This window comes from Peromyscus californicus, unplaced genomic scaffold, assembly GCF_007827085.1.
Source record: "Peromyscus californicus insignis strain IS unplaced genomic scaffold, ASM782708v3 Scaffold_11__1_contigs__length_118956290, whole genome shotgun sequence".
Lineage (NCBI taxonomy): Eukaryota > Metazoa > Chordata > Mammalia > Rodentia > Cricetidae > Peromyscus > Peromyscus californicus.
Window position 1 is genome coordinate 61,811,431 of NW_026294402.1, and position 68,706 is coordinate 61,880,136.

The 68,706-nt window shown below is 44.3% G+C and overlaps 1 protein-coding gene and 1 non-coding gene across 5 annotated transcripts; both read right to left on the reverse strand.

The window, feature by feature from the left end:
- Positions 1-2,258: 2,258 nt before the first annotated feature.
- On the reverse strand, positions 2,259-22,815 carry Lactb (lactamase beta). 4 transcript variants are annotated; one of them, XM_052712938.1, is made up of 6 exons: positions 22,395-22,813; positions 21,996-22,062; positions 18,334-18,524; positions 17,645-17,865; positions 15,012-15,173; positions 2,259-3,039 (listed from the first exon to the last, which is right to left on the reverse strand). In XM_052712938.1, exons 1-6 carry the CDS (start codon positions 22,740-22,742, stop codon positions 2,514-2,516), a joined length of 1,515 nt encoding a protein of 504 aa, XP_052568898.1. In that variant the 5' UTR covers positions 22,743-22,813; the 3' UTR covers positions 2,259-2,513. The 4 variants fall into 4 exon arrangements, with proteins under 4 accessions (XP_052568898.1, XP_052568896.1, XP_052568903.1 ...); XM_052712936.1 differs by having other exon boundaries at positions 15,012-15,177; positions 17,514-17,865; positions 22,395-22,812; XM_052712943.1 differs by lacking the exon at positions 15,012-15,173 and having other exon boundaries at positions 2,809-3,039; positions 17,514-17,865; positions 22,395-22,815.
- Positions 22,816-26,685: 3,870 nt separating this feature from the next.
- On the reverse strand, positions 26,686-26,792 carry LOC128106141 (U6 spliceosomal RNA). Its single transcript, XR_008216608.1, has one exon. It is a non-coding gene; the product is annotated as a U6 spliceosomal RNA (small nuclear RNA).
- Between the last annotated feature and the right edge of the window lie 41,914 nt (positions 26,793-68,706).

Genomic DNA, 68,706 nt, shown 5'->3' on the forward strand with positions numbered 1-68,706 from the left:
GTCTAAGTAAGCAGACTGTATGTGGGAAGTTTGGAGAAAATTCAAAAGATCAAAGGACGTGAAAATAATCTCTAACTTCCTAAATATTAGGTAAAAGCAAATTAAAACAATTGCACCATCAGATGCTAAAAAAATAAAGGCATATAAACAAGGCTTATGCAAAACTATATTCAAGTGGTTTCTTTTTTGATATAAGTACAGAATGTCATATGGTTCAACCCACAATGTTACCTCTAATGGTAAAAAGCATCTATTAAGATATTGGATGGGGCAATGATGGTGCATGCCTTTAATCCCAGCACTTGGGAAACAGAGGTAGGCAGATCTCTGTGAGTTCAAGGCTAGCCTGGTCTACATAGCAAGTCCCAGAATCCCTGTCTCAAAATACTCCCCCCACCAAATAAAAAAGATGGTGGATAGTGCAATTTAATGTCACAATTTGATAATTGATAGCAGTTACAACAAAATGGATTTATATAAACTTGACCAGATTACAATAACAGTCTTGAATTTTGAGGAAGGTAGAAAATGTGTAGTATATTTGTATAAATGTGATAGAAAGCAATAGTACTTGAGTTTTGTGCATGGTGACAGATTCGTAATCTTTTACACATTGACATCCAGTTATGCCAGCACCATTTATTGAAAATACTTTCTTTTTCCCATTGTATAGTTTGGGCTTCTTTGTCAAAAATCAGGTGTTCATATGTGTGTGGATTAATGTCAGGGTCTTCAATTCGATTCCATTGGTCTGTATGTTGGTTTTTATGCCAGTACCACGCTGTTTTTATTACTATAGCTCTATAGTAGAGCTTGAGGTCAGGGAAGGTGATGCCTCCAGAGGTTGCTTTATTATACAGGATTGATTTACTGTTATAAATAAGAAAGTGAAGAAACAGATGTAGGGCTGAGAAATACAGAAAAATTCTTTCTTAAAATACATAAAAACTCTGACATCTTTCTTGTGTCTTCCTGTCTCCGTTGGCACATGGGTAATCTCCAACATATACCATCTGGGACTATTACAACAAAATATTCCAAAGTCAGCACTACAGTAAGCTATCTGGGGAGCCTACCTTCAGATGGCTCCTTATGATTCTCAGTTTTCCTCCCTGTGTGTAGTGCACTCCTACAATGGATCAGAGTCAACCTGTGATTCTTGGACCAATAGAATTTGCCACAAGTTGCTGTGGATATCGCTCTGTATAAACGCTGATTGGCCAGTAGCCAGACAGGAAGTATAGGTGGAACTAACAGAGAGGAGAATTGAGGCAACAGGAAGGCAGAGAGGGAGACTGCCTGGAGCCGCCATCAGGACAAGCAAGATGTAAGGGACCTGTAAGCCACAAGCCACGTACGTGGCAAAGCATAGGTTAATAGAAATGGGCTAAATATAAAAGTAAGAGCTAGACAATGATAGGCCTGAGCTAATGGCCAAGCAGTTTAAATAATGTAAGCGTCTGTGTGTTTATTTTATAAGTGGGCTCCGGGACTGGCGGGACTTGGTGGGACCCGGAGAGAAAAGCTCTCCAGCTGCACAAGTGATAGCATAGGACTGTCTCTTCTGTACTACCTATTCTGTCACCATGCCTTCCTTGACACGATACACAGCAACTCTGAAAATGCAACTTCATTTTTTTCTGTTGTTTCTGACAGGTATCTGCTCACAGTGGCTTAAACTTACGGTGAATTCTGACTGTCTTGTAACGTACAATGCATTGTTCCTGCTGTGTTGTATTTCCACTCACTCTCTTATCCTTTCTTCCTCTCTCCTTAACTTGCTCTTAAGCCCACAACCATGGACATAAGTAGCCAAGCAGCCCTATTGGAAGGTCCATGTTGACAAACTGAGGCCTTTTGCCACATCAGCCACAGGACTGACTGCAGGCCATCTTGGAAACTTTCCTCCAGTCCCAGGGACAACTACCACACCTTATTGGCAACCTCTTTAGACTCTGTCCCTGACCAACCCAACTGCATTACTCAATTCGAGGGCCTCAGGAATGGTGGGAGAAATACATATATATATATGTATTTCTCATGAATGTGTTTTCACTGTTACATTAAAAGGTCTTCTGTTACATGAGGCGTTCTCTATTACACATTCAAATAATATATATTTTAGACAAATGTAGTGGCTCATGCCTATAAGCCAGGGACTTGGGAAGTAAAGCAGAAAGATTAAAGTTCAAAGCCAGTATATGCTACACAGCAAGACAGTAAAGAAAGTAAAAATAAAAAACCTAAAAACTAAAAAGTACTGTCTTTTATCAGAATATTTTATTTCAAGAGTTAACATTTTTTTTCAAAAATTAGAAACAACTGTTATTTCCCTGAGTGTAAAGAACTAATTGTACAATAAAAAGGCAGTTACAAAATTAAGCAATTAGAGGTACATAATTCTCCACATTTAACTGTACTCTATTACAAATGTATTTGTAAAATTTTATGTATTTTGGAACATCAACATTTCAAAGAACGAAAGGCTCACTGTGGACCTGTGCCATTTAGGATTAGTCGGCTCTGTCTTTATCAAATTCTAGGGCAATCTTCAAAGCAGTGCTATTGAGGCCAACGGACTGCATGTTGCATATGATTGAGACGATTATTCCTCGTGGGGGAACCTTGTTATTTATGGCCTCCGGGTCCAGTTCTTCAGGGAGGACCAGCAGGACACTACTGGCGCCCACTGCGCCTCCAGTATGTGAAGCGTAGTGCCTCTGCTTCCTGCAGGAACCATATGTCTGCTTCTTCTCTACAACACCCCATGCCATGGCATATTTGCCCTCTTTATCCCAGGACATCTCCGTGTTAGGGACTGGGGTCCACATCATCACCATCGTTTCTGGCTTGAGATATCCAGGTAAGAGATTTTCATTTGAATTCTTAAACAGCCCAACTTGGTAACCATACAGCATTGCGTTCCCAAACTTCAGAAGGTCACCCACTGTAGACAGGAATCCACCACCAGCCCATTTATAGGAGTTATCCACGTAAGGTGTGTTGATAAGACGTTTCTTTTTATTGTAAACATAAAATCTAAAATAAAGTAAGAATGGTTATTAAAAATTTAGTAGTCTATTATTATTGACTTTATATATGACAATGAATAGGAATGTGTACAAATGAGGCAGGTTGTACTTCAATGTAGTAATCGTACATACAACTATAAACTAACCATAAATTCTCAATATGAGTCAAATGACAATGATAACTGGGTAGGTAATCTACTTAATGAACTAAAGCATAGAAAGAATATTTTTTCTATTGGTATGTTTTTCCCATACTGAGCATATCTAACTTTTAATACTTAAAACAATGCACTGATTAATACTATGTATTTTCCCTGTGCATGAGATTAATATTTATATTGGGTATATATAGTCCTAGCCCTTGGGCTTAGTGTTGAGTTATGAATTTTGTAACAAAAAGTACATTAGGATGTTTAGAAGTAAGGCTGATGTTTGAAAGACTTCTTGGACAAAAATAGTATACCAGTGGCGGGGGCAGCGGCGGCGGCGGCGGCGGCGGCGGCGGCGGCGGCGGCGGCGGCGGCGGCGGCACACGCCTTTAATCCCAGCACTCGGGAGGCAGAGCCAGGTGGTTCTCTGTGAATTCAAGGCCAGCCTGGTCTACAGAGAGAGATCTGGGACAGGCACCAAAACTACACAGAGAAACCCTGTTGCATAAAACAAAAAAAATTTAGCATACCAATGCCATGTATGATGATGCAATAAATGCCATGTATGATGATGTAACATAGTGCTTCCTAGGGGTTGTGGGAGAGGGTGGGTTCATCAAAGTTCAGTTTGAATTCCAATTCTCACCTTTACTGCTATGCTCACTTTGATTAAACAAATACTTATATTGTTATTACTGTATGTCAGGTCATTTTAATAAGCATTAGATACGAACTCATTTGTCCTGACAGCTCATCAGAGGTGTTATTATAAATGTTATTACTTAGCTTGGGAGTGACAGAGCTGGATTTAAAGCCAGGCAGTCTGCCATGCTATACTGTCTCTCCACTCTAGAATCGTACTTTGTGATCTGGGGGTTAATATTCCTTCCATGCAGAGTCTAGAGCATGTGTATGGAGCACTTTGCATATTTCTCATGGTGCTTAAGAAATAAATGCTAGCTGTAGTTTGCTTACATATCTAACAATACTGAAGGATCTCTTAGGGCCAGGTGATATTCTGATGCTGGGAGAGTGTCAAGGAAGGACAAAGCACTTGACCTCTAGGGGTCTGTGTTCTCTATGAGGAGGCTCCAGAGGGAAGAGCAATGAAACCACAAATAATGAACAAAAGACGAAACTTTTCTCATGGAGATCCGCTCTTTCATGATCCATACGGTGGTGCTCTCAGGTTCTGAGTCTGCTAACTGCCTCCCTCCAGGGATCCGTCTGGACGCTCATTACAGCTCCACTATTCATAAGCAGGTTCATAGCTCCACTATGAACCACACCCTAACATCTGAAACTGGGAAACAGCTTCCTGTCACCACCGCTTGCTCCCCAATTCTGCAGCATGGAACATCTCTGTCCTCCTTCTGTCCTCCCCCGCCTCCCTGGCCCTCTCCTGTGCTCTCAGTCCTTGGATTCTTCCTAATTTCACCTGCTTTTTCTGCTCTAACTATGGCATCCATCATTTCAGCCGCTGTGGCTAAGGTCTCACCAGAACGTTGTCTCATTCTTTGACCACACCGATATGCCAATCTTGACAACCCTCCTTTCTTTTGGTTTTCCTTTTCTTTCTTTTTGACCAGGTAAAGTATAAGTCCATATAGCAAAGCTGACTGGCACCACGATATACTCTGGCTACAGGACATCAGTGCTGGGGACAGACCCCAGGGCTTTGCGCATACTAGGTGGTGCTCTACCACTGAGCCACACCCCCGCCCTGGTGTTGTTATTAAACCTTCCTTCCTCTCTTGCCTATTCTTGGTATGTTTGTAACAGTTACCCGGAGTCTCTTCTGCTCTCAGCATTCTACCCAGTTGGCTCCAAGAACACCACCACCACACGATTTGCTTTACTGAGAAGATCAGGGCCATCTAAAATGAGCCAGAATGTACCTAAAGGTTATATTTCCACGACCACCACCACCATCCAGGCTTCTGTATTTACTTAGGACATTTCTTCCAGTTTTTAAAGAAGATTAATTCTACCGTGTACACCTTTTTTTATTTGGGGCTTTTTGTTGCTATTTGTTTGTTTTTTTGAGGCAGAGTCCCATTAGGTAACCCAGGTTGGTCTCCAACTCATAATCTTCCTGCCTCGGCCTGCCAAGTGGGAGTACAGATATGTGTGCGACACCTAGCTCCACATCTGCATCTGTGATTGCCTTGTTTTGCCCCCAAAACTTAACTCTACTGGATACACTTTTCACATTGTTTTCTCTCCTGGAAATCCACGGTCTAGTCAGAAGCCACGGATTATGTCTTCCCTGTCTTTCATCCATCCAAAACCCTCTAGTGTTTATAACTGCAATGGGAATAAAATCCACACTTCCTTCCATGACCTATAACACAACCAGTGGTCCTCCACAGAGCAAGTACCAAAGGTCCTAAATGTACTTTGAAGTAAAGTCCCACCTATGATGAATTCTTCCATATCCTGCCAGACCATCACACATTTACTAAACAGTGTGTTTACAATTAGCAGAGGCTACAACTCTTGGAGATTTTTACTAAAATGGGGCTTTTGCCTCAACAAGTCTGGGGAGGGGCCTCAAATCCCACACTTCTAACAAGGCTCCAGATGATGCCAATTCTGCTGGTCCTGGATCACCCTTTGAGAAACAGGTTATGGACTGACCAGCATGGTCAGTGTGAGAAACCCAAACAGGACTATACATGCATGACTGAGGCCATAGCAAGGAACAAGGAAGTTCAGCTTAGCTAAGGAGGAGCTTGAGGGGGTGGGCAACAAGACAAAATGCTGGAGGAGTAGACATGGGACAGGAGACAGACCATGAAGGACTTTCTATATTGTGCTAAAAACTGTTTCCCACATCTCAGCTCACAAAAATGCTCACATTTCTTCCAAAGGGAAGAAAAAAAGTGTCTTAGCTACAATCTCCAGTCTCCTGTATCTATTTATTTATTGCTGAACTACATCAAAGAGTTCACATCTGCTCTTCTCCTTACTCACCTCTCCATTTAGTCTGTATTACAGAGTATAACTTCCATTATTCTATAGCCCTTAAAATCAGGTGCCTGTTCCCATGATCCTCTAGTTCCTGCTTATGGTCCTCCTCTGCTTTGTCCCTCTGTCACTGTTGACCAACCCTTCCTGGTACTCCTGTTAGGTCCTTCTGCTCTCTGAGCTCTCTCTTCTGGTCCACATCCCTGGGTCCCCGGGATCCTCTAAAGCCTGCCAGGAGCCAACAGGCCTAGCTGTTGGGTCTCTATAGAGACAAGTCCACATCTGCATCTGTACCACCACTCCAGACAGACAACTGAATTTCTTTAATTATTTGTTTTTATTCTGTGTGTGTAAGAATTTGCTGGCATGTATGTAAGTGCACCATGTACATACAGTACCCACAGAGGACAGGAGAGGATATCAGAAATGGACTTATGGATGGTTGGGAGCCACCATGTGGTACTGCTGGGAACTGATCCCAGGTCCTTGGCAAGAGCATCAAGTGCTCTTAACCACTGGCCGTCATTCCAGCACCCCCTCCCCCACCCACCCAAACATACTTTTTTTTTTCTCACACTTTAGACACATATTTGTGGCCACCTCTCTCCTAACTGCTAATCCTATTTCATTCAGTTATGAGCCAGGCTTTTAGGGGATATAGCGGAATCTTGAGAAAATAAATTGGAGTCATGGAGAGATGGCTCAGTGCTTAAGAGTTACAGATAGTTGTGAGCCACTTTGAGGATGCTGAGAGTCATACCCAGATCCCCTGCACGTGCAGCAAGGCTCGTAACTGCTGAGCCAGCTCTCCAGCCCCAACAGCTGGATTTTCTACTAACACTAATAATTCTCTAATGTGCTTTTGAAGAAGGGCTGAAATAGGTTTACTGCAATCACCTGGGCCTTCTCCCTCCCAAAATTATATCCTCCTTTCAAGATTCATAACTTTGGAGGGACTAGAAGAATATATAGTTTGAAAAATGACTCAATTTTTTTCTTTCAAGATTCCACTATATCCTCTAACAGCCCAACTCACAGGATGAAATAGGATAGAGGTGGCCACAAGTATGTGTTTAAAGTAATAATAAAAAAAAGTGTGTTGGGGAGACAGGACTGGAGAGACGGCCAGTGGTTAAGAGCACTTGCTGCTCTTGAAGAGAACCTGGGTTTGATCCTCAGCACCCTCACGGTAGCTCACAATTGTAGCTGTACAATTTGTCTGTAACTCCAGTTTCAGGAGGTTACTTCTAACCTCCATGGGCACCAGGCATGCATGTAGTACACATACATAGATGATGCAGGCAAAGCACATATACACAAAATAAAAATAAATAATCTTTTTTTAAAGTAACTTCCTTTTCACAGTAAATCATTTGAAAACACTTACGAAGGTTGGACATTAGGAACCGTCATTCATTCTTCCTTTAAGTATAAAATTACAGAGAATTAGAGTCTTTAGTTTAGAAATCTAAACTTTATATAGGCAGATGCTAAACTTGAATCTCTCAATTCCTTTGGGAAGAAAACAAGTTAGCTTTTCGTGAAAACCATTTTGTTCAGTAGAATGGTAAACGAAACTATTTTAAACTCTTAGGGACTTTCTTCTTTAAAAATGGAACACAGATTCTTGAAAGTTTCTGGCAGTTTGTTGTAACTGAATAACTGAAGTGAAGCCAGACGACAAACAGCCTCCACTTACTTGGAATTCTCCACATTTACAAAAGAGAAGCATTATATAACCTCAAGAATGCACAGCTACAAACTTAGAAATTCAAAATATTTTCATTTTAAAAACACTTCTTAATGTTTTCAAAGCACTTACGTATTACTTCTATTTTTATTGGTATGAGAGGCTTAGAAACCAGCTAAATTTAAAAATACATATTATAAGGATCTGGGGGTGTAGCTCTGTGGCAAAGCTCTTGCCTAGCATGGGTGAGGCCCTGGGTTCCAGTTCTAGCACAGCAAAACACAGCATTGTGCAGAACAGAATGCAACCATCAATAGCGACCTCACTTAACACTTGGCATTAATGTTTCAAATGAAGCATCCTGTCTAACACTACCATCTTTGCTAAGGCTGCACTGAGCTCTTCCTGGGCAGCTTTAGGAGTCAGCACTGTGACTGAGGTGGTGCATGCCTTTGTCCTAGTACTTGGGAAGCAGAAACAGGCGGATCTCTGTAAGTTTGAGGCCAGCCAGGTCTACAGAGTGAGTTCCAGGACAGCCAGAGCTACACAGAGAAAGCCTGTCCAAAAACAAAGAGAAGGAGGAGAAGGAAGAACCACAAGACTGCCCCTCTTGACAGCCCCTTCCCAAGCCAGAACCAGCCAGGAACTGCTGGCAGAACCGCCTGGACTTGGCCTGCTGTTAGGATGGCAGCACCCACAAAAGGGGCAGCAGCACGTGGACATGCCACACCCTGGGTCTCAGCTGGGAGGACTGCCAAGCAGAAGACACACTTCCTGGGAAGAGCTGACCTGGCTCTACCCTGCTCCTCCTCTGTCCCCTGTCACTATATCTTAGTGAAGGGGGCCCTGAATCACAGTGAAACTACTAATAAAACTCACTGAAAATCTGAAAAGGAAGAAGAAAACCAAAAACCCTACATTGAAACTGAGCCTGCTCATCTGTCAGCTAAGGGCATGAACGAACTTAAAACAAGAGCAATGCTTAGTTCTGAAAGACACCAGGAAGCAAATAGAAGGCCAAGCCATCCCATAATATCAAGTGCCACAGTCCAGAAGACTCCTTTTTCTTGTTTTAGTCCATCCACTTAGGAATCAGAGGGTTCTCCTTTGTTCATATGGTGCTGTACTCTAACGCTGAGCTTGCCCAGCCCCCAAACTAAAGGTTTTTATTGCACATACTGCGCCAACAGAAAACACTAACGAGATCTAATAAAGCAATGGATTGACTAAGGATTTCCTCACCAACTAACCAAGCTCCTTTCAAAGGCAAAATCATCTACTATGCTCTTGTGGATGCTAGCTTAGACTTATTTCATTTACTACATAGACAGTGTATTTTGCTCTACAGAATCAACATTGTATATTACCTATATCAAATCTGTTCCTATTCTTTAAAAAAGAAAAAAAATTAGTTATGTATAGTGTTCTGCCTGCATGTATGCCCGCATGCCAGAAGAGGGCGCCAGATCTCACTACTGGTGGTTATGAGCTACCATGTAGCTGCTAGGAATTGAACTCAAGATCTCTGGAAGAGCAGCCAATGCTCTCACCTGGTGAGCCATCTCTCCAGCCCTTCTGTTTCTATTCTTGCATCTAAGAAAGCCTCAGATTTATTCAGGACAACAATGGAGTCAGCTAAGCATGAATTTCACCCCTCCCTTCCTTACAGCAAACTTCGGCCTTGGGCTACAGTTCTGACCAAAAACAAATTAATATTTTGAGGTACAAGATGCTGGGGGAAATACTTTAAACAGGTGATGGACCTCAGGTTTCACTATTTTGTTTTTCTGTTTGACAGGGTCTCACTATAGCCCAGGCTGGCTTACAACGTGTTCTGTAGCCCAGGCTGACCTCTCTCTCTTCTTCCTCTTGCTTCAGCTTTACCAAGTACAGTTGTGTATCATCATGTTCTGTCTCAATGGTGACACATTAAACACATGCACACATACATGAAGAAGGGACAAAGGAGACAAACATTCTTTCACTAACTCTAAGAAGCATTGGTCAGGGTATTACAACAGACATGATTATAACAAGTGTGATTATGTCAACAGGCCAGCAGACTAACAAAGCTGTAAACATCTCATTTTCTATAAAATAGTATAGAAAACTAAAAGAAAGAAATGTGGTTACTAAATTTCACTTAAAGTTTTTCTGGGTATGTATTTTTGTGGGTTTGTTGTTGTTTGTTTTGGAGACAGGGTCTCACTATGTAGCCCTGGCTGTCCTGGAACTCACTTTGTAGACCAGACAGGCCTTGATCTCCCAGAGATCCACCTGCCTCTACCTTCTGAGTGCTTTGATTAAAGGTGTGTGCCCGCTACTCCTGGCCTGGGTACATATTTTTGAAAAGATGAGCTTTAACTCCATGAACAGCCCTAAAAAAAACTAGTGTCTTTAATATTTAAAAAAAAATTACAAAGAACCCCAGGTGTGGTGATGTACCCCTTTAGTCCCAGCAATCAGGAGGTAGAGGCAGAGGATCTCTGTGAGTAGAAGGCTAACCTGGTCTACATAGCCAGTTCTGGGACAACGAGGGCTACATAGACTCTGTCTCAAAACAAACAAACAAATAACAACAACAATAACAAAAAAAAACCCAAAATACAGAAAAGAATCAGAGTTGAGTTTAAAGGCCTAAAGAAATACTGTATCAAATCCAATCAAAATAAGGTAGAGGCAATGTTGTTTTTAGTGTCCTGTTTTATGTTTGCGTTTTGTTTGTTTGAGACAAAGTCTCTACTGGCCCAGGCTGTTCTTAAACTTGCTATGTAGCCAAGGTATGTCGGGTTTAAAGGCTGTGTTACCATGTCTGGTTTTATGAAGTGCTGAGGCATATATACCCAGGGTTTTGTGCAAGCTAGGCAGGCACTCTAGTCACTGAGCTCCATCCTCAGCCCTAGCGCCTTATTTTATATCAGCAGTACTTTTAACTAAAATGAATCAACTACCACTTTCAGATGGCATCATTAAGGTCCTATCAAAATCCAAGCAAATCAGGGCTAGAGAGATGGCTCAGCAGTTAAGAGCGCACACTGCTCTTACAGAGGACCAGAGTTCAGTTCCCAGCACTCAGGTCTAGAAGCTCACAATCTCCTGTATCTCCAGAGATCTTGAGTCTCCTGTGGACTCCACTGGCACCTGACTCACATGAACAGACCTACACCCAATCATATACATACATAATTTTTATAAATAAACTAAATCTTTTTTAAAAATCGAAACAAATAAAATTTACCTTTGAACTGACAGGAGGATCCTCCCTTCCACTAAAGAATATCCACTGTAGCTTTTCAAAGAATGAGAGCTAAGACTGACTTTCCATCACGTGCTGTGCTTTGATTTGTTCCAAGTTACGAAACAGCAGGTGATAGCTGATCTACAGTCTGTACAATTCCAAAGCCCTGGTTTTCAGATTAGAAACAGGCGTGGGCTAGGGAGATGGCCCAGTGCGTAAGAGCGCTTGTGTACAAGCACAAGGACCTGAGTTAGAATCCTTACCCTCAGTGTAAAAGCTGAGTATGGCACACATGCCTGGGACTCCAGTGCTGGGGCCCGAGACAGGACCCCAGGAGCTTGCTGGCAGGCTAGCCAAGGTTCAGTAAGAGAACCTATCTCAAGGGAGTAAGGTAAAGAGAGACGGAGGAAGAGACCTGACTCCCTGACTTCTGAAGGCACACTCATGGGCACACACACACAGAGAGAGAGAGAGAGAGAGAATGAACTTTAAAAGCAAAGCTCAGCCAGTCCTTCTCCCCCTCACATACAGACTTAGATACTTATTTTCAAATATTAGATCTAATTCACATGAGTTCATAAAAGTGTGCTGTTGGCCCTGGAGAGTCTTTCTTTCAATTCCGCTGTCAACCCTGGCATTTGCATTGTCCTCTTCTTGCATCCGAAGTAGAGTGTGATGCTAGAGCTACAGCTAACACTGGGGCGATGTGACCCCACACTGAGCATCTCAGGCACTCAAGAGCCGAGGGCTTTCTAAAAAGGTAGAGTGCATTGCTTGTTGCTAACCTAATTTCTTCTGTGTCTTTTAGGCCACAGACTGATTTGCAGCGCATAGTTAATCCTTTAAAATAAGGTGGCAACTTAAAATGATAATTGAGCCCAAACAATTAAGAGTAAACAAAACTAATGTGGAGATGGGAAAATAAAGTTTAAAACCTCCCAAAGTACTGCCATTTCACCTGTTTCTTTTGAAAGTGCCAATAAGGCCCTTTGAAGCATATTACTGAAAACATGCAAGGAAAAAATTAACAGTTGAATTGTTCAATGCACTACCTTTCTATTATATCAAATATTAATTAATAAAAGAGAAACCACAACTGGAAAACTCATATTAGTTGCTGGCCTCAAAATTCTCTGCCAAAATCCCCTTTACAAGTTTCTAACAAAAATTCTGATTAAAAATTTTAGTTGCCAGGCGGTGGTAGTGCATGCCTTTAATCCCAGCACTTGGGAGGCAGAGCCAGGTGGATCTCTGTGAATTCGAGGCCAGCCTGGGCTACAGAGTGAGTTCCAGGAAAGGCGCAAAGCTACACAGAGAAACCCTGTCTGGAAAAACAAAAACCAACAAACAAAAAAAAATTTTAGTTGGTTACACTTCACTAAGTATCTTTCAATTTTTAAAAACTGAATCCATAGTAATGAGAGCATTCCTCATTCTAACCTAATGAACACACAAACATGAACATCTGAATATTCACCATTAGCATACAGAATATCAACTATAAAACACTAATTAAAATATGCACTGAGCACAGTATTATATGCTTCTGATCCTAGCTCTCAGAAGGTTGAATAAGGTAGGGGGATTTTGAATTCATGGCCAGTCTGGGCTACATAATAAAAGTTGTTTCAAAATTCCAAAAATAAAAATATACACATATAGGAGGCTGGAGAGATGGCTTAGCAGTTAAGAGCACTTACTGCTCTTGCAGAAGACATGTGTTCAGTTCCCAGCACCCAAACTAGGAGGCGCACAGTGGCTTGAAATTCCAGTTTCAGGGGATCTGACACCCTCTCCTCGCCTCCAAAAGCACCTGCACACACATTTCACATAAATTATACAAGCACACACACATACACATAACTAATAATCATAAATATATATAAACATGCATGCTTGGCAGTGGAAGTGAACGCCTTTAATCCCAGCACTCAGGAGGCAGAGGCAGGTGGGGCTCTATGGTGGGGCCAGCCTGGGCTACAGAACATGTTCCAAGACAGCCAGGGCTACACAGAGAAACTGTCTCAAAAAACAAACAAACAAGCTGGGCAGTGGTGGCGCACGCCTTTAATCCCAGCACTCGGGAGGCAGAGCCAGGCGGATCTCTGTGAGTTCGAGGCCAGCCTGGTCTCCAAAGCGAGTTCCAGGAAAGGCGCAAAGCTACACAGAGAAACCCTGTCTCGAAAAACCAAAAAAAAAAAAAAAAAAAAAAACAAAACAAAACAAAAAAAACCAAACAATATATGCAAACGAATAACCATTTGCCCATATAATAGCAATGACAGATTATGACTCATTGATCAAAGTAACCTACAAATGCATAGTAGTATGAATAAACATCTAGGTAATAAGGGAGGAAAATAGTTTTCTTCTAATAGAATTTCAACCAACAAATGTAGAAAGTAGAGAGGGGCTGGAGAGATGGTTCAGTGGTTAAGAGCACTGGCTGCTCTTCTAGGAGACCTGGGTTTAGTTCCCAGAACCCATTTTCAGTTCACAACTCTAATTCCAGGGATCCAATGCCCTTTTCTGGAATCTTAGGTCAACTGCACACTCATACACACACACACACACACACACACACACACACACACACACATAAAATAAAAATGAATCTTTTAAAAAATAGAAGAGAGGACTGGAGAGATGGTTCAGTGGTTAAGAGCACTGGTTGTTCTTCCAGAGGTCCTAAGTTCAATTCCTAGCACCCACATGGTGACTCACAACCATCTGTAGTGAGATCGGGCACCCTCTTCTGGCCTGCAGGCATACGTGCAAGCAGAACACTATACATAATAAATAAATCTTTAAAAAGAAATAGAAGAGAAATCTGCTACCACTTCAATAAAGCCACTAAAACACTGTTACCAATAATGGGACAAGTTTACGGAATGCAACTTCAGAGACCCAGAACAAGTAAATGAAATGCAGGATACTGGATCAGTCCTTGGACCAGACACTATGTGCATGTGTGAGTGTATGTTACAAAGGACATTACTGGAACAATTAGCAAAATTGGAATAAAGTCTGCAGATTTGATTAAACCATTGCACTGCACAAATGTTCTCATTTTTAGAAGATGTACATTTAAGCATTTATGAGTAATGAATACCATGTCTGCATAGTATTTCCAAATGGTTTAGGAAACACTAACATACAATCAGATAATATAAATATGGCATAACTATATAACATGTAGGGAATCTGGATGACAGGTCTATGTGAATTTCTTATACTATTGCAACTTTTACTAAGTATGAATTACTTCAAAATAAACTAAGTAATGAAAAATAAAGCCGGGCGGTGGTGGCTCACGCCTTTAATTCCAGCACTCGGGAGGCAGAGGCAGGCGGATCTCTGAGTTCGAGGCCAGCCTGGGCTACCAAGTGAGTTCCAGGAAAGGCGCAAAGCTACACAGAGAAACCCTGTCTCAAAAAACCAAAAAAGAAAAAAAAAAGAAAAATAAGAGGTAAACACAACATTAAAAATAAACAAAGATATTTAAAGACCAAATTGTCTAGGAACATGATAGGTAGACTTTTGGTTTAACTACTCAGATGCTTAAATTATGATTGTTTCTTTATTGTTCTTGTGCCTGCCTTCCCCTTTGTGACAGTCCCATCCTAGCTTGGCACTCACTATGCAGTCTAGGTGGGTCTTGAACTCTCAGTAATCCCTGTGCCCATCCTCCTGGTGCTGGGATCACAGGTGTGAGATACCATGCTTGGCTTACTAAGCATCTTGGGGTACCACAGACATATTTATTTCTATACTTTACTCATAAAAACCAGGCACGCAGAGAAGCTCCAAGCAAGCAGCCTTGGAGCTGGATGTTGGAATGGAAGTGAGGATGGCCTGTTTTGTAAACTGACAGCACAGTGTTAAGATGTGACACAGTTGGACACAGCTGGACACAGCAGGTGTCCGTTTACCTTGCTCTGTTGTAAATCACTGGCTCGTTTTCTTCCTGTACAGTTGTCAGCATGTCCAAGTCATGGAAAATTTTCTGCATATAGTCCAAATATTTATATCCCGAAGCTCTTTCCACTATGGCTGCCAGAAGGGTATAGCCAAATGTTGAGTACAAAAACTGACTACCTTGAGACATCATTGCGTGGAGAGAAGGGAAGAAGATGCTTGATTATTATTCAAACACGCAAAATATATTTCTTCTGAAAACAGTTATGCTTTTAAAGCTGTAATATTTTACTTCAACATCTAAAAATAAGTTATGGATAACGTGCTAACACACTCAGTTAACTTCGTAATGTCCATGCTTAATTGGGCCTGCTCCAGGACACGAGAATAAATAATAATCAACACAGGGACTGCAAAGTTGTATGAATCTGCTCTTTTATCTGAAAATAAAATAAGCAAATATATTCCACCTCAAAACAAAACAAATTCTTCAAACTGGCAATCAAATAGAAAGGTGGAAGAAAAGCAAATTTGATTTCTTCATCAATTGTCTTTTGGGGGGCGAACTGAGAGTGCTAGGATTGAACCCCAGACAAGTGAACAGCACGGCAAAAGCTAAAACTTGGAGTTCCTGGAGAGAAGAGGAATGACATGTGCAGAGAGACACACAGACTCTCTGGCTTTCTTTTTACAGATAAAAGGCAGAACAACGCTATTGTACAGCTTGGGATATTTAAAGGGCAGAGCGGAGCTGCTGGGTCTCTGGGGATATCAGCCCTTAACTAGAGTTTTAGAGGTCATTAGGGCTCAGAGTTACTTCTCCAAAATGTGCATCTAAAGGCATTTTCCTTCTGGCTATCAGATTGCCCAGAAGTTTTGAATGCCAAGGAGAGGATGAACTGAGTCACAGGTTGCCCTTGAATTTTGGTTTGCCCTTGAAAAAGCTTTACAGGCCATCTCCATAGCAACACAGACTTCACTGCACATGGTAGACCAGTGCTCAACCATTGAACCATACAGCTAGCTAGCCCTAATCAAATAAATGTCGTGTTCCCTCAATACATCCCACTGTTTAAGGTACAACTAGGCACACGAGTTTTATTTATTTATTTATATCTTCCTGCCTCTGCCTCTTGAGTGCTGGGATTAAAAGTGTGCACCATCACCACCCAACTATTTTAATAAAATGTATGTAAACATAAAAATCTCATTTCAAATACATGCTTAAATATTAACATATACACATATGGTTCACTTTGGGTTTTGATTTCTTAAGATTTTATGATCCATACTAAAAATGGATAGAAACTTTATTTTCAAATACAAAATCCATAATTTTGTTTTCATTGGCCTTCTTAATTATATTTATATAAAAATGTTGATTCATAGTAAAATCTTTTATTTATATATTTTAAAAAAGTATGTGCATGGGGGAATTGAGTGCCCATTGAGGGAAGTTGCCTCCCAGGCCTGAAGAGGGCATTAGAGTCCCAGGATGGAGCTGGAGTTATGGGTGATTATGAACCACCAGATGTGGGTGCTGGGAACTGAGCTCAGGTTCTCTGTGAGAGCAATACATGCTTGCTCTTGACCACTGAGCCATCTCTTCAGTCCCATAAAATGACTTTCAAAATGAAAATAGTGCATCAATCTACAGTAAATTTAAGAAAAGTAAAGATAAAGATAAAGCCAAGCAATGTGCTGCACACCTATAATCTCAGCAGTTGGAAGACTGAGGCAGGGGGACCACATTTGAGGCCAGCCTGAGCTACACAGTAAGCCACAGTCTCAAAGAAAAAAAACAATTATTTTTATAGTTTAGCTTTTAGGGGAAGTAAAGTTGATGAACCCTAGCTTCTTAAAGAACAAAAGTATAAAACAGGCTGCTGAGCCCTTTATACACTAGCCAAATACAAGTGTAGCAGCAACACCCTTGCCTCTCCACCTTCGAGGTTTTGTTTGGTGAATGATTATTTCAACACTCTCCACAGTTCTCATGAATATCTTGGTACTGAGCATCTTCTATGCCTGGGCAACCTTCCACGACACTAAAGCTAAGCAGCTACCTGCCTCGCTCTTAGGGGAGAAAGCCCAGTTGGGAAAGAGCTTGTAAGGCAAGCAGGAGGACCTCAGTTCAATCCCCAGAACCCACATGAAATAGTCAGGGTGATGCACTTGCAATCCTAGCTCTAGGGGGGCAGAGACAGGCTGGGGCCAGCCAGGCAGCCCAGACTGATTGGTGTGCTCCAGTCAATGAGACTCTGTCTCAAAAATAAGGTGGGGCTGGCAAGATGGCTAGACAGATAAAAGTATCTGCTGCCAAGACTGATGCCCTGAGTTCAATCCCTGGGACCACATGGTGGAAGAAGAACTGACTCCTGGAAGTTGTCCTCTGAACTCCACTATACTGGCCCGTTATAATCATTAACCTTAGTGACAGCAGTCAGGATGGCCGTCTTGAGTTTCCTGAAGATAGAACACTTCCACAAAACTTAGGGGAGGGAGTTAGCACTCACCAGGTTTAAAGAATAAAGGATCATTTTTAAATAATCTTAGGGATTCGATTGAATTTTCAAATTTCTCTTTCAAATACAATTCGCCTTGTTCAAAATCATTCTTTTTCTTGCCCGGCTTTGAGTGCCGACACCTGCCTTCATTCTCCTGGTCGGCTTTTGCCTTAGGGGAGTCGCTCTTTTCGTGATTCTTGCCTCCCTTTTCTTTCGGTTCTTTCTCTTGGTCAGATGGCATTAACCCTTTCATCATCTTCAGGGCTTTATAAGCTTTCTCTTCTTTCACTTTCTTTATGTCCTTTTCATAATGGCGAATTCCACTTAAGTGGGAAATCAATAATCTTGTTGTGACAGAAACCTAAAGCAAAACCATAAAAATTCAATTACAGCTGGGCATGGTGGTGCACACCTTTAATCCCAGCATTCAGGAGGCAGAGGCTAGCTAGCGGATCTCTGTGAGTTCGAGGCTTGCCCATTTTACAAAAGTGAGTTCCAGGACCGCCAGGGCTGTTACACGGAGAAACCCTGTCTCGAAAAATCAAAATTAAAAAAAATGAATGCAATTACAGTGTTAACCTACAAATAACAAGTCAAAAGCCTTGGAAGACTAATAGTCTCCACTCAGAACTGCTGCAGGAAAATGCCACGTACAGACAGACCCTTGCTCTAAATTACAGAAATCTAGCCAACAGATTATCATCTAGATTGAGAACGAAATCTATGAAACAAAAGCAGAACCCAAAGAATTCTATTAGCTATTTAAACTATAATTCCAGTGTAGACCATGTGACATACCAGTGGGTGAAGGAACTGGGGGTGTCACTACCTTTTCACCCTCGTATTCTTTTTCTGGGAACTCAGGGACGTAGTGCTGCACTGGGAGGTCCAGATCCAGCTTCCCTGCTTCCCACAGTTTGGCCAGAGCCACCATGGTGAGGCTTTTGCTGATGCTTGCGATTCTCATGACCGTCTCCGGTTTGCAGGGGACTCGGTTCTCCACATCTGCATAGCCTAAACCTTCAAGGGAAATAAAGCAAAAAGTCTGACACTGAAATTGGATCAATTAAAAGACACTATGTATCACTTTTATGAGATATTTAAACTGGACTCAGGAGGGATGAGTCTTGCCTATACTGACGACAGGAAGCCTAATGATTTAAGTTTATAGCTGAATTGGAATTTTACCTGGCACCCAACAATTTCCCATCTGATATTTTCAGATATTATTAATTTTTCTTAACAATATGATGATTACTCCTCTTTTTGTGTTTTTCAGACAGGGTCTTGCCACATAGCCCAGGTTAGCCTTGAACTCAAGATACTCCTGCTTCCATCTGGGATTACAAGTTTTGTGATGGCTGTTCTTGGTTGTCAACTTGACTACATCTGGAATTAATCAAAACACTAAAATGGAGGGCCCACTTGCTAGAGGTTTCTGCTAAATTTGAAATGGAAAGATCTACTTTCTAACCCAGATCTTTGAGGCAGGAAGACATACCCTTAATCTGGATCTAATCTGGGCCAAGTCTCCTGCTAGAAGTCTATAGAAGGACATGGAAGAAGGAAGCTTTCTCTCTCTGCCCACTTACCCTCACCTTACTAGCAAGTCCATTCCTTCACTGGCATTAGAGCCTACTTCTTTGGGATTCTAGCATAGACTGAAGACCAGCTGAGACATCCAGCCTCATGGACTAAGCAATTCTTGGACTTTCCATTCATACCTAGCCATTGTTGGAGTAGCTGGACCATAGCCTGTAAGTCATTCTAATAAATACCCTTTATATATACATATACACAACACACACATATATACACATGTATATATATGTATACATATATATCCCTTTCTCTCTCTCTGTATATATATATTCTATTAAATATTTAAAATATAATTACAGGCCAGGCAGTAGTGGTACACGTCTTTAATCCCAGCACTCAGGAGATAGAGGCAGGCGGATCTCTGTGAGTTCGAGGCCAGCCTGGTCTTCAAAGCGAGTTCCAGGAAAGGCACAAAGCTATACAAAGAAACTCTGTCTTGAAAAAACAAATATATATATATATATATATATATATATATATATATATATATATAGTTACAGTATAAACTGTATAACATACCAGTGAGAATATATACATACACACACATATATATATACATAGATATTCTATAGGTTCTGTTACTCTAGAGAACCCTGACTAATATAGATTTTGGTACCAGAAGTGGGGTGACAGATATTGCAGTCAGATCTATATCATCATGCTTGCTATTCCATAGTTTAAATAATTTACAGTTTTTAAAGTAAACGTCACCTTCTTTATAATTCTTCATATTGTAGTCTTCTCCATTTTTGAGTATCATCACTGAGTTCTTTAAAATAGCCAGCCATAAAATGAATGTAAAAACATGTCAAATTCCCTAGCCACCCATTAAATCCAGTTGCAACCAGCAGAAAAACAATATAATGCTAATTTTTAAAAGCTTCTTCTAGAAAAACAAAGTTTGGTTTTCATCTTCTGTACAGTGTAAAAGTGTGCAATTAGATGTAAGAAATATAAAGAACTGAGTCCAAAAAAAATAAAGTGGGCCGGGCGGTGGTGGCGCACGCCTTTAATCCCAGCACTTGGGAGGCAGAGCCAGGCGGATCTCTGTGAGTTCGAGGCCAGCCTGGGCTACCAAGTGAGTCCCAGGAAAGGCGCAAAGCTGCACAGAGAAACCCTGTCTCGAAAAACCAAAAAAAAAAAAAAAAAAAAAAAAAAAAAAAAAAAAAATAAAGTGGTAAATGAAAATATTTCTATAAAACTCCCACTTATAAAGCTGGCACTTATTAAATTCTTTTTATTACTTTTATTCTCTCTCTCTCTCTCTCTCTCTCTTCATAATCCTCCCTGGTTGTGTGTGTGTGTGTGTGTGTGTGTGTGTGTGTGTGTGTGTGTGTACATACATACACACATACATACATACATGTATGTACACATATAGAAGCCAGAGGACAATTTGCAAGAGTTGGTTCTCTCCTTCCATCATATGGGCCTCTAGGACTGACCTCAGATTGTCAAGTTTGGACTCTCTGGGCACCAAGCATGCACATGGTGCACAGACATACATGCAGGCAAAAAACACTCCTACATATCAGATATATGCCCATAGCGGCTAGACCTAAGTATCGGATCCTCTGGAACTGATGTTACAGTTATGAGCTGCCATGTGGGAACCTAATCTGGACGCTCTGCAAGAACAGCAAGTGTTTTTAACCTCCGAGTTATCCCTCTAGCCCTGCCCCTGTTGTGCTTTCTGAGTCAAAATCTTGCTGTATATACCCCAAGTGGCCTCAAACTCAAGGTGATCCTCCTGCCTCAGCTCTTCAGTGCTAGGGTTATAGGCATGGCATGCCTGGCTAATTAGAATTTTTACCACAAGATTTTTCACCAATTAGTTATATTGATTAGAATACACATATACTCAGGGGAAGTGTAATTTTTCAGAACCTCACTGCTGCCAGCAATGTCTTCTAAAACTACGGCTTTCCTTAAATAATGCCCGAAATATCATTTCCTAAAAACCGAGGTGACGAACTGAAGCAATTTGTCTGCAACAGTGAAGTTATATTCTGAAACAGTGCCTTGATAAACTTATCATAAATGAGTAGAACTGCGTCTCTCAAAGCTTCTGACAGTGCGGGAAGGAGTGGGGACCAGGGTCTCACCTGACTCAGGCTGGCAACTGTGTGACCTTGAACTTCTGATCCTCAAGCTTCCACCTCCAGAGCAATGGGACCACAGGTCCATACCACTTTATGTGTACAGGAGATCATACTGAGGGCTTGCGCCCAAGAGCAACACTCTACCAACTACATCCCAAACCACTTCAAGCTTTTTCTTGATCAAAACAAAACAGTTAATACTTCTGCCTAATAAAAATAATCATAGATTGTAAAAATAATAATTATAGGTTGTAACTCATTAAGGACAAGGGCTATTGTGTGTCCCTAGTATTTACTACAGTGCCTTTTATAGAAATGGGGAATAAAAAAAAACTTACTGAATTAAAGAATAAAATTATACAGGAGCTGACGTTTTATTTATTCATCAGGGCTATCTACAAAGGCTATAATGTGATAGTAGATATTTAATAGATTGTTCTACATTCCGTTTTCAGATCAATAAATCCACTCTTAAGAGTAAACTGGGAGAAGAAACAAGCCATTTTGAACATTTCCATTTTACTTGAGTAACATTTTAATTATTTACTTACTTTTGGATTTGAAGCCAGGCTTTACACATTAAGGTTACACAAGTGATTCCACTGAGCTGCACTCCTAGCCCGGTTAGTTACATTTTAACTTTGCAGGGATGGATAAAACCGCCGGATTATTCGACAGATACATTGTCTCTACAGTATGTGCCACTTTTTGTAACTCCAGTGAAATATCAGTATTTTATTTCACTAAGTAACAAAATGAGCCACTAAATAATACTTGCTCAACCCACCTTCGGACCAGACTTCTTTTCCATCTACAGAAACCCCAACCACTATGCCGGGTGCGCCAACCTCATCCTAAGAGAAAAGAAGAAAAGATCTAGTTGGTTCAAAAGTGCAGTCTCTGTACACATAGAGGCGCTCTCAGGCTGGGCCTCCTGACCCCGCCCACTCGGGCCCCGCCCTCTCTCCGGCCCCGCCCACAGGGGGCAAGGGCTCTGCTCAGTTTGCCGTGGCCTGCGAGGGGTTCACAGGGCTCGCTCTCTAAAGGGGAAGGGGCGGTCCCCTCTGCGGCCGGTGACCTCAGCTGCGACTTGAGCAACCCCGAGAGCGTCAACCCGCGGCCGGGCGGTCGGGAAACGGGAAATCTGTCTCGGAAGCCGCCTCCCTGGCGTCCGCTAGGCCCGCACCTTGATCCGATGCAGCAGATCGCGGCTGCTCTCGATGGCTCTGGAGAAGCCCCTGGCTGCGGGCGGCGCAGGCGTGTGCGGGCTCCCGGGGCTCAAGGCCTGCTCGTGCGGCAGCTCGGCGCCCGCAGCCTCGGGGTCCGCGGGGGACTGAATGGGGCCGGCGCCCCGCAACCCCACCGCCAGCTTCGCCCCGAGCGCCAGCCCTAGCCCGAGCCCCAGGCCCCCGGCCCAGCCAAGGCCCAGCACGGGCAGGGCGGGTCGTCCGTGCGCCCCGCGCCGTCCTCCGCTCCAGGCCGGGCCCGTGGCGGCCGAAGCCCGAGCTGTCACACTTGACAGGAGCCGGTACATGTCGCCGCTGTCGAGCCCGCTGCCTCCCTGCTCGCGCAGGCCCGGCCCGCGGCAGGCAGGACGAGGGGCGGGGCGGGGGCGGGGCCTTACAGTCCCGCGCAGTTGAGTCCCTAAGTGTGAGCGACGAGCGCATCGAGCGTCTGTCTGTTCCTGGCCTCCGTTCTGCCTTCTGGCTCCTAGTCCTCACTGGTTCCTCCCCTCCCTTTATCGCTTTCTTCTCCCTTCCTCTCTTCTTTCCTCCCCATCTCTTTACTTCCTTGATCTCTCCCCTCTGCCTCTTCTCTTTCTTGCCTGCTTTTGCTCTGGCTTCCCTCATTCCTCGCTCTATCCTTTCTTTATCGCCTTCACTTACTTTAGTTCTATTTCTTTCCCTCTCTTTCTCTTCCCACTTGATTTTTTCTCTCTCCCTCTAGCCTCTCTTTCCTTTCCTTCTTTTCGCCTCCTCCCCACTCTCCCTTCTTTCTTGCTTCTCCCCTCCCCAAACACAGGTGACATCCTTAGACAAGTTTCCTGTCCAGTGTCCCATCAACAAACACCCTCTTGCCACCGTATGCACACCTTAATAATACTAAGCCCTGGGCATCACTGAGATGCCCAATGATTAAAGCGCTTTCCATGCAAACATGAGGACTGGAATTCAAATCCCCAGAATTTCACTGGATGAAAATGCCCAATGGGCATGATGCCTGCCTGCAACTGGCAAGGTCTAGGTTTGACTAAGAAACCCAGCCTCAACCAATAAGTTAGAAGAGCAATTAAAGATAATTCCCAACATAATCTGGGGCTTTCACATGCTCCTCCCACATAAATGCAAATATGTATATACACAGGCACACACCACACACACACATGAAAATGGAAAAAAATTGTAATGGGTTTTATCACTTTCATTTTTTTAGATTTACTTATTATGTGTACAGTGTTCTGCTTGCATGTATGCCTGCAAGCCAGAAGAGGGCACTAGATCACCATGTGGTCCTTAACCACTTAACCTCTAAGCAATCTCTCCTTCTCTGTGACTTTTTGGGGAGAATTGTATATCTTGATTCACCTTCCCGCTCAGTGACAATCATGCTAGCAAACACACAGTGCTTATTCTGTACCAGACACAACTCTGAGCCCTTGACATGTCGTCCCCTTAGGCATCATAACCACTCTGGAGTTGGTTGTGTTCTCATTGCCATCAGACACACGAGGACACTGGAGTAAAAGGTGATTAAGGCGCAAAGCTACACAGAGAAACCCTGTCTCGAAAAACCAAAAAAAAAAAAAGGTGATTAAGGGATTCGTCCAAATCTACAAAGAGGGTAGGTGGTGGGTGGCCCGAAATTTACATTCTCAGCCTTCCTGTCCTCAGAAAGTTTGAAGTAGGCTTCTCCTAGCAGAGGCATGGGCTTTGGGAAGCTGGGGGGTGTATTGGCTAAGACCTGCGGCTTCCCAGTGGTGCCAGTGGAGGCAGCTGCAGCAAGTATAATGTGGCCAGGGCCCACTGGGATGGCACAGCTGCCCTTTCGTGCTCAGGCCTGTTCCCTGCTGCACTTGCTGGTTTCTGGGGGTGCCTAGATAGTAAAAGTCCTCGTGCATGTCTCCTTTGCAGCTATATAGTTAAAAACACCCTCCTTCCCCTCTCGCGTGGGGGAATAAAATAAGCAGCTCCCACCGGTTACGTGTTAATAATTCATTTTCTATTCTAAGATGGTCTTTGAATTTGCAGCTCAGGATGTGCCTGGTGTGACGGGCTCAGGCCCCTCCCTTCCCACTTTGCACCCACCTCCTGTCTGCAATTCTACCTCAGTTCTCTGAAAATAGAAGACAGATGCTTGCTGTCCTGAGTGCAGAGTTCTCCTTCTTTCTGGAATGTTCCTTTTTTTTTTTTCTTCTCAATGTTGCTTTCTTCCGAATATTATACCCTATTGCAGCCCTCAGCCCTGGGGTTACAGTTTCCCTTAACTTTTTGGCTTTGACTTTGAAATCTATCTGTCAATGATTTGTGAGTTCCTGCCCAGCTGAGGCTTAGTTTCAGTGACTGACACATGGTAAACTTCAACAATATTATTGAAAAGTCTGTGTGAGGGTTATGGGGGGTGGCTTGGCACAGCTCAAAGACCCAAGTTCAATCCCTAGCACTCACATGAACTGGGCTAGATAGCGTGTGCTAGTGTGAGAAATGAGTTTTTTGTTTTGTTTGTCAAAGGTAATCCAGGGTAGCTTTGAACTCACAGAGATCCAGACAGATCTCTGCCTTCCGAGTGCTAGGATTAAAGGTGTGTACCATCACTATCTGGCCTCTATGTTTAGTCTAGTGGCTTTTTCTATTCTCCGATCATCAGGCAAATTTTATTAGGGTACACAATGTATCACCACACCTACCACCAAGCCTACCAAATCTGGCAACCAGGACCTCTGGACCAACATGGTCAAAGGAGAGAACTACTTACTCCTGCAAGTTGTCCTTTGATCTCTACCTGCTACAGGAAACATTCTGAAAGTCCTACCATCTGTGAGTCACTGTGTCAACAAAGGTTCTCTCACTGACCAAACTCTGGCCGGGTTCCTCTCAGTCTTGCCCCTCAAACACTTGAACAAACACACATTTTCTCACAGCTCAAGGCTGAATTGCTGAAATGACCATGTTTCTCTTCAAAATACCTGGCTGAGAAAACTCAGAGTTTCCCAAAAAGGTTATTGTTTGTTCCAGGCACCACCTGAAAGAGTCCCTGTCTCCCTGTCTCCCCGTCTCCCAGTGGGGGGTAGGGGGCCCTTTCTTGATAAGGCATAAGTGCCAGTTAGCAATCTGGATAGAATTCACATGGAGCAAAGTCCTTCTGCTTTTAGTGACTTGCCACGCTCCCGACTCAGCTCAAGCCATCACCACCCACTCTCTCTTCTCCCACCCCATCACCTCTGCCCACATCCTGTGGAGCTCAGCTCTTTCTCTGCCCTTAGCAGCAATAGACTACAGTCTATCTTGGTGCCTTAACTGGTGTCCAGCTGTCTGCCTTTGTCACACACGTCCATCCAATCGGTCCTGTTGAAAACGTGGGCCTTTCAAAACAAGATCTTCTTGTGTGCATTCACTCTGCGGTTCATGGAGCTGTGCATTTAAGGTTTGTGTGATTTTTCCTGTCTGCATTGTAATCTTTAATGTAAAAGCTGATAACAAAATAAAATCCTGGAAAATCCTGATGATGGATAATTTAGGAGCTGTAAGCAGAAAAGGTTGCATACCCTGACATGTGGCGGCAAACTCACAAACAGGCGTGAAGACTTCGAACACAGAGGAACAGAAATTTGGTGCAATTACAGGTGCTAATGCTGCAGACTTTTCTTTTAAAAAGACTCTATCTGTGGGCTGGCATGATCAGTGGGTAGAGCGCTTGCCCAGTGTGCTGGGCTCCATCCTAAGCACCACATAAACTAGGTGTGGTAGCACATGCCTAGAATTCCAACACTTGGAAGGTGGAGGCTGGCGGATCAGAAGTTTGCATTTTTTAGATCTCGACCTATGAAGTTGTGGATCACATCCTTTTTAAAGTGTCCTTTCTTTCACCCAGTGCATGGAGTCAGTGCATGCCAACACATGGACCACAGCTCACTCTTCTTTATTATTAACTATGTTCCTATACAAAAAGATAAAACTTGAAATTGTTCTAGATATTCCTTCCTATTCTGTTGCTGGGGTGCGACTGTTCCTTCATACGGGGAAAAACTGCATTCACATCAGTTTGTTCGAGGACCTGGTGCAAGATTCAAGCAGCAAAACCCCAACTTAGCAGATCCAATTCCAAGCTTAAGGAAAAAGGAGCAAAGATCCACTGCAAAGGAATGGACTATGATACAATCAATGCTCTTTCCAAAATGTTTGCATTCTGCAACTGTAGTTACATGGCCATTTTAGGTGTCACTCTGTATGTGTACTATATATATCAGCATACTTTTCAAAACAAGTATGGAACACTTCATGAATTTGAGTGTCATCCTTGTACAGGGGCCATGCTCATCTTCTCTGTATTGTTACAGTTTTAGTATGCATGCTGCTGAAGTGAGCATGGCTTGCTGCTTTTCAACAAGCAGTAGTATTGCATGTATGGCTATACTATAACACAGTTCACTTATGCACTTTCTAGTGGACTGGGTTATTCTAGTTTCAACCATTGTGCAATTTGTCGAAATGCAGGTTTTCATTTCTCTTAGAAATTACAGCTGGAAGTGGACTTGCAGAGTCATTTCCTAACTCTGTATTGAATTGCACTCCAAAGGGCGGCATTTCTCCTGCCCACCAGCGTGACATCACAGTTGCAGTTCCTCCCCGTCGCTGCCAACACTGGCTTTCTGTCGACAGCCACCCCAGCAGGTAGGAACTGAATCTCACTGAGGTTCTGCTTTGCACTTCCTCTGAGAGCTGCTGCTGCTGCTAAGTTCAGTGGCTGTTTACACATCTTTTCCTTAGTTATAAGTGCTCTTTTTATAAATTAAGATATACTTTATGTACAGCAATGTAGTTTACACATTAAATAAAACTATAATAAAATGATTTGATATAGTTTCAACAGAAGAAAAAAGGGGGGGGGGGAGACTGAGATTAGAAAAACCCCTCCCCCAAAACAAAAAATTACTTTTTCTAAGTGGGTCAATGCAAAAATATATTCAGTGGTTAGTCTTGTCTAACTCTTATTGCACTGAGGGTCAATAGAGTTATAAAAGAGGGGGCTGGAGAGATGGCTCAGCGGTTGAGAGCGCTGACTGCTCTTCCAGAGGTCCTGAGTTCAATTCCCAGCAACCACATGGTGGCTCACAACCATCTGTAATGAGATCTGGTGCCCTCTTCTGGCCTGCAGGCAAACATGCTGTATACATAATAAATAAATCTTAAAAAAAAAAAAAAAAAAAGAATTATAAAAGAATTGGCGCACACCTTTAATCCCAGCACTCGGGAGGCAGGGGCAGGTGGATCTCAGTAAGTTCAAGGCCAGCCTGGTCTACAGAGTGAGTTCCAGGACAGTCAGGATCACACAGAGAAACCCTGCCTCAAAAAAAAAAAAAAAGACAAAAAGAACCATTATGGATTCAACTTTCTGGATATTGAAGTAGCACATACATCTTTTGTGGAGTAATATCCATTCAAGTCTCCTCTTCCTATTTTGTTCATTTTGTAGAACAATTATTTTATTTTATGTGTACATGTGTACCTAAGTGTATGCGGGCCAGTAGAGGGCATCAAATCCCCTAGAACCGGAGTTACAGGTAATTGTGCTCTCCTTGTTGTGGGAACCAAACCCTGGGTTCTCTGCAAGAACAGCAAGTTTTCTTAACCACTGAGCCATCTCTCCAGCCCCCTTGACTTTGTTTTGTTCATTTGTTTGTTGCTTTATTTATTTATTTATTGAAATAGGCTCATGTTTTACAGCTCAGGGGGGACCGGAATTCACTAAGTACCCCAGCTTGTCCTCAAATTCCTGATCCTCTTGCCTTAGCACCACAAGTAATTTGACTACAGGTGTGCACCATCACGGCTGGATCCTCTACCTATCTCTTTTAAAATTTAAATATTAATTTCATTTTACTTCATATGTGTTTTACCTGTATGTACGTATATGTACCTTGTGTGTGCCTAGTTAGAAGAGGGGGTCCCATTCCTTGGAACTGGAGTTACAGATAGTTGTGAACCACCATGTGGATCCTGGGAACTGAACCCAGGTCCTCTGCAAAAGCAGCAAGTGCTGTGAACCACTAGGCCATCACTCCATCCCCATCTGCCCATTTCTCTAACAGTCTTGAATGATAAAACGAAGAAGCGACTAGTGGGTTGCAATTAGGTTAAGGACTGGGGTGGGAGAAGGGGAGAAGGGTGCAGCATTTATCTAATTATCCTTTTTTCAATAAAAACTTGGGAGTCAGGTGTTGAAGTGAGAACCTGATTGACCAGAGAAATGGTGGAGAAGCAGCCAGCGGCTTCCTTGCTCTCTCCTTCCTCTATCCAAAAGGGCCAAGAATCTTTCTAAACCCCTCCCAACTACTTCCTGTGTCTCTCTATATGTTCTTGGTCCTCCAAAACCTCTATAGCTAATTTTGGTCAGCTAGTAGCTAGCTCCGCCCTCTGATTTAAAGTAAACTTTATTGGCAGTCTCCTGAGTGTCAGAGTGCAACCAAAATATCCCACATTTCCCCCTTTCTTGTCTAAATAAAAAGGGAAGGTTTTAACTCTAACACAGTAAAATTATATACAAATTAGTAGGTCTTTCTAAGGATTGTATCTTATCAGTCAATATTTCTTATATGGCACAGATATCAAACCACTTTTTTAAAGATAAAACATGAATTACCAAGCTGATAATGATTATAATCGACATTATGTCAATCCCAGCTAAGTTGGTTTTTCATTTAATTTTCTATTTTCAAACTATCCATTGTGGAATCATACAGAGACCTCACTTCCTGCATCCTAATATTGTTCCCCATTCTAAACATGGGTCAAAAAACTCTTTTTTTAAAACTAATTCCTTCTTTAAGAATTCCCAGGTATCTTACCAGATCTGCTGATGACAACAGTGAAGTGTGAGGCTGGCTGTCGCTGGGCCGCACAGCTGGGCAGGGAACATGGGCAGTGCATGGCTGGCCGAGAATAGCTGCAGCTGCTCACATGTAGATGGGGCCTGAGAGTGTGTGGTGGTGGCAGCAGCAGTAAAAGCCTGAGCACTGCTGAAGCAACTGACCTGGTGTGGCAGCAGCCTGAGAAAAGGGATCCAGGGGAAGCCTGCAACCCACAGGGAGAGGGAGTGAGTCATCTACAAAGTGGAAACATGGGGACATTCATAAGAAGTCCATGTGGCAGGAAGCAAGGGCACGGGGCTGCATGAAGGCAGAGCCAACCAGTGGTGGGCGGCTAACTCTGGCAGCATTGGGGGCCTGGCCACCTGTGGTGTTTGGGGCTGGAGATGGGCAGCAGCTGGAGGCTGCTATTGAGAGGCTGCAACGGGAAAAACCCCAGACTCCCATGGAAGGCCTGGAGGGAGGAGGGAAAGCCAGCCATGGTGGTGACTCCAGCAGCTGCAAAGCCAGAGGCAAGCAGGTGCCTCATGATCTCCTGCCCCACATTGGCTGCCAGATGAAGCACTTATCTAATCATTCCTTTTCAATAAAAACGCAAGAGTCAGATATCGGGGTAAGAACCTGGTTGATCAGAGAAACAGCAGAGAAGTGACCAGTGACCTCCTCACTCTCTTCTTCTTCAATCCAATCTTTCTAAACCCCTCCCTCCTACTTCCTGTGTCTCTCTATATGTCCTCAGTCCTACAAAATCTCTGTGGCTAATTTTGGTCAGCTAGTAGCTAGCTCTACCCTCTATTTTAAAGTAAACTTTATTGTCAGTTTTGGGAGTATCAGAGTGCGATCAAATATCCCACAACAGAAGAATGCTGAGTATAGTTAAAAAGATTGATCTGAATTATTCTGGTGGTGATAGGCCTCTTCAGCTTGGCTGTGGAGTAGGATACATGTTTTATATTTCATTCATTGTCATAGAAACACACATACACAAAGATTAGGAAAAAAACCAGGGTATGTTGTTGTTTGTTTTTGCTCTTTTGGGGGGCCTGCTACCCAGCTCCCAAATAAATCACTCACAGAGGCTTCTTCTTATTTATAAATGCCGGGTCTTAGCTTGTTTCTTGCCTGCTTTCCTTAACCTTAAATTATCCCCTCTATCTTTTGCCTCTGGGCTTTTTCCTTTTCTTACTGTTGTGTATCTTACTTTCACTCTTACTCCATGGCTGGCTGTGTAGCTGAGTGGCTGATCTTTGGTATTCTCCTCCTTTTCTTTCTCTTCCTAGATCTCTCCTCTCTCAGATTTTTCCTTCTATTAATTCTTTCTGCCTGCCAACCCAACCATCCTTTCTCCTGCCTCGCTATTGGCCGTTCAGTTCTTTATTAGACCATCAGGTGTTTTAGACAAGCACAGCAACACAGCTTCACAGAGTTAAATGCAACATAAACAAAAGTAACACACCTTAAAATAATATTCCCCAACAAGGGCAACCTGAACTACATTGATAGATTGTGTTTATGTTACTGTCTTATCCATGGTATTTTACAGTAGTTTTATAAAATGTTACCAATGCAGGAATTTGTCCTTTAGAAATGTTATGGGATCTATAAGCAATAAGTTATATTACTTACGAGGGCATGTGGATATACAATTATTTCCAAATAAGATTAAGTTTTAAAATGCAACTAAGAAACAAACCCTTATCAGCCTCATAATGTGTATCTTCGTGTATTGTAAGACTATTACACAACTTTCAAAGTTCAGCTCAGGTCCTGTCTCCCCTCCACCCCCCATAGACTTCACTGCTTGGTATCAGCCCTACCATTTGCTCTTCTACCTTGATCTTATGTGTCCTGGTGTGTTTGTGCCGGCTGTTCTGATTTGGAAGGCAATCCACTGAAGGCACAGCTTTGCCTCCGCCCCTCCCCCATATAAAGCCAGGATTGCTTTGTTTGGTGGGTCTGAATCTGGATGGTAAGCTTGGTCCTCACTTTGTTCATCTGTAAACTAATTATAACTGCATTGCAGGGTTGCTGTGAAGGTGAAATGTGCTTCAACAGGAAAAAAACAAAACAAAAAACAAATGATAGAATAAACAGCAGGAATGATCAGAACTGTTAATTTCCCTCAAACATTTTTTTTTTATTTTACTGAAAATAAAAACAATGAGCTGAAGAGATGGACCAGCAATTAAGACTGCATAACTGTGCTGAGCAGGGGTGGCACACGCCTTTAAATCCAGCACTCAGGAGGCAGAGGCAAGGGGATCTCTGTGAGTTCGAGGCCAGCCTGGTCTATGGAGCTAGTTCTAGGACAGGTAAGGCTACACAGAGAAACCCTGACTTGGAAAAAAAAAAAAAAAAAGAATATCCTGCTTTCTTATACCACCCAGGACCACCTGCCCAGGGGTGGCACCATCCACAGTGGGCTGAATCCTCCCTCATCAACCATCAATCAAGAAAATGCCCCACGGACTTGCCACAGTACTATCCAATGAAGGTAATTCTTCCCTTCTTCCCTCTCCACAGGTCTAGGCTTGTGCTAGTGGGAAAAAAAATAACACCAGCACAGCTACATAGCAAGATTCTGTCTCAAGACAAAATGAAAGAAAAGAAAAGAAAAGGTTTGCCAAACACCGACATTCTTTCGTTCCTTTGCTACCACACAGGAAGCAGCCCTTCAGTTAAACAAGCTCAAACAGGTTGTTTTCCTCCCCAATTTCTCTCTAGCAACCTCTCAGTCAATCAGATGGTCGCTGTGCAGGGATTAAAGACCAACTAGGAATTCAGTTTCAATCACCTGAGGGAGCCAGCCTGTTCTGCTCTTGGATGGAAACAGGTGGACAGTTAGTAAATAGTCTTTTCTTGAAGTGTCATAAGGACCTTTCAAAAGAAATTAAGTACCGTGAACGCAGCCCCTCTGCCGTCATGGGAATCTTGAAACTCTAAACTGAGTGAACCCTGAGGACCTCTCTAGGCTCTAGGTCCTCCCCTAGATTCTGCAATGTCTCTACAGCTGCCTGTGTCCTCTGCCTGGGCCGCGGGCCTGGTGGGTGGCATGATTTCCCTGATGCGTGAGCAGGGTAATGGGTGTTTTTTTCAGTCAGACCATTTCTCCTATAGTCTCAGACATATTTACCTCCTAGGAAAATGGAAAGGATTTTTGTTTGGGGGCAAAAACAAAGAACGGAGCTGGGGAGATGGCTCAGTCTGCAAAGTGTTTGCTAGACAAGCATGAGGACCTGCGTTCGGATCCCCACCACTCACATAAAAAGCTGGGCATGGCGGGATGCACCTGCAGCCCTGGGACTGGGGAGGTGAAGACAGGTGTGTCTTTGGCGCTCAATGGCCAGCCAGCTTAGCCTAACGGTGAGCTCCAGGTCCAGTAAAGAGACCCTGTCTCAAAATAGTGTGGAGCCAGGTGTGGTGGCACATGAGCATGAACATACATCACACACACACATAAGCACACACACTCGCCCCAAAGTATGAAGTAGCCTTTATTTATTTATTTATTTATTTTTTTGGTTTGGATTTCCCACACATAGAACACACTTTATTATCTAACTCAAATGTTTCAAATAGAAACCACAAGGCAGTAATCTCTTGAGTGAACATGGTAAGTAATTTACTTCCTTCAAGGGTATGATGAAAAATAAATGAAATGTGACTTTTGTTCTTGAAGCTGAAGACAACTGTGATTTCTAAAGTCTTTACCAAATTGTTTACTTGAATAGGGTTTTTCTCTTGTATGAGTTTGTCCCCATTTCCAGACTTCAAAACTATGTAAATAGGCTTTAAAATACTTACAGCACTAGAAACATGGCTGGGCAGTTAAGAAATGTTCATTCCCAGGACCAAGGTGTGATTTTTGACAAATTCCTGCTACAACAAGATCCAAGGGTTTAACATCTCAGGATCCAGTATGCACATTCATATACCCACACAAACACACAGTGACACCACATAATTACAATTAAAACAACTCTTTAAACAAATAATTTTTCATGAAAGTTTTTCTTTTGTAAGCATTAATTCCTGTAACAGGTGTTAAGGCTTCTAATGGCTTACATACAGAGTTTTTCTTCACCATAAACTGGTTCATATAACAAAAAGTAAGCATTTAAGCATGAAGTCTGAGAAATCAATCCTTGTAAGCTGGTGATTTCATTTGAGAATGTATAGGAGATGCTGCCCTGCTGGAGGAAATATGTCCCTGGGGGTAGGCCTTTAGAATTTACATCCACACACCATTTCCAGTTCCCTCTCTGCTTCATGCTGCATCTTAAGGAAATGAGTTCTTAGCTTCCTGCTTTAGCTGCCATGTCTGACACTTGTTGCCATGCCACTTTCATGGTGACCCTGTATCACTCTTTCATGTTGTCTAGAACTTTGACAATGTTCTTCACTATTATGGTCTTCCCGACTGTATCCTATAATAGTGAGATTCCTGTGGGTCTCCAGCATCACATCTTTGTAGAGATTCTTCTGGGAAGGATTCAGCAAAGTCCATTCTTCCCAAGTGAAGTCAACATGCACATCATCATAGGTCACTGCATTCTCACCTTCCCTGCATCAGGTTCTCACCTATATGACCATGGCAAGCTGTTCCTGGGTTATTTCCTGCATCCTGCCACTCCTAATGTCTACAGCAGCAGCACTAAAACCTCCACCTCCATGAGTTTCATCACCAGCCTTTGTTAACTCCTTGTCCAGCTTGATTCAGGTCCTGGGGGTTTGCATGGAATAGTTCCAGTACTGCAAATCGCCTATATTTATTTTATCCTCACAATTATAAATAAATTTCAAAGTGTAGGTGATGAAAAGCCAAAGTCCATGGTGAGCGAACCCTCACACTGTTTATTCTGCTTCAAGGGCCTTCTTTATAGCAGCATTTGATATGCCGCTCCTGGGAGGGGCCACTCAGACTACCATTCATTCACAAGGCCAGCAGGTCACCAAGAGGCTCAGTCTGCAGAGTAGAGAGAGGGAGAGGCCCTGAGCATGGCTGAGCAGGCTGTGTACCTTGCACAAGTGTCTACAGTCCTGCCAAGGCTTCTATTTGCCAAGCCATAGGCTGGCTCCAGGGGAAGGACACCTTTTCCTAGCATACACTGAGCAGTGTGCACTCCTAGCAGGCCAGGACAAATGTCCAGACTTAGGACTTACTTGATATGTTCAGCACTACAATGGAGGTTATTATCAATGAGCTGTGTGGAGGAGCCAGCAGGTGAGTCTGTCTTGAGGAAGGACTTAAAGAGTGACAGAGAGAAGGGACATTTCAGAAAGGTGTTGGAAGGGGTACAGACATCCACCCAGTGAAACTAGTCCCAGAAAGACAGACAAGGTGAGCGATTGGAGGCCTGAAAATGCAGAGCCTTTGTCAACATGAGTTTTCTAGGGCAGGGGGTGGTTCTGGCTGCTGGAGGTGAGGCAGGAAGGTGGCGGCAGCAGATGCTGTGGGCCATACAAGGCCCATTGAGGACTCTGCTCTAGCATGTAACCGCTGACTCTCCAACTCTGTTGGGAGCTGAAAGAATATGCAGAGGGCTTGTTCTTAATGCAGTTTCCTTAGCTCAAGCCCCGGGCATGGGTTCTGAGTCAGTCGGTCTGGGAACAGACCAGGAATAAGCATCTTCAAGAATTTTCCCACAGGAGAGTATCTGGGGGCTCATGGAGGAGGGGTCGCCAGCTGCGAAGGAGAGGGTGAGAGGCAGCTGGTAGAATTCAATTTACAAGCGCCCAATGCCTGGTAAGTAACCTTAGAGCACAGCCCCTCATTAATCCACTCTTAAGTGTTTCTAACAACGGTGTAAAGTGTAACAAGAGCAGATGGTAGAGCCAGAGGCAAGGATTTCAGGCTCAGCTCTCCCACCAAGATGGTGGGTCACTCTAGGCTAATCATTTCCATTCTGAATTGCAGTCTTTGCTGAAAGCTAGCACACACTCTGAGGCCACTTTCAGTCATGTGATGTCAGCGTTCTCTACGTCCCAGCAAGGGGTTCAAGGTTCATTATGAAGGTAATACTAAAGCGTAGTGGCAATCTAGCAGAATCATTGTGTCTAGGATAAACGACAGAATGAGACAGTTGTCTTGCACTGTGTCTAGACTAAACTTGGAATGAAATAGTTGTTTGTTGGAGGTACTTAGACCTTGAAGAGATCATGGTGGGAAACAGTGATTGTTTTCTGTTATCTATAGAGTTACTTTTCTGAAGGAGCTTTACAGCCTTTACATGACTTTAGTCACAAACTCGTCCTGGCACACCTGGAATGTCTTGCATTGCTGGGTACAGCAAACAGGGCACAATAAGAACTCAAGTTGCCAGGGTGTGATGTTTTCCTTCACAAAGCATATAGATTAGATCAGGGACTTGGTATGAAGAACTTGTTTTACCCAAAACCCAACTTTTGTGTAACAATCAATAAATACACCTTTGTATGGCTGTTTGGGGTCCAGTCCATTGAGGCCGGGCCTCCCTGCTGCCTGCAAGGCCACATTTCATCCTGGAGTGGCCCTCTTCCTTTGATTGTCCCAAGTAACTCAGAAAACTGACGCTAGAGAGTGGTTCCCATTCCTCCACCCCCTGTTTCCTAAAACAAAGAAACAAACAAACAAACAAAAATACTAATTTTATTTTTATTTATTTATTTTTTTTGGTTTTTCGAGACAGGGTTTCTCTGTGTAGCTTTGCGCCTTTCCTGAAACTCGCTTTGGAGACCAGGCTGGCCTCGAACTCACAGAGATCCACCTGCCTCTGCCTCCCGAGTGCTGGGATTAAAGGCGTGCGCCACCACCGCCCGGCTACTAATTTTAGAAGTTGGGATAGTCTTCTAACATGATGGCACATGCCTTTAACCCCAGCACTCAAAAGGCAGAGGTAGGCAGATCTCTGTGAGTTTGAGGCCAGCCTGGTCTACAAAGTGAGTTTGTGAGTTTCAGGACAGCTAGAATGGTTACAAAGGGAAATCCTGTCTCCAAAAAAAAAAAAAAAAAAAAAAAAGGAAGAAGTTGGGTTTGGGGGAAGGGAAGTTCTTTCTAGAAGTTTCTTAGACTCCTCCCTCTGTGCCTCACAGCACTTAGCACAGAGCTCTTCACTCAGCCGGCACTCAACACCTTCCTTCGCATCCCTCCCCTCCCTTCTGTTCCTTTTCTATCTCCCCCATCCCTCTCCTTCCTTTCCCTTCCTCCTTTCCTTTTGTCTTGTTTATTTTGCTCTGTAGTCTTGAACCTCCCAGGCTTGTCCCAAACTCAGCCTGTAGCCAAAGATGACCTTGGACTACTGGTACGTCTACCTTCCTGGTGCTGGGGTCACAGGAGAGCGCCACCATGGCTGGCTTCATGCAGTGCTGGAGCTTTGTGCATGCTAGGCAAGCATGCCACCAGCTGGGGTGGGAGCCACATTTCCAGCACTCCTTGCTAGGGAACAGCATCTAGCGGGATGAGCTGCACCTTCAGGGCTGGAAACATCTCTCAGCCTCCTCTGCTAGTTCGTTACCCAGCCTGTAATCCAGCAGCGAGGTAATCCAGCAGCGACGGCAGATACCATCTTGTTTCCTAGACTTTTGTAATTAGCGCTCTCAGTGATCTGAGTGTTTTCCAGAACGCTCAGGCAGTGACAACCAGGCCTCAGTGATGACTCTGAGGAGGTCGGGAACCCGTGACTATCGAGAGGATTAGTGATCTTGAAGCCGACGAGAAGGTTTTCTTGGTCCCAAACAGTCTTTGGAATACACAGGTTATGGTCTTTATTACACTTACTGATGATTGATTGAATATGTGAGCAGGGGGCATGCTTGCCATGACATCGCGTGGCAGTAAGGACAACCCTCAGGAGTCGGTTCTCTCCTTCCACCGTTTGGGTCCCAGGGACCAAACGCGGGCTGTCAGGCTGGTGGGCAAATGCCTTTATTGGTAGCCATCTCCCCAGCCCACTTTATTGCCTCTAAAACATGTTAAAGGAAGGCGTGATGAGGGATGGCTATATGACAGTCGACTAGAAACCGCAGGCCAGAGAAGCAGCCTTTGATTGGTCAGGGAAATTGTCTTCTCAAACCTGATCATATACGTACTAACACTTCATGTTTATCTTAAATACATACAATAACGTTTAAAAGCAATTTTATTCATCAGTTTGCATCAATTTCATTTATCAGCCGGAGCCTTGTGATTTCGATGTGAAATGTCCCTCCAAAAGGTTCACGAGTTAAAGGCTTGGTTCCCCAGCTGGTGGCGCAGTTGAGAGGTGGTTGGATCATGAGAATACTAACCTCATCAACAGACTGAATGGGCTATTATTAGGAGGTGGGGTGTGGCTGGAAGCCCCTGGGCTCGTGTCTTTGACAGCATGCCTTGCTTCTGGCCCCTTCCCGCCTACTTTTGTTTCTTGTTGTCTGAGGTGAGCAGCTCTCTTCCACCAATGCCCTTCCACCTTGACGTCCTGCCTTGTCACAGGCGGTGACAAGATGATGGGCTGCTGTGATAGGGAAGACTGGCGTCTCTTCTTGCTGCTGTGGCGAAATGCCCTGACAAAAGCGACTTATGGAAGGGCTTATCCTGGCTCACAGTTTGCGTGCACAGCCCGTCACCGTGGTGAAGTCACGCGGCAGGAGCATGAGGCAGCTGATCGCATCACCTCTGCCGTCAGGAAGCAGAGAGACACACATGCTGGCACTCAGCTGGCCTTCTTCTGTTATTCAGTGGGGGATCCCAGCTCATGGGAGGGTATTGCTCACAGAGTGGCTCTTTCCACCTCCACTAACTCAGTCTAGACACTCCCTCACAGACCTCTCACAGGGGTTTGTCTCCTAGGTGATTTTAGACCCTGTTGATGTGACAGTTAGTAACCACCACAGGAGGCAGGGAGGAGGGCAGCTTCTGGAATCCAGAAATGACAAGGGCGTGCATTCGCCCACAGCAGGAGGAACACAGTCCTGATTTTGGACTGCACATCTTGATTTTGGATCAGAAAGACTAGTTTCAAACTTCTTTTTATTTTTATTTTTTTATTTTTTTTTTTTCCAGACAAGGTTTCTCTGTGTAGTTTTGGTGCCTGTCCTGGATCTCACTCTGTAGACCAGGCTGGCCTCGAACTCACAGAGATCTGCCTGGCTCTGCCTCCTGAGTGCTGGGATTAAAGGCGCTTGTACCACCACCACCCAGCCTAGTTTCAGACTTTTGACTTCTCAGGCTCTATGAGAATGGATGTTATTTTTGGAGGTATAGGTTTATGGTAATCAGTCACAGTGACGATAAGAAACTAATAGATCAATCAACATGAGTATAGATTAGTACCAGTCTCTAGAGCAGTTGTTCTCAACTTTCCTAATGCTGCGAGACTCTGTAACACAGTTAGTTCCTCGTATTGTGGTCACCCCCAACCATAAAATTATTTTCATTGCTACTGTAATTTTGCTACTGTCATGGATCATAATGTAAACATCTGACATGTAACTTGAATGGGTCATGACCCACAGGTTGACAACTACTCCTCTAGAGCGTTTAGTGAGTGACATTTAGTGTTCCTGGGCCTATTCACTACTACAGGGAATGAGAAATCAGGTTTCCTGGTTTGCTAGAAAGACCAGGCTGGCTGGTTTCAACTACCCTGTGGTCCCCTGGTTGGGGAAGCCTGACCTGATCCGGCCCTACCAATCACACTTCCGGCCAGACACACTTCCACCTCATGTCTTGGGTGAGGCTGAAAGAATTCCAGCAGAGGTAGTTTATCTGGAAATCGATTCCAGAAACTCCAGTAGGAATTTGAGTTGGGAGGAGGAAGGAGACCTTGAAGAACAGTGGCCATCCAGGTTACCACAGGCTGGAGCTTCACTTCCTCAGGGAACTCTGGGGACAGTGCTGTGTGCCTAAAGAGCAAGGCTACTGAGATCTTTTACACCTGTCAGTTTCCCGAGGGGGAAAGAACTATCTGTCAGCTTACATCAGTAGGTTTTTGTTGCTACTGTTGTATTTTTGAAAGAGGGTCTCACTGTGTTGCCCAGGCTGGCCTCAAACTCCTGAGCTAAAGCAATCCTCCAGCCTCATTATCCTGAGTAGTTGGGCCTTTTTTATAATGCTCGCCCTGTGCCTTCCTTTAAGCTCTCCAACCCTCCAATATCAGGTCCGTGACCTCAGAGCCTTGGGTGCTCTCCCTCCTTACAGCTTTCTCTTTATATACAGTCACACTGAGGATTAGACCTCACGGGAACACGGGGATACTCTGAGTCCATAGAGTATTTCTAGAAATCCTTTAATCTTTACAGAATCACATCCCCCTCCCCACCCCCTGCTACTGCATTGAGCTATCTGGATAATCTAGTATAATCTTTTCAAGACTCTTACTTTGGTCCCACCTGCAAAATTTGTTTTGTCCCCCAAAGTAACATATTCACATGTCCCAGGTGGCCCAAGAGGAGGGCACTTGGAGGCCACTCTTCAACCGATTATGGTAAACTGTATTTGGTCCCCCTCCCCCCACTGCATGAAAAACTACAGCTAAACCCTTTTATGATGAGAGCTGTCTGGGGAAACGGAACCTAGGGCATAGGAATGTAGAAGATCTCTGTGATCATGTGGAATGGTAATATGCCAACCATCAGAGACTGGGTACTCACCTGCCCCCAACAATGGGGGCTGGAAACTTCCAGCACTCATGCTTTCTGCTCTTCTTTGGAGTACCACACACTTGTATCAGACAGACTCTGGTCAGTCTACTTACACCCACTCTCCCTCATGTCTGTTACAATCGGTCCATAGAAACAGTCCCATCCTGGGTCCCCTTTAATTATGCACATTTGCCCCTCTGACAGGCCATTCTACAAAGCTGTCCTTGGGGCAGCATGTGGTCCAGGTGCTTGCATAGGACGTCACTGCTCCCTGTCGCTCTGTCCTGGTTTTATTTCTGTGGATGTGATAAAAATATCCTGGCAGAAGGGTTTAAGTGACTTATAGTTCCAGATTATAGCCTGTCATTTGGGGAAAGTCGAGGCAGGAACTCAAGTGCTCAGTCACATGACACCCCCAGCCAAGAGAAGAGAGGAAGGAGTGGACCCAAGGCAGCCCCCACAGACAGGTCTGCGGGCCGACCTGATCTAGACAAGTCCTCCGTTGAGGCGCTCTTCTCAGGCGGGTGTAGGTTGCGGCATGTTGACAGTTGAAATCTAACCTTCATACCTTCTCTCCCACCTCTCCGTCCTTTGGCCACACACGCTAGGTTCCAAACATGCTCTGCCTTTCTCTGTGATGTTGATAATCTGTTGGGACTTCCCCTCTGGACTCTTTCTTTTTTCCCTATTACCTGGATTTTTTGGTACATATCACCTCATGCATTACATGTTAAGATTTTTTTTGTTGTGGTTTTTGTTTGTTTATTTAGCTCTGATTACTTCTTTTGTTGTTGTTTTTGTTTTTGCTTTTCAAGACAGGGTTTCTTTGTGTAGCTTTGCGCCTTTCCTGGATCTCACTCTGCAGACCAGGCTGGCCTCAAACTCACAAAGATCCGCCTGGCTCTGCCTCCCGAGTGCTGGGATTAAAGGCGTGGGCCACCACCGCCCGGCTTACTTTTTGAGACAGGATCTTCCAATGCAACCCAGGCTAGCCTCAAACTCAAAATCTCTCTGCTTTAGGCTCCTGAGTGCTAGGATTACATGTGTGTACCACTGTGCCTAGCTATGTGTTGAGTATTATAAGTAATTCTGTCCTGAATTTTGGGGAACACTTGACCTTAGTTTCTCAATTATCTTGACAGTTAAAAAGCAAAAGCTTAGATTCTCAGTCTATGTTTCTCACTCAGTTTGTACCTCTCTGAAAGCCAGTTGAAAGCCAGTCGATGAATGCTCAGGCTTTTTTTTTTTTCTTTTTTCTTTTCTTTTTTTTTTTTTTTTTGAGTGCCAGGCACCCGGTAAACCCCAAAGATTCAGTGGTGACACCACCATCCTGCTCCTAGGGAGCCCGTGACCAGTAAGAAGGGTAGGTACTTATCAAATAATCACATCCATGCATGTTTAATTATAACTGAAGATAAAGGCTCACTAGAAGGGTGGTGTGGGAGATATCACTAGTGACAGTTTAAAGAGAACTGCCCTGGATTGGGGGTCCTGGAGAGAACCTTCCCCAAGGAAATGCCCTGTGAACTGTGATCAGGAGAGGGAGCAGGGGAGGGGTGAGGGAGCTGGGAGGTGAATGTGGCTGCCAGAGGGGCAGAGGAGGGGAGGTAGGCTTGGGCTTTAGCCTTAGAGCAGAGAATATTGCGCAAGAAAGAGGTGACACGTGAAGATTTGTGCGCTGAGGCGGTCTTTCTGGTGACCACGTGGAGAAGATACATTAGTGACCACGTGAAGAAGATACACTAGTGACCACGTGGAGAAACTTAGCTATAGACAGAACAGTTAGGAGGCTCTGGTACAGTGGTTCTCAACCTGTGGGTCGTGACCCCTTTGGAAGTAGAATGACCCTCTCGCAGGGGTCACATATCAGACACCCTGCACATCAGATATTTACATTACAATTTACAACAGTAGTAAGATTACAGTTGAGAAGTAGCAACAAAATAATGTTATGGTTGGGGGGGGTCACCACCGCATGAGACACTGTACTGTATGTATTAAAGGGCTGCAGCATTGGGAAGGTTTGAGAACCGCCGCTCTCGTGGATACAGAGGAGACTCGGGAAGGTCGCTTGGCTCGGGTGTTGGCAGGAAAGGGTTAAAAACCAAGCAGTGGAAAGTTTCAAAGATGTAATCAAGCTTCAAGGCAGAGACGAGCTATGAAGCGAGGTTTATATCAACGGGGACAACACATTTTTGAAGGGAGAAATGCCAGCTCTTGTGTATTTTAAGGCAGGCCTAAGTGCCCAGCTCTCTGTAGCATGAGTGAGTCACTCCATACCATGAGCCTCAGATATGACAGGGGTGGCGTCCTGGGGGAAGTTGACATATTCGTGTTTATGTCCGTGGGTGGCCAACATGGTTGATGCTTCTCCCATCCAAATACCCCTCACATTCTTTTCTGTGTCTGTGTGGGGGATGCACTGTTTCTAAAACCACACTGGAGAGGGGCTGACCTTGAGGGTGAGAGGCTTACAATAAATTGGGAATTCTGGGAATCTCACCCCAGGAATGCTGGCTTCTTTCCACGCTGTGACTGTCTTGTGAACTTTAGGATTTGGCAGTCAGTCAAACCAAATAGCTCCCGGCACAAGAGTCAACAGGGTCCAGAACAATCTCTGCTTCATCGCTTCATGTCTCCAAGGGGGCATGTCTTATTCCTTCCCTCTTTCTGTTAAAGCAGATTCTCTTGCCCAAGAGTCTGTCGGAACCATTTTTCCCTTACTTTCCTCTGTTTATGTGTGCATGTGCATGTGCATGTGATATGTATGCTTATGTGCACATGTGTAAGTGTGGGGGTGCGTGCACAGGCATGAGGCCTGAGGTTGATACTGAGTGTCCTCCTTTATCACTCTTTACCTTATTTTTTGAGGCAGGGTCTCTCACTGAACCTGGAGCTCCCTGACTAGCTAGACTGGCCCCCTAACAAGTCCTAGGAATCCCCCTGTCTCTGCCTCTCCAGTCCTGGTATTACAGGTACACCACCATACCCAGCTTTTTAAGTGGGTGCTGGGGATCTGCACTCAGGTCCTATGTTTGAGCAGCAAGTCCTTTGCTTATTAAGCCAGTTCCCCAGCCCTTTCAACATGCTTTTCTCTAACATAGCATGTAGTTGCTTTACCGGGAGAGAATATCCAAGTTTTTGGATGGAAATCTTTGATCCTAAGCGTACTGATAACATACCTGAATGTCCTCATTAAACTCACTGGTTAAAGTCAGTGGAAACTGTGAACTATCCAATCAGGTTTTGTTACCCAATGGTCTCCCCACCCCTTTACACACACACTCAGCAGAGGGGCTATGAGGGGACAAATGTGTGTGCCTTGGGGATGAAACTGAAGGCGCCCAGATGGGGAGTGGGCCAGTGCACTCTGAACCAGCACTTTATTCTCCTTCAATGACCCATTCTGGAGAGCGAAAAGAATGAAGAAAGTAAGGTTGTGCTTGATGGCTGTGGCAGCCAACACAGGTCCTGAGGACTTCCTAGACCCTCATAGCCGAGCTCTATGTACACCCGAGCCTTACCACACTCCCTATTTCATCATTAAAACCCATGTTCTCAGCCTTGGCTACACTTTAATTCGCCACGTAGGAGGAGGTGGGTGGCATCTTACAAGAAACAATGGCACCAAATACCTATGGTAATAATTTTATCCATTGCCCTGTGTGTGTGAGTCACCCCAACTCTCCTCCATCCTTATTTTATCTCCCAGCCTGCAAAGCAAACTGTGGGTCACTTTAGTTCCATTCTGTCATGGGTTTTCTTCGCCCAGAACATACTTTCTTCCTCTCTCCCTAAATCACTTGATGGTGTCACCCGTTTGAGAGTGGCATCTCCATGCAGATGTAGCCTCAGAAGCTTGGCCCTGCCTTCCTCTCAGCATCGGAGGGTCGGATCTGGGCTCTGCCGGGCTTGGGAGTTGTGTGCAGGTTTTAGATCCTTAAAAACAGTCTGGGAAGTAGGACAGTGTGCTATCCCTGTTTGATGGGTGGGGCTACAAATGCCTAGAAAGGTTAAGTGGCCCCTAGAACCTCACCCAGTTCTGGAATTCACTGTTCCGTAATTCCTCAGTCTGGAGAATGGCTTGTCTGAATGTAATTTGAAAATAGGAAAAAATAATCACCACCTGCTTTCTTGAATGGTGAAGAGTAAAGAGACAGAGTCGTGAGACTGATGAGCTTGGAGCAGACTAGCTGGGTCACTGGAAGCTGGCTGACTAAGTTGTAGGCACTCGATGTGACCATGAGTGGTTTGTACTGATCATCCCGGACTGCCCCAACGAAGTGCCACAGGCTGGATTGCTTGTACATCAATACTTATTTCCCACAGCTGTGCAGGCTACAAATCCAAGGTCAGGTACTGGCTAGTCAAGTTCCAGGGAGAGCCCCTTTCCGACTTGTAGGATAACCACCAACTGGTTGTATACCTGTGGGGTGGGAGGCAGGGCACAGAGCAGGACACACTGTTTCAGCTCTCTCTGCCTCTTGTAAGCCCTCTAACCCTACCTCACAGGAAAAGACGGGGATGGGAGGGAAATGAATGGCTTGGGAGCCCATTTCACCTTTACCAACTTCTTACAGACTTTATCAAGTTCCTATAACATTTTTAGAAAAATTCTAACAGCTCATTTCTCTGCTGAGCCTCCTGTCCTGAAGAGGGCTGGAGTGGGGTTGGTGGTAGAGGCACTCTCTTTTCTGTATTTTATGCCTGGTCTTCAGGAAGGTCACCCCCAAATAAGTTGGTTATTCACAGGGATTCCCAAGGAAAATACCCCTACCGTTCCCAATTCTAAGGGCTTGGTTTGTCTCCCATAATACTACAGTGAAGGCATCCAACTTCATCTAAGGGATTGACTTCCACTCTGCAGTCTAAGCTCTATTCGTTCAGCAGATCTTGTCATTATGGAGAGGAAATGCTTATCCCTAGAGTCACCTCAGGTAGGCAAAGAGGATGCTGGGAAACAGTCTCAAGTGTAAGCCTGTAGAAGTCATCCTGTGACAGCCATGACTTCTGACAGCATCCTCTCCCAGTGGCGGCCAAAGGCTTAGCTCCTCCCACTTCACATATTAAGTTTTTAAACGCAGATCTCAAGAAGTCCTTATGGCAAGAATTTCAGGAAGCTTAAGGCTCAGCTGCATCAGCAGATACTCCTGGAAAGGGGCAGGGGTACAGGAAGAGACACATGCTTAATTTTGTATTCTAGGCTTTTCGCTGTCTTCATCCTAGTCCAGCCCTGGCAGAGGACAGCAGACATGGAAACCTTACATTTTGAGCGTTTGAAGGACATTGAAGATCTACACTATAGCAGGAAGCAGAGAGAGCTAACTTGAAATGGCAAGAGACTTTACACTCGCAAAGCTTATCTCCAGTGACATTCCCCAACAAGGCCACACCTCCTAAACCTCCCCAAGAGAATGCCATTGACTGGGGACAAAGTATAAATGCCAGACCTATCGGGGATATCCCACCCAAACTGCCACAGGGACCACACCTTCACCATATGAGTCTTGGAAAGACATTGAAGATCTACACTGTAGCACCCTCTTCTTGTTTGTTTGCTTGTTTTTTAGAGACAGGGTTTCTCTGTGTAACAGCCCTGGCTGTCCTGGAACTCGATCTGTAGACCAGGCTGACCTTGAACCTGGCTCTGCCTCTCGAGTGCTGGGATCAAAGGCATGCACCACCACCGCCAGGCATAAAATCAGTCTTTTAAAAAATAAAATAAAGATTTTTTAAAAGCTGGGTGTAGCAACATGCACTTATAATCTCAGCACTGGGGAGGTGGAGACAAAAGACTCTCTGGGCTCACTGGCCAGCCAGGCTAGTCTAATTCGTGAGATCTAGGTCCAGTCAAAGATCATGCTTCAAGCTATGTGTGTTAGTGCATGCCTTTAATCACAGCACTCAGGAGGCAGAGGCAGAAGCAGGGGCAGGCAGATCTCTGAGTTTCAGGCCAGCCTGGTCTACAGAGTGAGTTTTAGGACAGCCTGGACTACACAGAGAAACCTAGTCTCACAAAACAAAACAAAACAAAACAAACAAACAAACAAACGACCTTGCCTCAAAACAGAAGGTGGATAAATGATCAAGGAAGACACTCAATGTTCAGTGTTGACCTCTGACCTCCACGTGTACACTCACACACACATGCACACATAGATATATACCCACACACACTAAGTAAACAAATAAATCAGAATAATGTTAACAGGCATTTATTTAGCGCTTAGGTGCTGAGTGTTATGCTAATAGCAATGTTTTGCTGTGGTCTTCTCTGGTCAGGCACTTTGGACACATTGTTAGTAATTCGCTCAACAGTTTTTATGAGATAGAGTTTATCAGCTTCTCAATTTAAGGCAACAGATCAAGAGAGTGATTAAATAGTTTGAGATTAATAATTAATTTAAGCTAAGGAAAAAGTGTAGGTGTTTGACTCCTGCATCAGCCAAGAGAACAAGATTGGAGAGAGAAGGGAGGTCCTGAAAGGGGGGAAAAATGGAGGCATGAAATGCCAGAAAATGGTTGCACAGTCTTACCTCCGTTCTCCTAGAGCGTCCTTCGAGGTAGGCAGATGTATTCTCACTTGTCAGAGGGGCTCAGAGAAGTGGGATTTCTTGCCTAGCGACACTAAGACTTTCTCAGCAGGGTGCTCACATGCTTGTGTGAGTTCTCCACTGATGACAAAGGCATCATGGGAGTCTGTGGCCTCAAGAGTATTGCTCAGTGCCAGCTATTGGTCAAGAGCTAATTCCCTGCTCACACTTGTCTTCTTGGACTAGGAATTGTTCACAGTACCAGAGACTCAGGGATGTGTTATTTTGGTTTTGTGGCTCTGTGTGTGCTATTAAATAGTTAGTTTTTAAAGGTATGTAGCAGTTTCAAGATGTCATTAATTGTTAGTTAGGCAGGGTTCTCTAGAGGAAAAGAACCGACAGAATGTGTACACACGTATACACACACACACACACACACACACACACACACACACACACACACTATAACACATAGAAGGAGATTTATTAGTGTTGACTTACAGGCTAGGGAGGGGCTGGGTAGTGTGGAACAATGGCCACCTGCATTCTATAGAAGCAGAAAACCTGGTGCCTCAGCAGGTCCTGCCCAGCACTGGAGGCCTGGATGTTCCCTGGAGAGTTGTTGCTGGCCGAAGGCCAGGGACACTGGAGTCTGGTGTCTGTGGAGGATGGAAGCAGCCGCAGCATGGACTTCCATTCTCGGGATGTAGTGAAAGCAGGCAGGCAGCGTGGCTTTTCTCTTGGACCCCTTTTCAAATCTAGGCTGTTGGGAAGGTGTCTCCCAACTCTGAGGATGGGTCTTCTCTTCAGCTAAACCTCTCTGGAAATACCCTCACAGAAGCCAGAGACACATCTCCTAGGTTGATCCTAAATCTCATTAAACTGACAACTAAAATCCAGTCATCATAGGAGTTATACAGAGTTCCATGTTGATAGATACCTAACTAGCATTCAAATAAAATTAATCTAGCAAACCTAGAGGTCCATATGATACGTTCCTTTAAGCTCATAGAGCCACAAATCCAGAACAGTTCAAATGAACAGCGTTAGTTTAAGGATGTTTCACTGGAGCTGAGTTGTTGCTAGCAACTTGACTGTGGTGACCGTGCTGATGGCAAAACGTCGGGTTGCTAAGGGACAGTTCCAAAACAGGGTAAAGTCATGACTCACAGAAACAAAGAATGAACACTGGACCATGATGTTATTACATTCATTCATTAATTTATGACTAAAACAGGAAGCTGTTGAGACTGGCATAAAGAGTGAGAGGCTAACATTTATAAATAATTTCATAAAGAAACATTAGGAGGTAGTTGCTAGGTTAAAGATTTGTTTTTATTTTATACGTACGTATTAGTGCTTTGCCTGCATGTATGTCTGTGCACTGTGTGTGTCCAGTTCCTAGGTTGCTGTGGGATGGTCTGTATGTCAAATGTGTTGCTGATTGGTCAATAAATAAATCACTGATTGGCCATTGGCTAGGCAGGAAGTATAGGTGGGACAAGGAGGAGAATAAAGCTGGGAAATGGAAGGCTGAGTCAGAGAGACACTGCCAGCCGCCATGATGAGAAACAGCATGTGAAGATGCTGGTAAGCCACGAGCCACGTGGCAAGGTATAGATTAATGAAATGGATTAATTTAAGCTATAAGAACAGTTAGCAAGAAGCCTGCCACGGCCATACAGTTTGTAACCAATATAAGTCTCTGTGTTTACTTGGTTGGGTCTGACCGCTGTGGAACTGGCAGGTGATAGAGATTTGTCCTGACTGTGGGCCAGGCAGGAAAACTTAAGCTACACTAGGTTATATATGAAACTTGTTAACCTCCTTTATAGAGCAATAAATTATAACCTTTAAAGTTGTCTTTTCTGTTAGGCAAAAACAAATTTCACTTTTACTAGACTAAACTCTATAAGCTAAAATGTAATTTTACTAAAGCTGAGTTTTTTTTTTTAAAGATCCATTCATTTTTATTGTGTATTTGTGTGTGCCTGCCTGTGTGCCTGCGTACCACGTGTATGCAGTGCCTGCAGAGGTCAGAAGAGGGCATCAAATCCCTAAAGCTGGAGTTACAGGTGGTTGTGAGGCAGTTTGTGGATACTGGGGACTCGATCCCCATCCTCTGCCAGAGCAGCCAAATGCTCTTAACCACTGGGGTAAATACAACAAACAGTGAGTCCAATTCAGAACAGTCCCTGGTTCAATCTTGAACCTGATCAAGACCCTCTAGGATCCCAGAAAAGCATTCAAGAAGTCTATGTTTTCACAACTATTATTATTATTATTATTATTATTAGTAGTAGTAGTAGTAGTAGTAGTAGTAATAGTAATAAACAGTAGTAATACATTGTTTGCCCTTTTCACATGTCAACATTTATCTTGGTGGCTCAAAAGAAATGCAAGCTGAACTTGCTATCATTTTTCACAAATCAAGAAGGTAGTGCCACCAAATGGAATATGCAGTAATTGTATTCTTCATGATAGGTTCTAGGAGGTGGGGAGTGAGAAGGGACTGTTTCACTTAAGAAAGTTCCTGATGAACAAATCTTTCCAAATATTCACTTCTATAAAATGAGAAGTATATATTAAACATGTCTACAGCAGACTCAAGTGTGACAGATGTCTTGAAAAAAAGCACTGGTGCAGTTGAGGCATGAACAGAATTAGCCACTTCTGACATTTATTTCTTATCTATCTATCTATCTATCTATCTATCTATCTATCTATCTATCTATTATCTATCTATCTATCCATCCATCCATCCATCCATCCATCCATCCATCCATCCATCCATCTATCTATCTATCTATCTATCTATCTATCTATCTATCTATCTATCATCATTTTGTGGGTGGTGAGGAGAGCCACGCCACAGTGCAGTGTGGAGGTCAGAGGACCACTCTCAGGAGTCTGTTCTCCCCTTCCGCCAGGGCTCAGGAGATCAAAACCCGGTTGTCAGGCCAGGTAGCAAGTGCCTGTATCCACTGAGCCGTCTCTCAGGTTCTGAGACCCCTGCAGATTGTCTTCTGATTTCTCTTCTTAATCTGTGGTATGCTCACGCACACACAAACACTAATAAATATAAGCATGTATGGTCAAAATGGGAGATGAACTAGTGGGTTTAAGGGTGACTGAACTTGAGACATTCAATGAAAGGGTTCCAGACTGTTGCTCGCATTGAATGAAGCATCCATCATTCCTTGAAGTGTGGTGTGACATCAAGGAACAGCCACAATGGTCTGAAAAGTCTACGGAACATGCTTCTCTTTTCCAGCTCCATATGTGCATGAGGTCGTATTTTCTTCATATATTTCAACAAAAATAATACGTCAATATCTGCAGATTCAAAAAACCCAGATACCTTCTGTCCATCTGAATATTAGCTCTGTAAAAAGCACAAAATAATTCCACTCTTCTCACTTGAATTTTATTTTTGGAAAGAATATTTTCTTTAAAATATCATTTGTGTTAACAATGGTTTATTATTGATATCTGAAAACAAATTAGCGAATATCTCTGCCTCATTTTAAATTCTTTCCTTTCCCTTTCTTCACATTTTCTTTTGCTTGTCTTTCTTTTCTTTTCACTTTCCCCCTTTTTTCGCATTTTTTTTTTTTCTGAGACAGGGTCTCATGTATCCCAGGCTGGCCTTAAACTAGAAATATAGCCAAGGATGACCTTGTATTCCCGACCACCCCCTCCTCCTCCCAAGTGCTGGGATTACAGGTGTGCTCTAGCACAGCTGGTTTATTTGGTACTGTGGAAGGAACCCATGGTATTGTGCATGCTAGGCAAGCACTCTATCGGCTCAGCTACATCTCTAGACCCTTAGTTTTAATTTTTCATATGTAAATACTGATAGGTGTAAACCATATACATAAAAGCTCTTTGAAATTCTTAATTATCCACAGTACAAATGACTCCCAAGATCCAAAAAAGTCATCACTGGCCAGGCTTTCATTTTCATATGACCTCAAAGGGACAGACTGCCTACCTGTTTGCACTATGTTTTTTTTTCTTTTTTATGTATGTGCATGTCCAGATGTGGGTGCATGTGTATGTGTGTATTAGAGTGTACAGATGTGTATGGGTACACATGCATATATGCATATGTGTGTGCCTGTATGTGTGGCCAGAGATCAATCTTAGATGCTGTTCCTCAGGCGCCATCCATCTCGTTTTTTGAGACAAGGTCTCTCACTAGGACCTGGTGCTTGCTGGTTAGGCCAGGATGGCTGGCCAGTGAGGTGCAGGGATCTGCCTGCCTCTGCTCCCCACCCCACACTGGGATTACAAGCATGGACCACTATGCCTGGCTTTTACTTGGGTTCTGTGGCTTGAACTCAGGTCCTCAGACTTGCCTGGCAAGCACTGAGCTGACCGAGTTATCTCTGAGTCCATGCTTTAAACAGTTTGTTTCTCTTAAGAGCGTTCATCTGAATTTCACACACTGCTACTCCACAGGCGAGGTGATGACTTTTCATGTCCACCTTTTTGGTGTTTGTGACGAGGAACGTTTCCTACAGGCATGCTTCGTGATGCCCTTTGGCCTCTACTTGTTTACATATGAGGTCACCTCTATTTTCTCTTCCTTTAGCCTGTGACAATTCAAATAGCATGATTCACCCCAAAACTTACCTAAATGCAACGACACCGCCAACATTGAACCCAGGAGGTGGTATTCAGTGATGTCCAGATGACCTAGAATACACAAACATCAGGGGTTTTTGTTTGTTGGTTTTTTTTTTTTGGTAGTTCTGTAGATTGAACCCAGGCCTATAAAAGCTCCACCACTGAGAAACATGCATACATTCATGACAGAGACTCTGAAGAGCTTCAAGCACAGGGACTGGATCCTGCAATGAATCAGAGAGAGGTTGTAAAAGCTACGGTTGACATCACTCTGTACTTAGTGTCTTAAGCTCTGTAACTAGAAATCATCTAAAGACTTCTTCCTTTCATTTCTGTGTCCTGGGTCTAAGTTTGAAATTTTTCCTCTCAGCTTCCTGGCTTCCTGAGAGCCCACAGATCCATTTTCTTACAATTAAGACACACTGTGTCTTCACTGTGTTGTAATGGGGCCCACGAGCATACTTTGTCTGGTTCTCCCTAGCCCTGTCTACCATTTATGTTTTACAAAACATCCCTTTCTCCCCTTAAGGCTGATCAGGGATTGGGGGGGGGGGGGTGATGCTCAGCTGATAAAGTGGTTGCCATGGAAACATGAGGACCTGAGTTAGATCTGTAGCACGCATGTAAAGAGCCAGGGCCAGTGGGTCACATGTGTAATCTCAGCTCTGGGGAGGCAGAGAGATCTGGATACCCAGCTAGGGTTTACTTGCCAATCTAGTCTGTTCTGTCAGCCTCACATCAACAAGAGACCGTGGCTCAAAAACCACAATGGATGGCTCCTGAGGAAGGACATTGGAGGCTGCCCTCTGGCTTCCACTTGCAAATGCACACATATGGATCTGCACACACAGATTAGCGCACACACACACATACACACACACACACACACACACACACACAGCCAATCAGTATTTTCTCCCGTAATCCCCATATCTCAGAGTGACATGCCAGCCGCGAGAAAGAAATAACATCCTCCTTTTGCAGATGACTCTCAAATGCTGAGTTCTCGCTCTGCCGTTTACCCTGTGAACCCAAGAGTCAGCGTCCCTGTCTATAAAACAGTCACCCTCCCCCCGCCCCCGCCCCCGTCCCCCAGGCACTCTCTGCTGTATGGGGCTGCTGCCAAGCTCCAATTGGACAAACTATCTCAGAGATCACAAAGGGCTATCCAAATGCAAGTTGACAGCAGAGCAGACCTGGGTGTGTTTAACATTCACTTCACGATCCTTCCATCAAGCTAGACAAGAGTGACACCTTGGCAACAGATCAGCATATTGAAGGTTTAGGGACATGAGTCTTACCCAGAGGGTATCCCTCCTCTGCTTTGCTTCTAATTGCAATACATTATTTCCAAACATATATATCTATATATATCTATATATAGATATATATAGCCTAGTTATTATCTGTGAGCCTAGACGACAGGAAGACTGCAATGAAAATGGACATATAATTTTGTATTCTGACTTTTTTCCCACTAACACTATAGCAAGCATTTGCTATAGCAGACTCTGTGTTTATCACTGTGCATGTGTGTGCGTACATGTGCACACACATGTACATGTGTGCACACAGAGGTCACAAGTCCATGTTGGGTGTCTTTCTCAATCATTCACCTTATTTTCTGCGACAGGGTCTCTGCCAACCCAGATCTCACCATGTGAGTTGGACTGGCTGGCCAGCAACCCCAGAGATCCTCCTGTCTCTGATCCCACCCAGTGCTGGAGGTTATAGATGCACACAGCCACATCCAGCTTCTGACGTGGGTACTGGGCATCCAAATTCGGCTCCTGCTTGGCTAGCAAGCACTTTACCATCTGGGCCTTCTTGCCTGTCCCTATACTTATCATTTCAATGTCAACAAAGTATTCCTTGTATACTTCGTCATGATCCATTTGGGTCAGGATTTAGGTTTTTCTATTGTTTTCTTTCTTTTCTTTTTTCTTTTTTTTCCCCCCGAGATATGGTTTCTCTGGGTAGCTTTGGAGCTTGTCCTGGAACTCACTCTGTAGCCCAGCTGGCTTCGAACTCACAGAGATCCACCTGCCTCTGCCTCCCAAGTGCTGGGATTAAAGGTGTGCACCGCCGCCGCCGCCGCCACCACCACCCTGCAGTTTTTATTTTGATGCTGTAAGTGTTGTTACTTCAATGGACAGTTTTTGTTGTTGATGATATTGTTGTTTTTGAGACAGGGTCTCTTTATGTACCCCTGGATGTCTTGGAACTCATTATGTAGACCAGGCTTACCTTGAACTTAGAGATCTATCTGCTTCTGCCTCCCAAGTGCTGAGATTAAAGTCATGCACCACCATGCCTTGCTTGGGCACATCTTTTTTTTTTTTTTTTTTTCTTTTCTGAGACAGGGTTTCTCCATGTAGTTTTGGTGCCTGTCCTGGATCTTGCTCTGTAGACCATGCTGTCCTAGAACTCACAGAGATTTGCCTGGCTCTGCCTCCTGATTGCTGGGATTAGAGGCGTGCGCCACCGCTGCCCAGCTTTGGGCAGACTTTCAAATGCAATTTTTTTGTCTTTTAAGATAAGGTCTCAAAACTAGTTTCACTCAAAGGGTGTGGAAAATCCAGCTTTCTTGCAAGTCTATGTCTGCTGCTTTCCTATTATGCCATTAAGTATATGTGAGATCACTGCAGCCACCCAGCAACATGTGGTTTCTAGATTTTACTAATTTAACAAATATAAATGCTCTATTAAAAGATTTACTTTTGGCCGGGCGGTGGTGGCGCACGCCTTTAATCCCAGCACTCGGGAGGCAGAGCCAGGCGGATCTCTGTGAGTTCGAGGCCAGCCTGGTCTCCAAAGTGAGTACCAGGAAAGGCGCAAAGCTACACAGAGAAACCCTGTCTCGAAAAACCAAAAAAAAAAAAAAAAAAAAGATTTACTTTTATTTATGTGTGTGTGCGTGCGCGCGCACACCATCTGTGGGCAGGTGGGCAGATGGGCAGGTAATTGCAATACATTATTTCTAAACATCCAATATATATTTATAGCCTAGTTATTATATGGATGCTGGGAACTGAAATCCAGGCCTCTGCACAAACAAGCATTCATAACTGCTGAAACACCTCTTCCAGTCCCAGATGCTATCTTTTTTGAATGCTATTTTTATTTCCACGAATGAGAGAAAATTTTCAGAGGTTACACTTTAGAGGAAAAACATTTGGCACCAAGAAGAGAAGTCCTGGTAGCAAGTTGCGTCTTCACCAGGAGGTGGGAAGTATGTTGGTACCCAGTCCCTTCTGAGAGCATGAGAGCAGCCGGTCCAGCTTCCCCTTTCCCCATCACATCCAGGGCTGAAATACCCAGCAAAGTGGATTGTCCAGAAGTAATTTCATGCGCTGTTGGAACTCACCAATAGACAGATTTAGTATTGTTGAACTTCTAAAGCAGCAACATAAGCTAATGGTCCAGAAGGGATGAGATTGGCAGCGTGCAAGTTACCATCTGATGGCTGCCATCCACACTCAGAAAAGATTTCCAGGCAAACAGAATCTGCTGTGGTGTTTATAGCTTCTTGGAGGGAGCCAAGCCTCTTAGCTTTGCTATGTATATCAGCTCCCAAGGGGACTGGACTGGAAAAAGATCACTGCAGTTTTCTTGGTTTGGGGTTGCTCATTTGCCTGAAAGAAGTGATGTGAGATTTGCGAATCAGAATCTTGGAAACACTCTGATGGGTGCAGATGGCAGAAACAAGTATAACTTAGGAAGTATAATCAGGGGCTGCTGAGATGGGTCAGCAGGTTCAAAGTCAAGAATGACGACCTAATGTGTAGTTAGGTCTGCTACTCTGTCTGAATGATGCTGTCCTTTGCCTTAGAGAAGCTTTTCAGTTTCATGAGGTTCCATTTGTTAGTTGTTGTTCTTAGTGTCTGTGCTAACAATGTTCTGTTCAGAAAGCCTTTTGTGTGTGTGTGCCAATGAGTTCAAGACTATTCCCACTTTCTCTTCTATCAGCTGAATAAATAAATAAATAAATAAATAATAAAACTTTTTAAAGATCGGTTATATTTTCAGTACTTCAAATACTGCTGATATTCTCTTTTTGCTGTTGTTGTTTTTTGTTTTTGTTTTTGTTCAAGACTGGGTTTCTCTGTGTAACTCTAGCTTGGTAGACCAGGCTGACCTTGAACTCACAGAGATCTGCCTGCTTCTGCCTTCTGAGTGCTAGAATTAAAGGTGTGTGCCACCACTGCTCCAGTTCAGGGACCCTTAAAAAATGCAAAGAAAATGACAGACTTAGTTGTGACCACTATAAAGTCATATATAGGGAAATATACTATTAAAAGTAAATTGTTAAATACGATAATGAAAGCAGGGGTGGTTTAGTTTTAATCATTTTTCTTTCTTTATTTATTTTAGCTTTTCAAAACAGAGTCTCTCTGTGTAGCTCTGGCTGTCCTAGAACTCGCTCTGTACCAGGCTGGCCTTGAATCAGAGATTCACCTGTCTCTACCTCCTGAGTGCTGCGACTCAAGGCATGCGCCACCACCGCCCAGCTCATTTTATAGTTTAAATTATGTGTATTTTGAGTGTGCGTGTTGGTGTGCACACGTGAGTGCGGTGCCTGAAGGCCAGCAGTGTCACGCCCTGGAGCTGGAGTTCCAGGAACCTAGGAGCAGCCTGACATGGGTGCTGGAAACTGAACTCTGTTCTTCTGCAAGAGCGTTAAGTGCTTTCAACTACTGAACCATCATCTCGCCAGTCCCAACAGAGGTGCACACCGAGTTGTGTGTGTGTGTGTTTTTTTTTAATTATTTAGAGATTTTTAATTGTGTCTCACCCTGATTTGCCCTTCACACAGTGAACATTTTTTTGGTATGAAGATAGATTTCTGAGGGGTGTGTGGTTCAGCTGGTAGAGTGTTTACCTAGTATGCTGGAGGCCCTGAGTTCAGTCCCCAGCACCCACATCAGGTGGTACTTGCACGGTGCCGTACACCTTCAGTCCCATGACTCAGGACAGGTGGAAACAAGAGGATCAAAAGTTCAAGACATCCTCAGTTGCAGAGCAAATCTGAGGGAAGCCTGGGCTACGTGAGACCCTATCTCAAAATAAAATAAAGTAAAATAAAATAATGAATAAAAAAATAAAGACTCCCTTATTTCATTTAAATGACAGTATGAAACAATATTCCTGTGTTCTTTTTTTTTTTTTATATTTTACACACAGAAACTGACTCCAGGAAACTAAAGGCCTTGCCCCAAGGTCGCATGCCTCAGAAACAATTATAAAAGTTACTTGGGGAGTGGTGGTGCACGCCTTTAATCCCAGCACTCAGGAGGCAGAGGCAGTGGTCCTCTGTGAGTTCAAGGTCAGCCTGCTGACTTACAGAGTGAGTTCCAAAAGGAGGAGGGGAAGAAGGAGGAGGAGAAGGAGGAGGAGGAGGAGGAGAAGGAGGAGGAGGAGGAGGAGGAGGAGGAGGAGGAGGAGGAGGAGGAGGAGGAGAAGTTGAAGTTGTTACTGGAGTCCTTTTACTCTACAGAGGAATCACCCTTATGGATTCTTAAGCAAAAAGGCTTAAACTCTCCCTGAGGCTGCCGGACTGATGTGGGCAAGACAAGAACCAGGTGGCTGCAGACAGTGTGAACAGCAGGTGGCAGCAGTGTCCTTGGAGTTCCAGCCTGGGCCTCTCAGTCCTGGGAAAGCAAAGTCAACATGGACCACCGCATTGAGTAACTTGTGACCCATCTCCCACGTCTCTCTCTCATTCATCTTCTCCTGAACTGGGTGGGCCATCCCCCTGCTTGTTTCTGCTCTCTCCAGCGGATCCCCGAGGAATGAGTGGGGGAGTCCGGGAAAGGAGAGTCAGATAGAGGGACGGCTTGGTGGTTAAAAGCTTGGCTTCTGGAGACCATGCACCCATGTCAGGAGGTTCACAACTGTCTGTAACTCCAGCTCCAGGGGATCCTATGTCTCTGACCTCCAAGAGTATGCACATAACACCCACACACATACACATAATTAAAATAAATATTTCCAAAAAGATTCAACTTCCACATTTACAACGGAAAAGCTCCTGTCTAGAGAAGGCTGGGATCATGGCCAAGGGCTTCCATTTCTATCGTTCATTCCACCCTCCCACTGCATTCTGAAATGCAAATATCATCCCAAAGTAATAAAGTGATAGAGAAGGACACTCTGGCTGTGGTGGAGGAAGAGAGATTTGCATGAGCTTCGAAGCTGGACAGACTGGAAATCAGACTTGACTGGAGTATTTGTGCAAATTACTTAATACCCCAGTTTGACTGTAAAATGGTGTTATTATAAGTTACCATGTAGATTATGAGAATTAAAAAAAAAACCAGAAAGGCCATCTTATAATTATTTGGAAGATGCCTTAAGACCTTTAAAATGAAGGGAGCTGAAGAAATGGCTTAGCAGTTAAGAACATTTGCTGTCCTTCCAGAGGACCAGGCTTAGATTCCTGACCTCCACACATGTGCTGTGGCATGGCTCCCAAATAAATAGATAAGTAAATAAAGTAATAAATTAAATAATGAAGTAATTAAAAAGTGTGTAAAAAAGGAATTCAGAAGCAGTCAAAACAATTTTAGATAAGGGCTAGAAATGACCAGTAGTTTTTTATGCAGAAAAAAATTTTAAATATTTTTGTTTTTCAACCTTCCAATTGTTAAAATATTACTGTTTACGTTGTTATAACTGAAAGAGATAAATTTGGTTTAAAAATGTCCTCAGTGGCCAGACAGTAGTAGCACATGCCTTTAATCTGAACACTCAGGAGGCAAAAGCAGGCAGATCTCTATGAGTTCAAGGCCAGCCTGGTCTACAAAGTGAGTTCCAGGATAGCCAGGGATATTACACAGAGAAACCCTATCTCAAAAAACAAAACAAACAAAAAAGTCCTCAGTGAATTAATTGTTCAGTAATTGACTAAATTGATAATACAGTGAATTTTGGTGTTTGGTTACATTGGTTTTTTTTTTTTTTTTTTTTTTACTTTAAATATTTTTTTTTATTTCTCAATCTTTTTTTTTTAATTTATTTTGCAATACAATTCAGTTCTACATATCAGCCACGGATTCCCTTGTTCTCCCCCCTCCTGTCCCCCTCACCATCCCCCCAACCCCCCCCCATTCCCATCTCCTCCAGGGCAAAGCCTTCCCCACAGACTGAGGTCAACCTGGTAGACTCAGTCCAGGTAGGTCTAGTCCCCTCCTCCCAGGCCGAGCCAAACAATCCTGCATAGGCCCCAGGTTTCAAACAGCCAACTCATGCAATGAGCGCAAGATCTGGTCCCACTGCCTGGATGCCTCCCAAACAGATCAAGCCAATCAACTGTCTCACCCATTCGGAGGGCCTGATCCAGTGGGGACCCCTCAGCCATTGGTTCATAGTTCATGTGTTTCCATTCATTTGGCTATTTGTCCCTGTGCTTTATCCAACCTTGGTCTCATTTAAATTAATTATTAAAATTTATGTGCATATGTGTGTGTACCTGAGTTTTGTGTACACTATGTACATACAGATGTTCATGGAGATCAAAAGGTATCAGATCCCCTGGAATTGAATAAACCACCAGAGGTGGATGCTAAGAGCTAAATCCAGGTCCTCTGAAAGAGCAGTAAATGCTCTTAATGTTTGAGCCATCGCTCCAACCCATGTTTGCACTGATTTTGGCAAATGGACTTGTATTGATTGGACCTGGAGTGGTACTCAATGTACTTATACACTTGCTGAATTAATTAATATGTGAATAGATGAATTAGAGGAATCTTGACATCAGTAAAATGATCTTTCTGTATTCAATGACTTCAGGTGATGTCAGCATTTTAAGAGTCCTGAAAGCTTTCTGGGTCATGAAAACTCCCTCCCACACATCCCTACCCCCACTGGACTCACTGCCTACTCTGAGACTACGTAATGATAGCCAGTGATTCTCTGAAGCCTGTCAGGGTCACAGCACTCAGCTGGCTACAGCCAGAGGACCAAGCCTGGCTCACCCACTCACCTGCCATAGAGCATTGGCCTTGGCAGTTTACCTGGCGCTGATTCCTTATCCATCACACAGGGATACATGTGAGAACTGACCTACTTGTCCCTAGCATGGCTGTATAAACTACATAGATAGCTGGGATCAGGAAAGTGCTGGATGGGTGATAGTCCATCCTTATGAAAATCAAGCTCAGTGATGGAGATCCAGCAGAGGGAGGGTCAGACCTATTCTCTCGTCTCTTGTTTTTCTAGTCACCAACATCCACAGTAGACTGGGATGCATACCTGTTAAACTGCTTTCCCCAAGTCACCTGCCAGTGAGGAAGAGGAAAATTCCAATGGCCCTACTAATCCCTCCACTGTCTACTTCAGGGATGAAGTCATTGCCTGGAGTCAGTGGGGGGGGGGGGGGGGGCCCGCAGTGAGACAAGAAGAGGAAGTCTAGATCCTGTCCTCATCGGGCTAGGTGGAGACCACTCCCTTTCCATCTGTCAGGACTGTGCAGTCAGCCTGCTGTGGAGGGAGGGGTAAAGGGAGCCTGCTGGCCACAGTGAAAAGAACTAGGTGGGGAGGGGAAAGAGAGAACACAGCTGGGGTGCCAGGGACAGCAACAGTCCCAGCCTGAGAACAGCATCAAAGACAAAAAATGAGGGCTTGGGGAGAGAGGTGCCTGGGAATGCTGTTTACTCTCTCTCCTCTTCTCAAGCCCAACAGTGAAATCATTAGAGGAAGAAAAAGACACCAAAGGGCAAAGAGCCAGCCAGCCTGCCATCAGTGTCCACTTTTAGTGGTTGGTGGTGGCAGACATTCCAGCCAGAGCCAGCAGACCCATCACGGCTAGGTGACACTGCCAGGCCGTGGCCCAGGTGCCTGGCCTCACCTAGGCCACTTGCTACTAGCCAAGCAGTGAATTATCACCAGCTTATCTTGTGTTGTTTATTCCTTGATTGTTTTGTTTCCTTCCTTTCATCTCTCTGTGTGTGTGTATCTGTCTGTCCATCTGTCCATCCATCCATCCATCCATGCATCTATCTATCTATCTATCTATCTATCTATCTATCTATCTACCTCTCCTCTGCCCCTTTCTCTGCTCTGTCAACCCCAGGGGAACTGTAACATAACAGCTCATCCCACTTGCAAAGTGCATTGCCCTCCCAAGGAACTTTTACACCCGCCATGTAAAAGCTCATCCCCCTAAATAACATTTCTGGGGTAAGAGTACTTAGATATGAGCAGACTCTGAACTAGAAGGTTCTGAGGCTCAGCTAATCTAATTATCACGCAGTTATGGAGTCCCATCTACACCTCCGCTATCTGGTTTAATGAAGCCTGAACGCAGTGTCAGAGCCTGTGCCTGGGGCTGGTTTAAGACTGTTGCATGCCCAAAGGCCTTCTAATAATAGAATCCACTTTCAATATCATTAGCTGGCACACTAAACACACTCACATTTTACATTAACTAGAAAATGTTTACTGTGGAAAAGATCAAAAGGACCTTGTTCTTTTTTTTTTTTTAACCCTTTTCCCACTTTTTCATGTGTGTGTGTGATATGTGTATGTTTATTGCATGTGCATGGGAACATACGATTATATGCAGGTGGAGGTACAAGGTTGGTAACAGGAGTCATCCTCCATTGCTCATCCAACTTACTGAGTTAGGGTCCCTCTGTCAAAACCAGAGTCGGTCAATATGACTAGTCTTGCTATAATGATCTCACCTCTGCTTTCAGAGGCTGGAATTACAAGAGAATCACCATGCCCACTTGGCCTTTATATGGGTTTCTGGGGGTTTGAACTCAGGCCCTCACACTTGCTCAGGAATTATTTTCAGCTGAGCCATCTTCCAGCCCCAAGACCTTACTATTCTCTGTTGAAATAGTTAAACCACAGAGACTCCCTTACTACCCAGGTGGCTCCATTCACCTGGCTATCACCACACAGGCACAGAAACTTGAGACAGCGAGAAACAAAGTGTAGCATTATTTCCAAACAGAGAATGTAGAGGTCGCTACAGTTAAATGTGAATGAGGTTGACGTGATTACATATTTTCTGGACTCTTCATTAAAACGCCGTAGTTCTCATTTCATTCCTGCTCTGTGTTTAAGATCCGACAATATTTTTGCTGTGTGTCTCTTGTGTTTTCACAGGCCTTTGGGCAAAGCTCATTGGCCAGGGGCCCTGTGCCAGGGAACTGACTGACCAGATGGTTCTGTTTGTGGCTATTGATAGCGACTGTCAGGATTTTGGCCTGCTCCTCACCCCCATTGCAGAGCTTTCTGATTCCTTGGTCCTTCTAGCTGCCTGTTCCTGCCGCAGGGCTATCAAACCTGGCCACGACGCTCGCTCACCCTTTCGTGGTTACACTGGACACATCATGTAGTTGGTAAGTGGACAAAGTCCAGGCATGGACAGCTGTCACTCTGGTAACCTGGCCTTTTGCCATCTGGTTGGCTCTGCCCTTGTCCATTCCATATCTGCATTCTCTCCTTCTATACCCTCCCTCATTCTGCACCTCCCAAGCTGCCTGTGCCTGTGGCAAGGCCACACCCTGCTCAGGGTAGTTTTCCAGGGGGCTTAGGCTACAGGGTCCACGCCTGTCCTCTGGAATGCTTCTCTGTCACACAGGATGCTACCCAGATCAGACACCCTTGAATCTCCATCGGTCACAAGCATGACTGTACGTCCCCTCTCCATGTGAGCTCTGAGGCAGGAGCTGCCACCGAGAACGTCCCAGGCCCGGGACCTCACCACCTGTTGGGGTGACACTCCTGCTTGTCTTTTGGCATGTTCCCACCCACAAGGCATAGCGAGGTGAAGGTGGGTTTGGGCTTCCTTTCACCTCCGTCTCCTCCTGCCTCTGGCCCCCCCTGAACTTCAGCCTCACAAGGCAGATTTGTAACTCCTCCAGATGCTGGGGAGTCAGGTGGAAAAGTCCTAGGGAAGGGCGAGGCCTCAGGTTCACAGTCCTGGACCTTTTAAAGGCCTCTTTCCTCCTCACCGCCTTTGACTACTGACTGGACTTTTCCTCACTTTGAATTTCCTTCAGCCAACGGAAGCTCCCTGCTTGTTGAAAGCAAACAGTGCCCTGGGGGATGAAAGGAACAGCCAGTGTTGGGAGAGCAGGGCAACTTCTCCATAAATCTGTGGGGGAAGAGGCTCATCAAAGCCAAAGTCCTCGGGGTCTATCGCAGTCATAGTTGCCCGGTTTAACAGGCAGGGATCTCCTTAAAGGATAAGTGTGCTACTTAGGGGACAGAGCTGGACCCAGTGATAACGAACTAATTAAGAGGCCAGTTCTGTGAGCATAGTCAGCCTGCAGTGGGTCCAATGCCCCGCTTTCTTGGGCAGTTTTTCTTAAGCAGAGAAGCCATTCAGGGCGTTTGTTTTACTTCTGAACAGGAAAGCAGCAGAAAGCTTTGACCTGGCTTCAGACCAGACCTGTTCTTCGTCTCCTGTCAAGTCAGCGGGTAAGGGTACACTGCCACTCCAGTCTCCAAGGCACGGGGAAGCAGAGCTAAGCCATGCCCTGCACGAAGGGGATTGGCTCTTCATTGGTGGGAGTTGTCTTTCTTTTTTGTTTTCAAGACAGGGTTTCTCTATGTAGTTTTGGTGCCTGTCCTGGATCTCACTCTGTAGACCAGGCTGGCCTCAAACTCACAGAGATCCGCCTGCCTCTGCCTCCCGAGTGCTGGGATTAAAGGCGTGCGCCACCACTGCCCAGGGGAGTTTTCTTCTTTGGATTCTACAGCTCAGTTCTGGGATCCCTGAAGGACATCTGGATAATCCATCAGAAGGCCCAGGACCTTTGCACTGCTCACCCTCAAACCAACCACTCCTACAGGCCCCTCCCTTGTTCAATAACTCATTCTTTCTTACTAGAGTTGAGCCAAAGATGAAACACAACCGCCTTGGGCTCCAATCCCAGCTCTACCATGTCCCATCCCTGTATCCCTTTGGACCTTCAGTATAGCTGTCAGTTAAAAGGGGGATAGCATTGCTGATTCGTGTTATAGTTGATATAAATAAAAAATATGCTACCTAAAACTGTCACACCATGGGAGCTTAGGATTGTCTGTCCAGAAGCAAGGTGTAGGGTGTGTATCTCAAAGCTGGGTTTACATGCTTTTCATTCACTGACCCTAGCTAGAGCAAATATAGGATGAACAGCCTTTGCTGCTTTCTCTGACTGATGTAAGTAGCCCCTCGTGTGTGTGTGTGTGTGTGTGTGTGTGTGTGTGTGTGTGTGTGTGTGTGAATGCAGGGTATATGCAGGTAGAATATATGAACACATGTATGTAGGCATGTGTGAATGCCTGTACATGTCGAGGCTAGAGGAAGTCAGGTATCTTACCTGCTCTATGCTCTCCGCCTCCCTCAGGGTCTCCCACTGACCCTGGAGCTAGGCTGGTGGTCCACAAGTCCCTGTGACCCTCTCTGCTTGCCGGGGTTACAGGCCTGTGCAGGCACACTCAGCTTTCGGTCCTTGCATGGCAAATACTTACCCACTGTGCCACCCTTCCCTTTTTTCTTTTTAATGACCTGGTCCCATCCACCAATTATCTGCCTTCCTAACTTTATATGCAGCCTCATTTCCACCAGCAATGAGAAGGCAGACAGAGGAGCCTCACAGGAAATGCTCTGGATATGACGTTAGGAACCCTAGATCAAACACAAACCCTGCTGCCCCTTAGCTGTGAGATGGACGTCTGGTCTCTTGCCCCACATCTGTAAAATTAGGCCTGTTTTCCAGTTCTAACATCTTCGATGATTTTATGAACTCTGGCCAACTTGGAAAGTTTCTTCACTTCAGGCAAAGACTGCGGATGCGTAGTCTAAAGGCATGTCATGAAATACACTCCATTACACTCTGAAAACAGAAAGGGCGAAACCTTCACTCCGGGGCAGGCAGAACATCTGCTGCCTTCCACGAACAATCCTTATCTCACATTTCAAGGCAGAACTGACTTTAAAATTGTCCCTCAGTGGTGCTGGCACAGTTGATAAGGGGCTTGCTCTGCAAGCATGAGGAACTACCTGAGGTTAGTCCTCAGCCCCCATGTAAAAAGCCTGGACGTGGCGGTGAGCACCTGTCATCCCAGCATTGGGGATGTGGAGGCTGGAGGATCCTCGGGGGCTAGGTGGGCAGCCAGTCTGGCCAAATTGTTGAGCTCCAGGTTCAGTGAGAGACCCTGTCTCCTGTCTCAAAGGATAAGGTGGAGAGAAATGGAGGGAAATACCTGACATTGACCTCTACACACACCTGTACATACATGTACACACATATGTGAACACACACACACACACACACACACACACACACACACACACACACACACACGCTCCTCAGTCATTCAGAGGAAAGCTGCAAGGCTTGAATACCTCTCCTCTCCTGGGAAGTCTCCGACATTCTTTTTTTTTTTTTTTTTTTTTTTTTTTGGTTTTTCGAGACAGAGTTTCTCTGTGTAGCTTTGCGCCTTTTCCTGGAACTCACTTGGTAGCCCAGGCTGGCCTTGAACTCACAGAGATCCACCTGGCTCTGCCTCCCGAGTGCTGGGATTAAAGGCGTGCGCCACCACCGCCCGGCTTCTCCGACATTCTTGTTCTGTGACATTCCAAGTGAGAAAGGAAAGACAGCTTTAAGGCTCACACTAGTGAGACCAACAAAAATCCCTCCAGCAAATCCAGGAAAATCCAGAGTTCTGAAGACTCACGGGGGTGAGGGGGTAGGGGGGAATCTCACCTGTGGGCTCTGTCAGCTTCCTCCACTGAGGGGTAACATCTGACTTGAACATCCTTGTGGTGGCAACGCCCCCTACTTCACGCTCCTTAAAGGTGCCTGGCAGCAAGTGTTTGTGGAATGAGTCCACAAAGAGGCCTGGGGACTAAAATGACAAATTACACATCTCTTTTTGAGTTGGAGGTGGGGGAAGAATGAGAGAATTCTGCTTCCGGGATCTCTGCCCCTTGCCGCTGTTCCGTGTCTGATCCCCCATCCTCCCCTTTAAAGTATGGAAACCATTTAGTGGAGACAGATGATTTCCTAGGCCTGGTACTGGGATTACCCGGAATAAATCACTTCCTCCTCTGCCCCTGGGGGAATCTGTCTCTTGCTCGGGTTGTAATTCAAACATTCTGCCTCCACTGAGCTGAGACACGAGGATTAAGGATGGAGTGCGCCTGGGCTGATGGGAATAAGCACCAAGAGTTATGAGCAGAGAACAGACAGGATGAAGAGGTATCTGCAGTGACATAATCCCTGTCTCCAACAAGCCTGTCCCCAGGGCTCAGAGAGTATTTTCTCACTTCTCTAAACCTAGAGACTTATCTAAACCAAAATATAAAAATATCAAAAATACCACTCTACTACAGAGACTTCTGTTTACATGTAACTTTCTGGGAATCTATCTCCTGAGTGAGTGTCACTTCCCTTCTGAAAAGAGATTATTATCCCTTAGTTATTTTGTAACGAAGATCGGGACTTGTGGTTTGGATACATACAGGAGTACAAGCAGCCTCCCTTGGGAGACAACAAATGTGAAAAGAATTAAAGATTAAAAAAAAAATTATGTGTATGTGTGTGTGCCTGTGTGAATTTATGTGCACCATGTGTGTGCAGATGCCACAGAGGCTGGTGTGGTCAGGGGAGGGCTCAGATTCCCTGAGCTGCAGTCAGGTGGTTGTGAGCTGCTGTATAGGTGCTGGGAACTGAACTCGGATCCTCTGCAAGAGCAGCGTTCATTCTTAACTGCTGAGTCATCTCTCTGGCCCACAACCAACTTTTATTTCTGTAACATCAGATAGTAAATATTTTTGGCTTTGTGAGTAATAAGGTGTCTGTCATGAGTGCTCCCATCTCTGTCTGCAGAGCATTAAAGCAGCTAGAGCTATTAATGAATAAATGCATTGCAATAAATCTTCATTTATTTAAACACTGAAACCAGAAGTTAGCATAATTTTATATCATAAATGACTATTTATGATAGTCTATTTATTGTCATAATAAATAATAAATTTATTTTTTGATATTTATGATAATAAATAACTATTATCATAAATGACTATTCCTATTATTTTGTGTACACACACACACACACACACACACACACACACACACACACACACACGCCAGAGGAAGATAATTGGTGTCTTTCTCTATGCTTCTTCTTATTACCTAGAGACAGGGTCTCTCCCTGAACAGGAAGCTTACATTTCAGCTAGGCTAGCTGGCCAGGAAACTCCCAGGATCCACCCATCTCTCTGTCCTACAATCCTAGGGTTACAGGTACATGCAGCCACACCTGGCTTTTTTACAGGGGAGCTCTGGATCCAAACTCAGGTTCTCATGCTTGCACAACAGGTGTTCTTACCCACTGAGCCATCTCTCAGCCCATGAACTATTATTCTCATTTGAGTCCCCCCCTCACCTCAACCATTTTAAACATTTCAAAGCCATTCTTTGCTCTCAGATGGTACAAAAATAGGTGACAGTCTGAATTTTCCCCTAGACCATAGTCTACCAAACTTTGGTTTAGATGGTTCCATGAGGAGAGACTATAAAAGGGTAAAATTTAGTTTCTTATGTGGATAACCTTTCCCTGGTAACACTGGCATCTTAATAAGACAATAAAAGCCAAAGGAGCCGGGCGGTGGTGGCGCACGCCTTTAATCCCAGCACTTGGGAGGCAGAGCCAGGTGGATCTCTGTGAGTTCGAGGCCAGCCTGGGCTACCAAGTGAGTCCCAGGAAAGGCGCAAAGCTACACAGAGAAACCCTGTCTCAAAAAACCAAAAAAAAAAAAAAAAAAAAAAAAAAAAAAAAAGCCAAAGGAACAAATTATTAATAGAGGTCCCTCAAGATTAAGGGGGTGCTGATGAGAGACAGTTCAGTGGGTAAAGGCACCTGCCTCCAGGCCTGATGACCTGAGAACCACCTCCAGGACCAGTTCCAGCAAATTATCCTCCAACCTCCATCTACATATTGAGCACATGTACACATACACACATGCACACATGCACACATGCACACAAGCACACACAGGAGAGAGAGAGAGAAAGATGGGGTAGGGACGGTGAGAGAATCAAACAAATATTATTTTAAAACTTTTTAAAAAGGAGAGTAAGGGAAAACTATCTTGTTCAAGTCCTCCATTTACTCTCTCTCTCTCTCTGTCTCTCTCTGTCTCTCTGTCTCTCTCTCTCTCTTCCTTCCTTCCTTTCTTTTTTTCCAAGACAGAGTTTCTCTGCGTAGCTCTGGCTGTCCTGAAACTTGCTCTGTAGACCAGGCTGGCCTCGAACTCACAGAGATCCACCTGCCTCTGCCTCCCCAGTGCTGGGATAAAGGTGTGAGCCACTGTGGCCTGGCTATCACTTGGTATGTCATAAACTACCACTAACTTTTCCTTCAGGTAGGGGATGGTCCCTCTTTATCAAACTGAACAGACTTCCATTGGCTCTGACTGCATTTCAGGGACACACTGAGTCCACAGATGACAAAACACCAGCGCCTGCCCTCGGAGAGGGGCAGCTGTTACAAAGGACCATCCTGTGGCAGTCAGCTTCCTTTTGCTATGTAACAGAGAGCTGAAGATAATCACATACGTTATAAATAGCAAAGGTTCATTTGGGCTCAGAATTTTAGGGATTTTCTGTCCTTGACTGGTTAGCTCTGTTCCTTTTGGGCTTGTGGGGCAAGGTAGTAACATCATGGTGGCAGCAGATGGCAAAATAAAATCTTAGCATCAGGAAGCAAAAGAGGGAATAAGAAGGAGCCAGGGGCTCACTGAGGGCATGCTCCAATGACCTGAAGACCTCTCACGAGGCCCCACCCCCTAAGCAGTCCACGACCTCCCAATACTACCACGCTTTGACATGGGCCTTTGGAGGACACTCAAGATCCAAACAGTAGCCAGCCCTTTTCATGCAATAATGGGGTTCTTCAGTTTGCCAAACAAGCATTTCTGAAGGATGTACTCTTGGCCAGGCAAATGGGTTAGATGTTCTGCATTCCAAGGACACTGAATTCTAAACATTCTAAGGTAATTGGATTCTAAGGATGCTTAAGGTTAGGTTAGCAAGTCCCTTCTATTACTTTGCTCTGAACGTATTTGCTAACACTGAGGCACAGACAGTGTGGGTGAATGGCCCAGATGACCAAAGTGTGGTTACAATCAGAGGAGGAAGCAAAACTTCCCCCAGTACTCGGATGACATGTGCGTATCGCCATGCTTAGCTTTATTTGTTTACTTTTTCACGTGGGTTCTGGAGATCAAACTCAGGTCCTCATGCTTGAATGGCAAGCACCTTACTGAGTCACCTCCTATTTCACAATCTTTTTTTTTCAATCATTGTTTGAGATGTTCTTTTTTTTTTTTTTTTTTTTGCCAATGTACTTACTACAAAGCCATATAAGATAATTCCGCTCTGGGGTGGTGAATCGATCTGTTGCTCCCTTTAATGGCAGCCGAGGCTGAGGTCTGTGTTCCTCTGGCTCTCTGGAAATGGCGATATCCTGGCTTGCTTGCTGTTCCTGTCACAAAACACTGACCCAAAGCAGCTTGCCTGGGAAACCAATTTGGCTTTCCTTTATCGGCCATCATCAAGAGAAGCCCGGGCAGGTGCTCAAGGCAGGAACTGGAGCAGAAACCAGGGAGGAACCCCACTTTTCTGGCTCACTTCCCACCGTCT

What these genes read in the sequence shown, in the direction of transcription:
- Lactb (XM_052712936.1), bottom strand. Translation starts at nt 22,742, where the DNA reads ATGTACCGGCTCCTGTCAAGTGTGACAGCTCGGGCTTCGGCCGCCACG. An exon ending in AAAAGAAGTCTGGTCCGAAG is followed by an intron (nt 18,525 to 21,995) that starts GTGGGTTGAGCA and finishes TTTCCCTTGAAG; the next exon opens with GTTTAGGCTATGCAGATGTG. An exon ending in TCCTTTATTCTTTAAACCTG is followed by an intron (nt 15,178 to 17,513) that starts GTGAGTGCTAAC and finishes TGATGTCTCAAG; the next exon opens with GTAGTCAGTTTTTGTACTCA.